Source organism: Pelophylax lessonae (genome assembly GCF_965119305.1).
Source record: "Pelophylax lessonae genome assembly, chromosome: 11".
Classification (NCBI taxonomy): domain Eukaryota; kingdom Metazoa; phylum Chordata; class Amphibia; order Anura; family Ranidae; genus Pelophylax; species Pelophylax lessonae.
In genome coordinates, this window is record NC_138778.1 from 56,703,301 (window position 1) to 56,775,389 (window position 72,089).

The 72,089-nt window shown below is 44.5% G+C and overlaps 1 protein-coding gene across 1 annotated transcript; it reads right to left on the reverse strand.

Moving 5' to 3' along the window:
- Positions 1 to 18,911: 18,911 nt before the first annotated feature.
- On the reverse strand, positions 18,912 to 53,504 carry LOC309567038 (regulator of G-protein signaling 9-binding protein-like). Its single transcript, XM_082272353.1, has 3 exons — positions 53,202 to 53,504; positions 52,123 to 52,418; positions 18,912 to 20,306 (listed from the first exon to the last, which is right to left on the reverse strand). Exons 2-3 carry the CDS (start codon positions 52,382 to 52,384, stop codon positions 19,777 to 19,779), a joined length of 792 nt encoding a protein of 263 aa, XP_082128479.1. The 5' UTR covers positions 52,385 to 52,418; positions 53,202 to 53,504; the 3' UTR covers positions 18,912 to 19,776.
- Positions 53,505 to 72,089: the final 18,585 nt, after the last annotated feature.

The window sequence follows — 72,089 nt, forward strand, 5'->3', positions numbered from 1 at the left end:
ACCTTTTTGACGATCTGATCACCAAAATTCGGGGATCGTCGATAAATAAATGAAGGTTTAGCAGGAAGAACTGGACCTAAAGTTCTATCCATTTGTAAGATGGGCCAATGCTGTCTAAAGATCTCCTCTAGCTTTTTATAGTCATTGGAGAAATCTGACAGAAAGCTCCATTGTTTGGGATCATCATTAACATTTACAGGTTTCACTGAAGGCCTTAGAGGTCTGGGGAGCATTCTTGATTTTGATAATCTCCCTATCCAGACAAGATTCATCATATCCCTTGGCAATGAACCTGTCCTTCAGGACCTCTGCTTGCTCCATATAGTCAGTGACAGAAGTACAGTACAGCATTTCCTGGCCGGGGGGCCTGCCGAGGTCTAGCACTTAGGCACTACCCAGCACTTCTCCACTTCCCTTTTCCCCACTCTGTTTTTTTTTGTTTGTGTGTCCACGTATGTCCCTTTTTGGTTGTTTTGTCACTGCACGACTTGGATAGGCGTAGGTCCTCGGGCCTGCCCTGTAAGTCTTGGGAGGGGGTGGATATGGCCTTTTGGCTTAGTTCGCCCTCTCCCATGGGGTCTCCCTTCGGGGGAGCCCTACCTAGTACTCGGGGTGGGCTGTTTCGGCAGTCCCCCTGAAGAATGGGGTCTGCCCGGCTTCGGCTGGGTGGACCTAAGTGAGTACCTCAGTCCCTGTCAGGAGCTTCGCGCCCCGGGGGATCAGGGTCAGGGCCCTTCCTCTTCGGAGGAGGGCCATGTGTGTACGCCTTGTGCACTTTTTTGTGTGTTCACGTTTGCGTGTGTGCACTTTTTTATGCACCGGGTGTAAGTCTTTTGAGTGTGTTTCACACACCACGGGCTTTAAAAAAAAAAAAAAAATTTGCACATCTTCCCCAGCAAGGAGTGTTATCTCCAAGGGTTAGAAGGGCTGGATTCATCTCTTTTTCATGGATAGTGTAGGACCCACTGATAATGGGGTACTTTGACGCAGTAGTGGGCTTGAGCACGATATGGCCATATGGTGGGACCAAACCCCCATTTTTATTTATGGACTCTCTTCAGACTTGGTAGTAATTTCTTTTGCATTTGCGCGCTATTCTTTTTTAATATACATGTCTTTTGGTTCATAGCTGCAGCAGCTTTGGAAATACATGGGTATGCTCCCCCAAATTTTTTGCCTGTTTATTATGTATTCGGTCTGACCAGACTATCGAGGTTGAGCAGCCCTCCCCACCCCCCACGCACACCTGTACTCAATCAGTGTCCACCATCAAGTGGATATAGGAGGAGTCCCCTGTAGTGCATTTGCACATCTTCCCCAGCAAGGAGTGTTATCTCCAAGGGTTAGAAGGGCTGGATTCATCTCTTTTTCATGGATAGTGTAGGACCCACTGATAATGGGGTACTTTGACGCAGTAGTGGGCTTGAGCACGATATGGCCATATGGTGGGACCAAACCCCCATTTTTATTTATGGACTCTCTTCAGACTTGGTAGTAATTTCTTTTGCATTTGCGCGCTATTCTTTTTTAATATACATGTCTTTTGGTTCATAGCTGCAGCAGCTTTGGAAATACATGGGTATGCTCCCCCAAATTTTTTGCCTGTTTATTATGTATTCGGTCTGACCAGACTATCGAGGTTGAGCAGCCCTCCCCACCCCCCACGCACACCTGTACTCAATCAGTGTCCACCATCAAGTGGATATAGGAGGAGTCCCCTGTAGTGCATTTGCACATCTTCCCCAGCAAGGAGTGTTATCTCCAAGGGTTAGAAGGGCTGGATTCATCTCTTTTTCATGGATAGTGTAGGACCCACTGATAATGGGGTACTTTGACGCAGTAGTGGGCTTGAGCACGATATGGCCATATGGTGGGACCAAACCCCCATTTTTATTTATGGACTCTCTTCAGATTTGGTAGTAATTTCTTTTGCATTTGCACGCTATTCTTTTTTAATATACATGTCTTTTGGTTCATAGCTGCAGCAGCTTTGGAAATACATGGGTATGCTCCCCCAAATTTTTTGCCTGTTTATTATGTATTCGGTCTGACCAGACTATCGAGGTTGAGCAGCCCTCCCCACCCCCCACGCACACCTGTACTCAATCAGTGTCCACCATCAAGTGGATATAGGAGGAGTCCCCTGTAGTGCATTTGCACATCTTCCCCAGCAAGGAGTGTTATCTCCAAGGGTTAGAAGGGCTGGATTCATCTCTTTTTCATGGATAGTGTAGGACCCACTGATAATGGGGTACTTTGACGCAGTAGTGGGCTTGAGCACGATATGGCCATATGGTGGGACCAAACCCCCATTTTTATTTATGGACTCTCTTCAGATTTGGTAGTAATTTCTTTTGCATTTGCGCGCTATTCTTTTTTAATATAGAAGTACAGTTACGCCTGACACGGACAAATTGGCCTCTCGGAATATTCCTGAGCCAGTTCGGATGGTGTCCGCTCTGGATCGCCAAATAACTGTTCCTGTCCGTGGTCTTGAAAAAAAACTTTAGTAGTGAGTCTCTCACCCTCTCTCTTGATTATAACATCTAAAAAGTTAATTTCGTTCAGACTATAATGGAAATCTAACTTGATATTGTTCCGATTGGAATTTAGGTGTTCCGTAAAGCCAATCAGGCCTTCCTCTGATCCCTGCCAGATGAAGACAATATCATCTATGAAGCGCCTATACAGTAATAGCTCCTGCCGATCTTGATTGAAGACAAACTTGTCCTCCCACTCCGACATGAACAAGTTTGCCAAGCTCGGAGCAAACTTGGCGCCCATAGCAACACCTGTTTTTTGGCTGAAGAAGTCGCTCTGATGCCAAAAATAGTTATGGCTCAGACAGAAATCTAGAGCCCTGCCAATGAACACTTTCTGTTCCCTAGGCAGATCGTCCCTTTGACTGAGTGCCCAATTAAGGGATAATAGGGCATCCTCGTGCTGGATGATGGTGTACAGGGACGACACGTCGGCCGTAACAAGAAAGACCGACGAGTCCTCCCCCAGCACAACACCATCCAGCACGAGGAGAAGATCAGCAGTATCCTTCAAAAAGGCCTTTGTCTTGACCACACTCTTTTGTAGGAACTGGTCCAAATATTGGCCCAAACGTGCACTCACCGAACCAATCCCATTGACAATTGGGCGTGGAGGTGGGTTGGTTGCGTCCTTATGGACTTTGGGAAGCGTATACAGGATAGGGATGCGGCAAGCACTAGGTATTAGATAATTGCGTTCTTTTTTAGTAAGAACACCATCCCTAAAGCCTGATTCTACCAGACGTTTTAAATCTGCCACAAAATCGTTCGTGGGATCTCGAGATAATCTAGTATAAGTGGAGGTGTCACTCAACATGGTTTTAATTTGGTCATGGTAAAAACATTTATCCATGACTACCACTCCACCCCCCTTGTCGGCAGGGCGGATGATAATCTCTTTACGAGATTCCAATGAATCAAGGCCTTCATGTATGTGCTTGAACTTCTTGCTGACCTCATACCCAGGTTCCAAAGATTGTAGATCACGCAAAACTAGACTCTTAAATACTTCCACATAGTGGTTGTTACTCACCGGTGGATTAAAGGTAGATTTATTGCGCAATCCACTATTGATCATCCCTCCACTACTCCTATTGCTGATGGATGTAATGGGATTGTTTAAAAAGTGTTTCTTTAGATTCACTTTTCTTATATATTTATGTATGTCAATATAAGTATTGAACTTATTGACAGGTCTTTTGGGGGCACATTTAAGCCCTTGGTCCAGAATATGGAGTTCACTTTTGGTTAAACTTACACTACTTATATTAAATATTCCCTCGTTTACCAGTCTCTCCTTTTTTTGGAACTGTATCCTTCTTCCGGCCCGTACTCCTCTTCGGGGCGCGGATTTTCTCGGAACAGTTGCCTGTCGGGTTGTGGATATTTGTATGGTCGATTCCGACCCCTCCCCCTGCCCCTGCCCCGCCCCAAAAAAGGCTGTCTGGGTGGGTTTGAGGGGGTCTTCGGGCCAGTGTCCTCTGTCCCTCCATTGGATCTATTGGCAAGGACCTGGTATTGGTTATGGGTGGGGATCCCAGTTCCCTGGAAATTCCCTCTTGACAGGCCCCTCTTGGTTTTATTTCCCCTATTAGTACCCTTAATAGGGGGTCCTGTCCATTCTAGCACAGGTCTAATAGGAATATGTGATACACCTGCCCTAGGGCGCACCACTGGGGTCTGATTTGAGGGAGCAGGTCCTTGACCGCCAACAGCTCCATTACTCACAGCCTCCATAGGTTCCTCTCTTACCGGGGCTTCTACAGGAATAGGTCCTGGTAACGTTGCTTGCCAGCAAAAAACCTGACCATTATTGAAATCCTGTCTGTCCCTCGTAAACTTTTTAACCTTTTTGAGGTGTGTTTCTTTATCTATTTTATCTAATTTAGATTTGGTGTTATTACTAAATTCTCTCACCTCAGGGGAATCACTTTTGGTTTCTATTTTAGTTTGTAGATCCTGGATCTTTTTATTCAAAAGGTCCATTTTCCTTTTCTTTCTTTTCAGAACCAAAGACTGTAGATCGAGCCCCACTCGATGGAAAGTCATACCCCTCTGTCACAGAGAGGTCATCATTTAAACCATCTTGTGGTGCTACATCCCATCGGAGACCCCGACTAATGATCCTCTCTGCTATATATGCCTCCAGGGTGGTGATATCCCACCATGCTCTCACTTGTTTTTCCAAAGTGAGAGATAGTGTCTTAAGTGTTACACTGATATCCTCATCCACTGGGGGTAAAGTATTATTAACAGAGAAAATACTTTTAACATCCAAAGTTCTAGTACTTAGAAATTTGATTGCCTCCATAGCTGCAAAGTGAGTAAAAAAAGACCAATAAAGTATATATCTGGACACAAATTTGTCAAACAGGATATCTCTGCGCTTGTTGGAGGAGTCAGTTCATTAACTGCTAAACTACAAACTGCTGCTACTTCACCAAATAACGATAAATATTGGAAAACATAAATAAAAAGAATAGTAGCGCAAAAAGTCACTGGGGTTTGGCGATCCAGAGCGGACACCATCCGAACTGGCTCAGGAATATTCCGAGAGGCCAATTTGTCCGTGTCAGGCGTAACTGTACTTCTGTCACTGACTATATGGAGCAAGCAGAGGTCCTGAAGGACAGGTTCATTGCCAAGGGATATGATGAATCTTGTCTGGATAGGGAGATTATCAAAATCAAGAATGCTCCCAGACCTCTAAGGCCTTCAGTGAAACCTGTAAATGTTAATGATGATCCCAAACAATGGAGCTTTCTGTCAGATTTCTCCAATGACTATAAAAAGCTAGAGGAGATCTTTAGACAGCATTGGCCCATCTTACAAATGGATAGAACTTTAGGTCCAGTTCTTCCTGCTAAACCTTCATTTATTTATCGACGATCCCCTAATTTTGGTGATCAGATCGTCAAAAAGGTATTAGACCCCCCCGAATGTCTCTTTTTTCCCAGACATGAAGGGTTTCTTCACCTGTGGCAGATGTAGGGCCTGCTCTTTTACACCGACCAACTTCAGGAGAAGAGAATCCTTCACAGTTCCGGCAATTGACAAAACGTTCAAGATAAAAAATTTGATCACATGTGATACTACACATGTGGTCTATGGATTGATGTGCCCCTGCAAGCTGGTGTACATAGGCCGCACTAAGCGGGCCTTAAAGGTGAGAATAGGTGAGCACATCACCAACATCTTGAAAGGTTTGCGAGAACACAATGTGTCCGCACATTTCCGAAAGTTTCATCAGAGGGACCCAAGGAGTCTTCACTTTTGGGGGATTGAGCGTGTTACCCCGTCGTGGCGGGGTGCGAATTGGGTGAGGGAATTGTCCAAGCATGAGACCAAATGGATTTTCCTCACCCAGGCCCTCGCCCCGATGGGGTTAAACATAGAATTGGATCTGAATTGCTATATTAGTGATTCGTGAGACTTTTTGCCTAGATCCTTTTCTTTTATTCTTTTTACTATTTTTTGGGGTCACCCTCTATGTGTGTGAGCCCCAGTTTACTATTGGGTTGTGGATTATCATCATTATTACCAATGTTTGGTGTTAGTGATTTTTCATTTAGCTCTACTACAATTTTATATGGGTGTGACTTTGTAGTAATATATTTTATATATATATATTTTTTATATATGGGTGTTATCTTTGTATATGTGGGGTTTATATGATATGGGTTATTCCATATAAACATATACTGATTCGTTTTTATGCATGTTCTTATGTTATTTGCTATGTGCTCAATTGCTGATATTGTGTTATGTGTGTTATGCGGCTGGCAATGCTCTGCAGACCTAAGATCGGCACAGGGGAGACCCTTAAATTAATGCTTCAATTGTGCTTATTGTCACTATCAAGCTTGATTTTATATATGAGCATCTTTGTGTCCTCTGTATATTAGGTTGGACATTTCTGGCGCTGTTTAATTTCTCAGCGGTGCCATGATGATTGTCCCTATGCAGAGGATACACGGAAGTGGGATGTGTTTGTTTACTTTCGCCGTTGTGAGCGCTGGTTATCTTCCGGCCGTCCCACCGCTGTGCCGATTGGTCGTGGTGCGTTCCAGCGGAGGTATTTAGATGGTGGATGGCAACGTCTGGTCACGCCCCCAGTTGAAGTCGGAAATGACGAAACGCGTCGGGGCGTGACCAGACGACGCATCCGACATCACGTGGCACGGAAGAGAACCCACCCGGAAGTATCGGGGCTGGCGTGGAGTCAACCCGGGCGATTACACGAGTGTGGATCCTTTCCTGGCCGCTTTGTTACTACTTAGAAGCCTGATTTTTCCTACAAATGTAAGTGCAATCTATCTTTCAATAAAGCAGAGTTTTACAATACTTCACTATTGGGGTTATTTTGCCTTGCATGTGATCACTATGCTGAGTGGAATTTGTGGAAAGGAGGTCTGATTTAGTGTGTGCAGAGGTGACATATCCAGGTCGTTTGTCTACACCCATCATCTGTATCTTGGATATCTGCTCATTTTGCTCTTGTGTGAGAACACCTGAGCCACTTTATCTGGTGAGTTGCCATTTCTGCTGACCCCTTGGTGTGACACTTGGTGGTGGTCAAAAAAGGTGATCCAGTAGTAACATCACTCATTCCTGGACGGTCTATGGACTTTAAAGGACTTTTATACCCTTATGAGAGTGTTTTTAGTAACACCCTTTTTATGTATGATTTTATTGTTTTACATTTCTAAAGTCACACCCAGTGACTTTTTGCGCTACTATTCTTTTTATTTAATCTCTAACCTATTTGGACCCCTTGATTACATAGTCAATTTTTTTTTTCCAAAGAGGTGCACTTTGCCTTTAAACCTGAAATCCAGGAATTCAGCCACTTTCTAAAATGTGCTGGCTTAAAATGGGTTAAGTCTCTCTATTGAGTGCCACCTCATGGATTCATCTTTAATATACCTGTATACTGTATGCTAAGAGTACAATTATCACTATACTTCCTGCTCTTCCAATGCTGGGCGTCAGCCTGTGTTCAACCTCTGCCTGCCCCTCCTCTTGCCTAATCCCGGAGGATTTTGCATTATATAAACCTATTCCCAAATTCAGAGGCTTCTTAAAATGTATATCAGAGGGTAGGTGCGGTCAGAGCATCTGCTTTGTGAGAAAAGGAGCATCGCCCCCCTTACTCTGCCAGGAGTATAGTGTTGGCTGTCTTCCTGACAGAAATGCATTGTGATGTGAATGTGCCCCTACAGCTGGCCATAGACACAGCTCTGCTCCCCCAAAATTAGTTTCCTACATCCTTGCTAAACAGTGTAAAATCCCCCACTGTGGCTATTGTATTCTGACAGAGAGCAAGCTGGCTGGAGCAGGTGCGGTTTGGCTGACAATTTTTCTGCCCAGATCCCTCAATTTTTCAAGTAAAGAATGTTGGATGGGTGCCCACAGGGCCAGTCACCAAGTGTACTTTGTCTGGGTTTATCAGAAGCTTGCCAAAATTGCTTTGTGTATTGCCAACTTCCAATTACCAACTCTTCCACAAGGGAGTTAAAAAAAAAAAAAATAGCTGAGTTTTTTTTTTTTTTACTGATCTGAAAAGAGATGCATTGTCTATGGGACATTGCACACAGCTGAGTAAAGATCAGTAATACAGTGTATACAGCAGTAAAATAGAAAATATTTTATTTGAGTGCAGTAATTTACTCACATATGTGGTTACTCGTTTATAAGTATGTTTTGTTGTTGAGTCGTTTAGTCATATCTGACTCTTTGTGACCTCCTAAACCATAGCGCACCAGGCTTTTCTGTCCTCCACTGCCTCCCGAAGCTTGCTTAACTTCATGTTAATTGTTTCGATGATATCTATTCATCTTGTTTTTTTTCATCTTCGTCTCCTTTTTCCTTCCATATTTCCCAGTATCAGGGTCTTTTCCAATGAGTCCTCTCTTCCCAAAGTATTCAAGATCAGCTTCATGATCTGTCCTTCCAGTGAATATTCAGGGTTCATTTCCTTCAGGATTGACTGGTTTGATCTTCTTGCCGTCTAAAGGACTTTCAAGAGTCTTTTTCAACACCATAGTTCAAAAGTATAAATTCTTCGGCGTTCAGCCATTCTTATAGTCCAACTTTCACAGCTATAGGTTACTACTGGATATACCATAGCTTTGACTATATGGCATTTTGTCGGTAGGGTGATCATCTGCCGTGATCTTGGAGCCTAGGAAGATAAAATCTGTCACTGTTTCAATTTCTTCTTATATTTGCCAAGGAGTGATGTGACCAGTTGCCGTTATCGTCGTTTTCTTTAATGTTAAATTTCAGGCCAGCTTTTGCCCTCTTCTCTTTCACCTTCATTAGGAGAGTCTTTAGTTCTTTATTTTCTGTCAGTGTGGTATCGTCTGCATATTTCAGGTTGTTGATATTTCTCCCTGCGATCTTGATTCCAACTTGTGATTCATTGATCCTGGCATTTCGCATTATGTACTCTGCATATTGGTTAAATAAGTAGGGTGAAAATATACATCCTTATATAAGGAAGAGGAGGGTTGGGACATTAAGAGCCGATTCACACGGCCGCGACCATAAGTCGCCCCATGTCGGAGCGACTTTTTACCGCGACTTGTGAATTATTTTGCGCGACTTATATGACAGACCACTTTGTATTTGGCCAATCAGAATATGATGTGTTGTGACCCAATTCCCCTTTTCTGTTTTTTTTTTTTTTTTTTACTCATTTCCTCATTGCCCACCAGTGCCACGTATCAGTGTCCACCAGTGCCACTGCCCACCAGTGCCACGTATCAGTGTCCACCAGTGCCACGTATGTGTCCACCAGTGCCACGAATCAGTGTCCACCAGTGCCACATATCAGTGCCCTGAATCAGTGTCCACCAGTGCCACGTATCAGTGTCACAAATCAGTGTCCACCAGTGCCACATATCAGTGTCACAAATCAGTGTCCACCAGTGCCACATAGTGTCACAAATCAGTGTCCACCAGTGCCACGAATCAGTGTCCACCAGTGCAACATATCAGTGTCCACCAGTGCCACGAGTCAGTGTCAACCAGTACCACAAATCAGTGCCACGTATCAGTGTCCACCAGTGCCACAAATCAGTGCTACGTACCAGTGCCACGAATCAGTGTCTACCAGTGCCACGAATCAGTGTCTACCAGTGCCACGAATCAGTGTCCACCAGTGCCACGAATCAGTGTCCACCAGTGCCACAAATCAGTGTCCACCAGTGCCACTGCCCACCAGTGCCACTTATCTGTGTCCACCAGTGCCACTCACACAGACCAGGCAGAGATAATGGTATATAGGAATATATATACTGTATATACCATATATATATATATATATATATATACACCATATAGGCATGGCTGCAATGTGGGGAATGCCTGGCTAACTTTCCTTCTTCTTCCTGGAAAGTCTGATAACAAGTCGCTTCAATTAAGATAAGGATCCGACCTGGAGGCGACTCCCATTGAAGTGTATTGGCACAAGTCGGATATAAGTCGTCTCAAAGTAGTACAGGACCCTTTTCTGAAGTCGGAGCGACTTCAGTAGTGCCAATTAATACGGCTCTCATTCATTTACATTGCATTTGTTATGACAAGCAAATTGGGGCGACTTGAGGGCACACAAGTCGCCTGACAAGTCGCGCTAGTGTGAATGGGGTCTAAATGAGGCATGCGTCACATGGCTAACAAACTAGTCAATGTTAAAAAAAAATGTATGTTTATTTTCTTGGAACAATAAATTGCAGAACAGTATCGCAGTGGGTACATACATAGGATTGTAAACATGTCAGTGACATATTGCAAACCATATATACATATAAACAACAGTATAGCACATTGCATAGTAAGATGAAAAAACTGTCCTCCATTTTATGAAATTACTTCAAAAGCAGAATGATGTACTGTAAGCTGAAAAAAAGAAAAGGGCATGTAGAACTGCTGCCAAAACATGGTGCATCTGTATAGGCCCTACGCGTTTCGTGGACTTGTTCCACTTCTTCAGGGGCGGATGCATTAATTTTCTACAGAGACATGGAGATACCAATATGGTCTAGTGATATGCTGAAATGTTGGAGAAAAAATATGAGTAGGGGAACAAAGTTGCCTATCCCTTTGAATACTCACATATCAGCTGTGTGTGAAGCTGGAGGCAAGGGCTGCTTGTAATGTGTGTCCCGGGAGCTGTGGTAACAGGGACTCCTAAAGGGACTGAGAGCACCTAAATGATCTCCCAAAAGAAAAGTATCCAAGCGATATACATCCTTTGTTGCACTCCTTTCCCAATTTTGAACCAGTCAGTTGTTCCATCTGTTTATTTTTGACTTGCATACAGGTGAGGTGGTCTGGTATTCCCATTTCTTTCAGTATTTTCCACATCTTGTTGTGATCCACACACTCAAAGGCTTTACTGTAGTCAATAAAACAGAAGTAGACTTTCTTCTGGAACTCTCTTGCTTTCTCTATGATACGGTGAATGTTGGCAATTTGATCTCTAGTTCCTCTGCCTCTTCGAAATCCAGCTTGTACTTGTGGTAGCTTTCGGTTTACATGCTGCTGATGCCTAGCTTGTAGAATTTTCAGCATAACCTTGCTAGCGTGTGAGATAAGTAAGGATTTACAGTATCTCACAAAAGTGAAGTACACCCTTCACATTTTTGTAAATATTTTATCTTTTCATGTGACATCACTAAAGAAATTACACTTTGCTACAATGGAAAGTAGTGAGTGTACAGCTTGTACAACAGAGTAAATTTGCTTTCCCCTCAAAATAATTCAACATGCAGCGATTAATGTCTAAATCGCTGACAACAAAAGTGAGTACACCCCTAAGCGAAAAATATCCAAATTGGGCCCAATTAGCCATTTTCCCTCCCCGGTGTCATGTGAGGCGTTAGTGTTACAAGGCCTCAGGTGTGAATGGGAAGCAGGTGTGTTAAGTTTGTTGTTAATCACTCTCATACTGGTCACTGGAAGTTCAACATGGCACCTCATGGCAAAGAACGCTCTGAGGATCTGAAAGCAAGAATGGTTGCTCTACATAAAGATGACCCTAGGCTATAAGAAGATTGCTTCGTCATAGTCAACCAAAGAAGTTGAGTGCACATGCTCAGCGTCATAGCCAGAGGTTGTCTTTGGGAAATAGATGTACGAGTGCTGCCAGCATTGCTGCAGAGGTTGAAGGGGTGGGGGGTCAGCCTGTCACTGCTCAGACTATACGCCGCATCAAATTGGTCTGCATGGCTGTTGTCCCAGAAGGAGGCCTCTTCTAAAGATAATGCACAACAAAGCCCGCAAACAGTTTGCTGAAGACAAGCAGACTAAGGACATGGATTACTGAAACCATGTCCTGTGGTCTGATGAGATCAAGATAAATGTATTTTGTTCAGATGTTGTCAAGCGTGTGTGGCAGCAACCAGGTGAGGAGTACAAAGACAAGTGTGTTTTGCCTACAGTCAAGCTAGCTACAGTTCCTTGCTAGTCAAGGGAGCTACAGGTCATTGAGGAAACTACGAATGCCAACATGTACTATGACATACTGAAGCAGAGCATGATCCCCTCCCTTCAAGAACTGGGCCGCAGGGCAATATTCCAACATAATAACAACCCCAAACACACCTCCAAGATGACCACTGCCTTGCTAAAGAAGCATCTGTGGGGCATCCTCAAATGGAAGGGTGAGGAGCGCAAAGTCTCTAGCATCCACCAGCTCTGTGATGGCATCATGGAGTGGAAGAGGACTCCAGTGGCAACCTGTGAAGCTCTGGTGAACTCCATGCCAAAGAAGGTTAGGGCACTGCTGGAAAATAATAGTGGCCACACAAAATATTCACACTTTGGGCCCAATTTTGACATTTTCACTTAGGGGTGTACTCCCTTTTGTTGCCAGTGGTTTAGACAATAATGGCTGTGTGTTGAGTTTTTTTGGAGGGGACAGCAAACTTACACTGTTATACAAGCTGTACACTCACTACTTTACATTGTAGCAGAGTGTAGTTTCTTCAGTGTTGTCACATGAAAAGATATAATAAAATATTTACATAAATGTGAGAGGTGTACTTACTTTTGTGAGAAACTGTATGTTTACGCGAATATAAATGAGTATGTTGCCATACTGGCAATGAAGAAGAAATTTTACTCACCTATACTTAACATTACTCAGGTCTTTGGACATGGTTGTCACAAGTTCCTGAGCAAACAACGGTAAATTATAATGCCTGTGTGTAAGGGGCCGTACACTTTTTTAAGGAGATGTTAGTTACTGTTGTCTCTTTTGTGACAAGAGCCAGCCTATCTACTGACAATCTTCCAGCGAGAAATTCTTACAAATACATGTCATTTTCAGGAGTAGCAAAGAGAAACATATTTGACACAAATGGATTTATTTGTGAATAAAAGTGTTTTGAATGTCAGATTAGAAGAGGTACACCACATAAACATTTGATACTAACATATTAATATGCTGTAACGACAGACACATGAACATGTTACACTTATGGCAGCTCCTGGAGTATTTAACATTTGCGTGATGCACACTAAACAGAAAAAAAAATACATTTTGTTCACTAAATGTTTAAAAAAAAAACATTGTTCCCTAATGGCAGTCAAGGTTTTAAAGCCAATGTGACGGAAATATTTCATAGTTTGGGGATTTGTTGCCTTGGGTGACAAACATTCCATCATGCGGACAACTTTTTGTAGTGATCAGCCAATGTAAAGAATTGTTAATTTCACTGTGGGTGTCCTAAAAAAAAAAAAAAAAAACTAGCACATATAGTCTGGGATGTCTTGAAAACCACATAAAGAAAAATTGTTTGAATCACAAGAATATCTTGATGACCCTTTTGCAGGACTTCATTAACAGACTTCTGTTAGTGTCTTTTAGAGAGGCCAAAATCCCCAGGCAGTCTAGAATGTCAATTTGAACACTTTCTAGCAATGTTTTCAGTTGATCCAACCACTCCTGCACCTTTCTGTTGGCCTGTAAAGGCCTGTACACACGATACGAAAATCGGATGGGAAATTTCGTCCGACGAACAATCTGCCGATTTTCGGATTGTTAGTATAGTGCTTTCGACAGACTATTACGGATTTTCGGACGACAAAAACTGGATGTGCAGGCTAAAAATTTTTTATCGTACGTCAACACAACATCTGATTTTCGCTTAATTAGTATAGTTTTAGTCTGAAAAAAATCTTAAACAAAACAATCCAACACATGACATCACTTCTGAAGTTGAATTCTGTCGTACGGGAAAATTTGTATGAAAATAACCTCTTCACTTTCGACATGAGACTAGCATGCAACAAAAAACGGACGACAGATCGTTCAATAATCTGATCGTGTGTACAGGGCTTAAGGCTGCCCATCATAGTGCTTGACCAGTAGGGAGGTAGCTAAGAATGGTCACACATTCCTTGGTGCCTGTGTTTTAGTCCTGCAGCAAGTGTAGAATGTTTAAACGATTGACAGGTACACTGAGACGCAAACTAGTGCTCTTCCCATGCAGGAAAAAAAACATGTTCGCTTCAAAGAAGAGGCAACAGCACTAGGCCACATTCACACCCACGAATAAGCCTGATTCTGATTACATGCAAAACATCAGCAGAGTACCCAATGATTGGCTATGGGAGGCAGCCCACTGAAAGCAATGCAGACTGCCTGTGTCCTGGGCCGATCACTCAATGAGCGATTACATGCGAGCGGCTGTGATTAGCAGCCTCCCATTGCTTTCAGTGGGGTTCTTTCATATAATTTGAGTCAAACGCATTTGCAGGTGTGAATGTGGCCCAACTGATATCTCTTCTTGAATCCCTCAAGAGTCTACTACAGGCTGAAGCCCAATTTATTGTTCTCAAGTGGGAGTTACTGGGCTTGCCCCTTTGTGTACATTCTGTCCTTTTAGAATCCTGGCAGCACTGACTGTTTGTTCACAATCATAAAAGATCAATCAACACCTCAGGGCTGTGTGAGCGATCTCCTGCACCAGTGGATGTTTACTATTAGCTGGCAGGTAGATCACAAAGGCCTACAGCACTGGCTGACCCCTATTGTGAATAAGTTAGCCCTGCAGGGCTGTGTGAACCACCTGCCGATACACTGGATGTAATAACATATTGCAAACATTTTGGAAATCCTCCTACACTTGCAGAGGAATGATAGGACTGCAGGCAGAGAAGCCTCACACATAAAGATAGCACAGTGCTTCAGGAGTCCAGCTAGATGGGTAGTACTGCTTTCCCCCTGGCATTAACAGACAGCTGCCACTAAAACTCTGCTGCTAGTTAGGTTTATACAGTCCCTATCCTGAAGCAGTGCCCTCTCAAGTATAAAGCCATCATGGCAGTGGAATTGAAGTGCATTTTCTACCCCTGTATAGGAGAGCCCACATCAGCGCTGTGGGGCTGTGTAAGCGATCTGCCAGCATAGTGGAAGTTTAACAGGGGGTGCTTGTTGCCTACTGTGCCTAATGGCGGTGCTCATATCCAGCATGTGCCTGCTGCTAGATACAAGCACTTTAATACGGGGGGGGGGGGGGGTAGGCTGCCATATGCACTTGGTCCCCTGGGGGACTTCATAATTTTACAGATGTAGTTGTACTTCTTTAATGCACCCTGCCCAGGCATATTTTACCTTTGCCTCCCTTGCTAAGGACTTTTTTTCTTTACACTGCTACAAAGGTGTTGTGTTGGAGAAATGTCTCCTAACTTCCTGTCCCCATGACCACCAGTGATAGAAATTCCTCCCAGTGGGTGCTAGTTTTGTCTGGTGCTAGGATTTAAAGAGGTAGTAAACTGATTAAAAAATAAATAAAAATTCTTCCTGCAGGGCAATATCATAATGTGCTAGTATGCACCACATACTAGCACATTATGAGAGACGTACCTTGAAACAAAGCCCTCCAGCAGCGTGCTGTCACTGCTGCAGAGGCTTCCATCTTCACCTGATCTTTCTTCCGGGTTCGTGGGCTGCCACGGCTTGAATGGCCGAGCCGCGATTATGTCACTTCAGTGCGTGGGAGTCTCGGCCACGGCACACAGAACTAAAGGAACTGCACAGGTATATCGTTCATTCAGAGCGCATGCACCAGTAACGTCACCAGCTGCTGCTCACTAGACTATCTGTGATGATTGGATCTTTGTCTTACCATAAAATCCTTTTCTCTGATGTTCATTGACGGACACAGTTCCAGAATCTTCTTGACCATTGGGTTATGCTGCCCCTGCAGGAGTAGGACACTAGGCAGTAAAAAGCTTTACCATACCTATAGGGCAGTCCCATGGGGTATACTCCCACTTCCTGCTATAGGCATTCAGTTTTGTTGCGAGCAGTGTCAGAAGAAAAATAACCCAACTCAATAGAGGGGTGGGTGCTGTTTCCATCCATGAACAGGAGAGAAAAGGATTTTACGGTAAGACAAAAATCCAATTTTCTTTCGTTCATTGACGGACACAGCTCCAGAATCTTCTTGACCATTGGGATGTCCAAAAGCAGTGTCAAAATGAGGGGTGGGAAAAACACAGCAGAAAAAAATTCCTAAAGGCTACACCTAGCCAACCAGGTAACATGGAGCTCAACCAGTAACAACTGGAGCTCACCTGAAAAAAACAATACACCCTAAAAGAGGACCAAGTCCTCTCAAACAGCTGCCTGCAAAACCTTGCAGCCAAAAGCAGCATCCGCAGATGCCGACACATCTACTTTGTAGAATTTTGTGAAAGTGTGCACAGGCGAGGATCCCGAGACCTTGCCATGAATCTCTGCACCTTCCTGTTGAGACGAGAGGCCAACAGGTCCACCTCAAGAGTTCCCCACCGGAGAGACAGCTGGTGAAACACATCCGGATGAAGAGACCACTACCCTTGGTCCAAGGCCTGTCAACTGAGGTAATCCGCCTGCCAATGTTCCATCCCCCAGGATATGCACGGCAGAGAAAGCTGGAACTAAACGTTCCACCCACCTTAGAACGCTGGCTACTTCTTGAGCCGCAAGGACACTTTTTGTACCCGCTCGGTGATTGGCATATGCCACGACCGTGGCGTTGTCTGATTGAATACGTACCGGACACCCCTGAAGATGAACCGTTCAATGGACCAGAAAAAGTCTGATTGCCCAAAGTTCCAGTACATTGATGGTAGTCTGGACAAGAGGGCTGCAATGGGTTTGGGCTCCTGCGGGACCCAATGCAAATCTTGCAGGAGCGGGCAGTTTTACCTCTGCTGCGGGCGGGAGTAGGCAGTCAAAAAATTTTGCGTACCCGCGGGGAACAGTGCAATTTGGTGTAACGTATTTTCCGGCGTATAAGAGGACTTTTTTATAATAAAATATACCCCCAAAAAAATCGGGGGGTCGTCTTATACCCCAGGTACTGTAGCTTCAGCTAGTTAAAGAACATCTCTATTAAAAATGTTAGCCCGCCTTTGGCAACTTACAGATCGTCCCTGTGCTGTAATACTCTATGTACTATGCTGAGACAATCACGGCGATCAGAAAGGAAGAGGAAGTCCAGGAGTCAGTCACTAGAGGTCCACCGCCCCCAAGGCTCCAAAAACATAGCCACCGCTTTAGTCAATGGGAAACACTACGAAAATGGCCACTGGACTACACAAACATGGCCGCCATATGTACAGTCAGCTGTCCATGGCAAAATGCCAGCTGCATGCGGCGCCCACGCGGCTCCCAGGACCCACAGGGGACACCAAGGGACATTCAGCCAGTAAAGGGGGGCCCTGGCAGGAACCCCCACCAGGACAGCACCCCAAGAAAACGGCGCATTCGGCACCCCCCCCATCACCCACTTAACACCTCACAGGTGATCTGGAACAGGTATGACCACCCCCTGGGAGGGGGAGCTAGGTGTGGGTAGAAGGGGGGACGCCATACTGGAAGGAAAGCAACCCGGGGGTCCGAACGTCCCAGGGAGGGGCCCATGTCCACCGCGACAGGCCACCAGGGAAGGGGGGACACTACTCACTATACCTTCGGGTGGGCACCGCTCCAGGCAGACCACCTCTCCATCGGAATGGGGGTGCTGCGGCCAGGAGTCACACTGTGACTCAGGCCTGAACCAGGTCATATGCGCCCTCGTGAGATATTTAACTCGTAGGCCAGCCCCTGTCCGGTGGGGCTATGTCGCGGCCGATCTAGCACAGAGCTGAGGTCTGCACGCGTTCGCTGGCCGAACTGAGGAGACCGCAAGGATCTAGAATATCTAGTCTGTCGCCCAGTCCAGCAGTTGATTGTAGATCTCACAGGAACAGAAAATATTAAAAAAGGAAAAAAATCTGTTCAAAAAGGAAAAAAATGCCAGGACCAGAGATCCAGGACCAGAGAAAAAAACAAAATGCCTATAGCAGGAAAGTGGGAGTATACCCCCTGAGACTGCCCCATAGGCGTAGTAAAGCTTTTTCCTACTTAGTGTCCTATTACTGTAGGGGGCAGCATAACCCATTGGTCCAGAAGATTCTGGAGCTCTGTCCGTCAATGAACGAAAGAGAAATTAATTTTACCTGCAGGTAAGCTTCATTATAAGCTTTTCTGTAGGTGAAAACACTGAGAGCGAGTTTACTACCACTTTAAAGCAAACCCCTGGCAATGACAAAAGTTATGAGCCAATACAAGTGACTCTGTTGTCTACTCACACTACTTGGTCGTGGAAAATAGGCACACTCCTTGGCCTCATTCCACTGGGCCATAGCCCAGAAATGAGTCATCATGCATGGGGATGTGCCTATAGCTTTGCAAATAGTAGATAAGACACTTAATATTGGCACAGCCAATTCAGGGGGTCCTTGGTGGGGCACTGCGCTCACAAGCGAGTAAACATCCGCGGTGAAAGCTTAGCCAAGCATATTTTAAATAGTATTTTTTTTTTTTGTCACCAACAGTGATTTGCTTTAAAGAATGTTTTATCATTACCCCAAAAAAATATCTGACTAGGTGTGATTATAGTTTGATTATCGTAAATGGAATTTTACAAATTTGGGTGCCAGACCCAGTCTTGGCCTGAAGGCTGAATCTTTTTTTTTTTCGGAGCCGTTTTAGATAATCCACCTGCGGTGCGATGATCTGTTACAGACCCTAAACATTATTTGATTCTGAATGAATCTCACCACAAAGATCCATGCCAGGTGAATTGTGTAAATTCCTGACCAGCAAAGATCTTTGGTGTAAGATGATTCTTATGAGTTCACCAACCAGTTTGAAAAAGAAATGCCTGCAAAGCCAACAGCACCAGGCTTGGTCATAACATGATTACATGGATATAATGCTAGCTTGGAACACACAACCACCATTTGTCAACTGCCTGTAGGCAATGGTAATACAAGACCCACATAGTACAGTGTTGATGCAACAGCCTGATTTGATATAGTAGCAGTAATGAGGATATTCACATGACATGCAGGAGGTTTGACATGAATCAGAAAGATCAAATACTCTGAAAGTGGATGATGAATATGAATAGGGAAAAAGTCTGTTGCTTTCTGGAAGTGTTTGTTGGACCCTGAGGAAGACTCCATGCAGGTCTCTAATGGATTAAGTTATTCAGCTTGCTATGATTAATGTAAAAAAACAAAATGAGTTAAAGGTTTTGGTGATTATGCCCTTACACACTGCTGCATATGATAGCATGTAACATCCATTGTAATTCTTTGATTGTCCTCAGCTGAAAGAGACCTGACCTCTTTTATTGTCACAAATAAGCAGCCATAGCTATGATTTCAGTAGCATACCAGAACAGCTGAGAACCTGCTTACTCACAGGATAATTTTTGGGGCCCTCTTTTACTCTCCAGGCCCCAGAACAGTGGCAATGCCAGTAGTTGCACCTTGGATCATGTAACACCAAACTGTTCTCAAAGGAGTTTTCCATCTTTCTGTAGATATAGTCCATGACAGTTGGGTTCACAGTCTTGAATGCCAGCGAGTGTCAATACCTGAGGATATGTGGCAGTGGACTGCTGATTATCCAGCTTGTTAGGACCACTGATGATGCACAGGCCAGTCTGAAAACAAGTATATATGTTCCTTATAATTCTAGCAAATTATACTGAATAACAGAAACTCTTCTCTGATGTAATCTCTTACACAATGTGTTTACTGAAAAGACATGGTAGGAGCCATCTAAAACAAAGGTTCAAGTAAAGTATTAAATCATTCAAGAGTTTTCTGTTTTCCCATCTCTCCATGTTTTCAGAGATGTTCAGTGCAGCTTTTGTTCCTTAATTCAAGTGCTATGTGTTCATTATGAGACCATACACAGAGGCCGAGCTAATGATTGCCGCTGGGCACAACATCCTCTACTGGAAACATCTTCTCCAGCCAGGATCTCATTATCAGAGCAGTCATCCAAATCACAGGTTGAGCTGACTTCTGCCCAAGCCTCCTCGGTGGCCTCTACGGTCCATATCGGAATGCTGACTTTCATCTGCATGTCATGTAGCATTCTTTCCACGTGTTCGATCTGACCAGCCAGGTCAGGAGAGCAGGGCCTCTCCCCTCGCTGTGGATTTTCTTTTACTCTTGTGCTCGGAGACTTGATGTTGCGAGCCCTGTAGGCCACTTCAGAGGTTTTACCAATTACCCCAGTATTAACTAGTCTCTTGCGTCGGCCATGCAGCGGAAAGAGTTGGCAAAGATGATGAGCTTTACATAAGTCCTGCTGGAAAAGCTCTAGTGTGGAAAGGAAGAGTACCCAGGTTCGCTCAAGATCCACCCTCTCCTCCTGAGTCACTTCTTGTTCCATCAGCAAGACCATCAGCGTGTTCCTCAGATCTTTTAATAAAGAAACAAACAAAATAAGAATGGTTTTAGAATACATACAATACCACAAACATATATGAAACAGGACTTGATCATATTAAATTTGCTATTTCTAGTCTGATTTGTTAGGGATTGTTCTAACGCTTAACAAACGCTTCTACAGCAGAATACGCAGAGTAATGTAGTCATTCAGTGTGTAGCTGAAGCTGATGCACCAATACCACTTTTTTTAGCAACGAGTACGGAGTAACGATGTTAATTTTTTTTTTTTTTTTTAGGTACTTGCCGATACCTATTACTGGTAATTACGGAGAAAATTACAGTTTTATATCTTTATGTTTGAAGCCTGAAATGTGGCAAAAGGTCGCAAAGTTCAAGGGGACCGAATACTTTCGCAAGGCACTGTAAATACCCAACTGTGTGTGTATGTATATATATATATATATATATATATATATATATATATATATATATATATATAAATTTTTTTTCCAAAATTGTTTGTATTTTTTGCGTATAGCGAAACAAATAAAAAACCCATTGGTGATCAAATACCACTAAAAGAAAGTACTATTTGTGGGGAAAAAAATGACATAGATTTAATTTATGTACAGCATTGCATGAACGCGCAACTGTCAGAGGAACGCAGTGCTGTGTAGCAAAACATAGCATGGTCATGAAATCTTTCAGAGGCCAAGTGGAAAACACAGTGCAAAAACTACATTTTTGTTAAAGTAGAACTAAAAGGCAAAACTTTTTTATTTTTTTTTTTTTAGTTTTAGATACAGTGAAGAGGGGTTAGAACATCTGTAAATTTATATTGTTATCTGTGCCCCCCGTTACGGAGATTACCCCTCGCTATTTGTCCTGTTTACCATTATCATTGAAAGTAAACAAAATCCCAAATTTTGGGTTGTCCCCAGAAAATGTAATAGGGGGAAAAATAATTCTAGTGACCTGGGGGTCCCCAAGAGATCCTCTTAATTTGCAGGGATTTCCCCTCACTTCCTGTTTGGCTATGGGACAGGATGTGAAGGGGAAATCTCCGCAATGGGACACAGATGGCGAAAAAAAATCTGACAGAGGTTATAACCCTCCCAGGCTCTATCCAAAATTAAAAAAAAAGTTTTGCCTATAGTTCTACTTCAGGAGTTTACCATGTTAAAAAGGTATATGAATTGGGTTTAGATCTTCACTATACTCTCATTTCCTTCTCTGAATGATACTTTATCTCTCAAAATTTGTAAAGCTGTTATTCTTATGCCCCGTACACACGCATCGATTATTGGCCGTGAATTTGCGGCCAACGTCCGATCGGCCGATTTTCAGCTTGTTAGTATGATGCTTTCGACAACCGACTCCGACTTTTCGGCCGAAAAAAATCTGGTGTGCAGGCTATAAAATTTTTGTTGGCCGTCAACACAACGGACGAATTTCCGTCAGTCAGTACAGATTTCGGCAGACAAAAATCTGATGAGCAAGACTGGGCATGCTCAGAGAAGAAAAAACACACGGAAATTAAACCATCACATGACATCACTTCTGAAGTTGGTTTTTGTTGGCCGAGAAAATTTGTGTGCAGTCTAGAGCACATTTCAACCAACACAACAACACTGGACAAAAGTCGGACGATCGGTCGGCCGATAATCGTTGCGTGTGTACGAGGCATTAGACTCTGTTCACACCTGATGGCGGGTGAAATTGCCACGATTCCTCATTGACTTCAAATTGCTGTAAAACACGGGACAAGTTTGCAATGCCACTACTTCTTAATGGCACCCCAATCGTGCTGCGATTGTTGTGCGGTTAATCACTCTGTATTTGCATCTAAAAGTAGTTCATGTTCCTTTTTATTTTTTCTTGCACATTTCATTTGCAGCACAATTTACTGTGCAGTAATTGCTGCAAAATCATGGTACGATTGGGGTAATGGCAATGCAAAATTGTCCTGCATTTGCAGCAACTTGAAATCGCGAGAAAGTGGTCTGACAGTACATATACCTGTATATGGGGAGTTATATATTGTCTCAATGATATTATTCAGGGCCAAACTGCCAATGAGGCAGCCACCTCTGCCACCATATTGCCAATCAGGTGGCACACATGGAGGCACAGTGTGTGTGTGTGTGTGTGTGTGTGGGGGGGGGGGGGATTGAAGCAATGAGGTTGGAGGGTCCATGCGAGACATTCCATACTGAGTACATGGTGCAGTGTCTTCCCAATAGGACACAGATCGCAAAAAAAAAAAAAAGAAGGACAGGGGTTACAACTTTTCAAGTGCGCTTGCCCGCAGTGGTCCGCTTCAGGTTGCATGGTACAAAAGTATCATGTGATGCAGTTTCTGTGCGTTAAAAAAAATGCACGCACTACTTTTGGTGCGGTGCGATTTTAGTCCATTCAAATTAACAGAGCTTAACTCACACTGCACAAAACTGCATGTGAATCACAAAGGAACAGCAAAGCGTTCCTGTGTGCAATTCACAAGCAGTTCCTAGTGTGAATGGGTCCTAAGGCTCCATTCACACTAATGCGTTTTGCAGAAGCACAGGACATTTTTTAACTGCTTGCCGACCGCCGCAAGTAGATTTACTGCGGCGGTCAGCCCCTGCCAGGCAGAGTGACGTTAATTAACGTCACTAGCCTGGGAGGGTCTGGGGAGCGAGCGCGCGCCCACGGAGGCGCGCTCCCGCTCCCGCGCGGTCACGCACCCCCCCGCGCGTGTGACCAGCGGACCCGATGTCCGCCGGCCACTCGGCGATCGTCGGGGGAAGAGGGAGAATGTAGACACAAAAGACACTGATTACACGGATCTAGTATGTAGATCCGTTGATCAGTGTCCTTACAGCTAGAGCCACAGCCAATCACAGTAAGAATCACGCCCCTAGGGACACACACAGCCCCTCCCTCCCAAATAAAGTTAACCCCTTCACTGCCAGTGTATTTTTACAGTAACAGTGCATATGTATAGCACTGATTACTGTAGAAATGTCACTGGTAACCCCAAAAGTGTCAAAAATGTCAGTCAAGGGTCCGATCTGTCCGCCGCAATTTTGCAGTACCACAAAAAAAAAAATCACAGATCGCCGCCATTACGCGTTAAAAAAAAAAACAACAAAAATGACAAAAATCTTTCCCTTTGTTAGTAAACGCGATAACTTTTGCGCAAACCAATCAAAATACGCTTTTTGCTATTTTTTTTTTACCAAACATAGGTAGGATAAAACAAATTGGCCAAAAATGTTAAAAAATTTTGATTTTTACATTTTTTTTTTGGGGAATTTCATATAAAAAAAATGTGAAAAATATTGCTATTTTTGCAAAATTGTCGCTCTTTTTTTGTTTATAGCGCGTGATCAAAAAATCGCACAGGTGATCAAATACCACCAAAAGAAAGCTCTGTTTGTGGGAAAAAAAGGACGCCAAATTCGTTTAGGTACAGCGTCGCACGACCGCGCAATTGTCCGTTAAAGTCACGCAGTGCTGAATCGCAAAATACCCCCTGGTCTTTTAGCAGGAAAATCCTCCGGGGCTTAAGTGGTTAACATAGGTTTCTATGGAACATGTTCACATCAATGCATTTTTGTGCCTCTGTATTTTTGGAAAGGGTCAGGGACTTTTTTAAAAGCAAAATGGCGCTTTTTTTTTGGTGCCATAGACTTCAATAGAGAAGCTGCAGAAAAGCATGTAGTGTGTTTTTACTGCAATGTTGACGCAATTAGCGTTTTTAAACCTGCCCAACAACAACTCTTTCAAAAAAAACAATCGCAAATCGCGGCAAAAAAAAAAAAAAGAAAACACACTGCAGAAACACTCAAAAACAACATGCATAGGTGTGCATCAAGCCTTAATCTTCTGCCTTCTTCCCTCTTATCTGACATTTGTGTGTATATATCGGGGTTTCCCAAGCTTTTTTCAGTCCAGGCACCCTTTAAAATTATGGAGAATCTCGAGGCACCCCCATTCTAAAATGTAAAAACTATTCTAATAGTTTTACGTAATGCAGCAACATCCAAATGTAGGACACCCAACCTTAGAGGTGATTTATTCTTCCAAAGCAAATACACTTTTGCAAACTGGTACTGACTAGTATTCCAGGGTTTCTCTTCTCCCTCAGCTCCTGTGTTTCCCCTATTTAGGAACACAGGTCCCTGTGTTGATTCCATAAGCCCATCCCCCTCACAGTTAGAAAACACAGCCTATTCATACATTTATCCCTTATATCGCCCCTGGTGTTAACTCCTTCCCTGCCAGTGTCATTAGTCCAGTAACAGTGCATATTTTTAGCACTGATTACTGTACTAATGTCACTGGTCCCCCCAAAAGTGTCAAAAATGTCAGTTGGGGGTCCGATCTGTCCGCTGCAATGTCGCAGTCACACTAAAAATCACCATTCGCCGCCATTACTAGTAACAAAAAAAAAATATGTAAATTAAAATTACATAAATCTTTCCCCTAGTTTGTAGACGCGATAACTTTTGCACAAACCAATCAATATACACCTTTTGGTATTTTTACCAAAAATGTGGGGCAGAATACCAAATGGCCTAAAATGATGAAAAAACTTAATTTTTTTTTTTTTATGGAAATGTTATATAGCAGAAAGTAAAATAGTTTTTTTTTTCAAAACTGTCACACTTTTTTTGTTTATAGCACAAAAAGGAGGTGATCAAATACCACCAAAATAAATCTCTACTTGTGGGAAAGAAAGGATATCAATTTGTTTTGGGTACAGCGTCGCACGACGGCGCAACTGTCAGGTAAAGTAACGCGGTGCTGAATCGCAAAAAATGGCCTGGTCATTAAGGGGGTAAAACCTTCCGGTCTTTAAGTGGTTAAAGTATTTCCTCTTTATCTATACTCCTGCTTGAAAACCCTCGGCAGTGCCCCGCACACGCATTACCATGGGCCAGCGTCTGATGATCTGCACGCAGACGGAAAATGAGCCCCACTGAAAACATTGGCTTCTTGAAATATCATTTATTTTGAACGTGATGGAAAATGCATTAAAATGCATGACATTGCGCTCAGTGGAAACAGGCACTCAGTCCTTTCCACTCATAAATCATAAAAAGACAACAGATTAACACCGCTTCATGGCCAGCTTCAAATGCTTCGATCGAAGGAGGTTTTTTTTTTTTTTCTTCCCATTTTACTTTTTATTGAAAGAATGATTTACATAAAATAGTGGATTGCATGTACATTTTTAATAGACGTTAAACAATTTTGTCTTTGAGGGTTTCATTTATAAAGGTTTCAAGGTTTTGTCATTGAAAAATGTAGAAGCACCAACAAGCCTGCAGTTTTACAGGATTTAAATGTATATATAGTGACAGCGCGAGCAAACCGTATTCATAGCGCAGGAGTGTAATGTCAGCCTTACAGCTCTTTACAATAAGTACAATCTGCCTTGGCTAGTCCTAAACATCCTCTGTCCCTGTACAAGCAGGATTTGCTGCCTTCTGCTGTGCGTGAAAATGCATAAAAGCAAGCTACAGATTCACTATTGGGGCTGACACTGTAAAATCAGATAGAGATAATATGAGATTTACAGGAAAATTATTGTAGGGCTCATTCACACATAGGGCTAGTTTACACAAGCGTTAGCCCTCTAAAGAGCGATCTGCAGTGGATCACTCCTCAGAGGGAGTTCAACAGGCGATGAGGAGACCTTAATACTGTGTATGTGCTAGTGCGCTCAAGTGAATGAAATAAAAGGGATTAAAGAAATATACAATTGATAATCCCTGTATCTAACCTGGTGACAGTTAAGACAGATGTAAGGTGCATGTAATGATAAACAAATGATCAATACAGAAACATATGCTTGAAACTCTATAACACAAGGTGCAAAGGTTCTAAAGTGCAAAAGAAAAAATGATTGGATCTATGACATCAGTGTGTATAATGCCCCGTACACACGCATCGATTATTGGTCGGGAATTTTCGGCCAACGTCCGATCTGCCGATTGTCGGCTTGTTAGTATGATGCTTTCGACAGGAAGTCCTCACGCAACAATTAAATTAAGGTATGAGTACTAAACACCCTCCCTGGTAGAATACTGTACGAGCCAACCCTAATATATAACAATACATAACAGGATACACATATGTGTGTATATATATATATATATATATATATGTATATATAATATATATTTTTCAGCCGACTTTACCAACCTACAACACCCCCTACCTCGTGACCTTCAACACAACAGGTACATCCCCTTAACCAGAAGTGTCAACACTTTTACTACAAGGTACCTCTCCTCTTACCTCCACACCTATCCTAAGAGCAGTTTAGTTATCCCTTTTAATACATCTTCAAATAATTCGATTCTCCTGCATATACGTTTACACAGAGACACGTGCAGCCTCCTTTCAGGCATCCTCGCTGGGGCCACATTGGTGAAGATCCACACCCTCAGGGTCCTAGGGGTGCATACCTCGGCACTAAGCACAGCGGAACCCCTCTTTTCTCTTACTTTTACCAGTAGTGACTCTCTTGTCACATCTCAAGCAACCTACAGGTATGAAACTTTTATATCCAGATTTCTTCTACAGGTATAACATCTAATACTTGAAATATACTGAAACTGACATAATTTGTTATGCAATTAATTTATACAATATCTACCATGTTATGCAGGAAATCACAAAACCTCCCCACTTCCCAGACCCCTGAAGAAAGGCCTGCGTGCCTGAAACGCGTCGGGTGGGAGGATTTCCTTCAAGAAACCAACATATACCTTTGAGTATATGCACCATTATCTCTTTCAACCATATATAGATCATTTGTGTTATCACATTATTTGTGTTCTCTGTATCATTTATGTAATATCTCAGATCCATTGAGATCTATTTTAAACTTGTCAATAATAAAAATATTTTTACTTTTACACATCTGTGGAAGTGTGCTTGCCGTTAAAGTCCCACACCCTAGGGGGACCCTCCATTTTTTGTCTATTCAGTCCAGGGATGTTGGCAAACCACTTCCAAGTTTTCACATAGCTGGGGTATATCTCTTTGAACCTTTCGACAACCGACTCCGACTTTTTGGCCGAAAAAAATCTGGTGTGCATGCTATAACATTTTTGTTGGCCGTCAACACAACGGCCTGATTTTCGTGCAGTCAGTACAGATTTCGGCAGACAAAAATCTGATGAGCAAGTCTGGGCATACTCAGAGAAGAAAAAACACACGGAAAGTAAACCAGCACATGACATCACTTCTGAAGTAGATTTTTGTTGGGTGAGAAAATTCGTGTGCAGTCTAGACACATTCCAACCAACAAAACACCACTCTGGACAAAAGACGGACGATCGGTCGGCCGATAATCGTTGCGTGTGTACGAGGCATAACACATCAAAGATCAAAAAATGGTCAGTGTATCTAACCATATGCATGGACAAAGTGCAAAGTGCATAAAATGTTAAAGCAAATGTTCAATAAGGATTGTATAAATAAGTCTCTAAAACACAAAGTGCAAGGTGCAATAGTGCAAAAACTTAGGTTCAGTGCCACTAGAGTATATAATACATCCAAGAAACAGTTAATGTAAGAAATAGTCCATCTTAGACATTAGGTCTCCTCTTACTGCCTGTTTTAACCCCTAAAAGCCTGCACCACTGCTTCGTAACTGCAGTTGCACCTTGGCCCTATTCACTTGAATAAGTTAAATACAGTACTGACCACCAAATATGACAGGGGTTTATTTCTCCCTGCATCTGCAAAGCAACAAGGCGGTGTTCTGTCAGATTACCATTACCCATCAGAATATGTAACGGAATTGACGTTCCGACAAAAAAACCCCCCCCAAAAAAACAAAAAAAAACACTGCGCATCCATGACGGGTAGCGGTAATCTGATAGAACATCTATGCGGACATCTTACTACACCCAACTACGTCTGGAATTTCAGAGTAATTTTAGCAATAAGGTGAGCGTATACAGGCGTACCCCACTTTTAAGTACACAATAGGACCAGAGCATGTATGTAAAATGAAAATGTACTTAAAGTGAAGCAATACCTTTTTTCACTTCTCAATGCATGCAAATACACCAGCTCCATAGGAAATCTTGGTCAGCTTGACATGGCACTGCTCCCACCATAAGTGACAAGGACACCAAGCTTGGGAAGCATGTTAAGGGGATCCAGGACTATGATCTGGTAGATTACAAATAGGATATGTTGTAGTCCTGGGTCCCCTCTCGGTGCTCCCTAAGTTTGGTATCCCTGTTACTTATGGTTTGGGAGCAGTGCCATGTCAAGCTGACCAAGATTTCCCATAGACGCCAATGTTAAAAACTGGGAGTAGTGCCATGCCAAGTTGATCAGGCTGTGTCTGTACTTGCGAGCAGGGGAGCACTGGGCCTGGGGGCAGGGGGGCAATTGCCCCCTGGGCCACTCTGATGCCCCGTAAAAAGGTTGCACCGCTTCTGCCACTTAGATATGCCTAAGGGATTCCTGGTGAAGAGAAGTAAAAAGTCTCTGCCACTGACCTACTGAGTGTGGGATGAAGACAAGGACAGAGCACAGGCCTCCCCCTCAGCATGGATGGTGTAAATTGTGTCTGAGCAGAGGCCTGTTCCATGCCCCACTGGAGACTCTTCTCCCCTGGCCAGCCCAGATCGAGCTGTCCCAGCTCCCCCCAACCGCCCCCTGCTGGCCAGGTCGGGAACCTGGATTCAGGCAGTAAGTGGAGAGTATCTGGAGCAGGGCTTCAGCCTGGAATGGGGGTCAGGAGGAGGACGTGAAGAGGGAGAGTGGGAGGGGGGCTGAGTCGCTGCACCATGGGCCTCTGGTTTTCACTTGCCCCCTGGGCTGAAAGTTGCCAGTCTGCCCCTGCTTGCGAGTGTATGTAAAGTGAGTTTACTTAAAACGGGGTATGCCTGTATAAAGTATATTGACATCTGTGATGCGGTTTTTATAAATTCTTTATGTAAAGGTATGCCAAAAATACAACTGTAACATAACATAGGAATGTGAAACACATTACAAAAAAATAAGTTAAAGCGGAGTTCCGGCCACATACACATTTTTACCTAAAAATACCCCCCAAATTCTAAGCTATCCCCAATTACCCTAACACTAACCCCACATTACAGGTCATTACAGTTATAGAATAAAGATAAATACTTACCTTTAAAATTGATTGCAGAGCGCGGCCATCTCCTGTGTGGGCACCTGAAGCCGTGGTGTCCCCCGCTGCGTCCTTCTTCCGAGTTCCTAGCTACCTAGAATGCCGATCGCAATCTCGCGCATGATAATAATATAAAAACGTTGCGCTAAGTGACTGAGTAAATAAATACATTCTTATGTGTCAAATAAATTGATCTAAAAATAAATTGATCTAAGAATAACCCAAAACCATATATGCAATCGCCAAAATTGATTGGTATAAAAAAAAACACTATAGTGCTTAATAATAAATAGTCCAATAAAGTCTCTATTGTAGATCCAATACCAAGAGAATGAAAATCAACATCCAGTGTTTATCAACAAAGAATAAGGTGCATATAAGTGCCGGTTCACACTGAAGCGGCACGACTTCGAGGGCGACCTGTGAAGTCCCGTGCACCGCGACTTCGGCGCGACTTGCACGGACTTCATATAATGAATGTCTATGCAAGTCGCTCTAGGTCGCCCAAAGTAGTACAGGACCCTTTTTCTAAGTCGGAGCGACCTGTGTCGCTCCTATTAGAACGGTTCCTGTAGCAAACAATGGAACGCGACGGACCGCGACTTGTCAGGGTGACAAGTCGCCTGACAAGTCGTGGTAGTGTGAATGGACACTAAAGCTGAGAACCTCACCAACGTGTTGATACACCACCAGTATTCAGTATTAAATCTGCTTACCAATTCCTCAACAATATATTCCTGAATTTACTTATAACACGGAAGGTGATTTACAACTATATTTTATATTTATATATTTTTTTTTTTTTCTGGTATAGTAGATAATATATGAACAATATTATTTTTAATCACTTTTTATATTACGATTTGAAATACACTTGGATTATTCTTGAAATATTGCACTTTTGAATGATTTTGATTGTGTGGCAAAACACATATATAGAAAGGGGAATTGGGTTTTTTTTTTTTTTTGGGGGGGGGGGTGAAAATTGAGGAAAGGTGTACGTTGTTTAGATTATCTGAGAGGGATGTATGTCTATATTTGATCTGTAATGTGTTGAAAAACAATAAAATATTTTAATTAAAAAAAAAAAATCTGCTTACCAGGTACTGGTAAAAAGTGCGCCTGTAAATAGTGTTTATTTTATACCAATCAATTTTGGCGATTGCATATATGGTTTTGGGTTATTCTTAGATCAATTCATTTTTAGATCAATTTATTTGACACATAAGATTGTATTTATTTACTTTTATTATTGTTCTTTTGGGTGCCATCACACTTGAAGATGCTGCTTTTATATATATATATATATATATATATATATATATATATATATATATTTCATTTATACACATATTTTTATATATATATTTATTTCTTCACAATTTCTCACTAGCGCGGTTATATTGTAGTTATTATTTATATTATGAGATAGAGTACAAAACATCAGGCACACAGAACAACATGCCTCGCTATGTAATATGCAAAGGTAGAAAGAAGATGATGACCCATGGGTCCCCAAGTAGGGCCGCGGCCTCCACCGGCATACGGAGACAATGAAACCCTGTGCACCCGGGGCGCCACATGCACAAGCGAGGCGTTTCCACCTGTGATGTGGTTTTGATGTTACATTTTATCCACTTCCTGCAAATTGACCTATACAACAGCTTGAAAAAGTGGTTGTACCGGGGTGATGGCTGCAGCTAGAGGCATCACCCCGGTACCCTGCCAGCGGTCGGCTTTGTAGAGATAACTGATGCAGCTGCTCGGCCGTTATCCCAAGTGAGCGCTAGAAACGTTCCCCCACCACCTTCCACAGCTCTGCCCCGGTCTTCGTCCCATCAGGAGACCCGAGCAAAGCTGGTTAGAGTCCAGAACAAAGCCGGATTCAGCTCTGATCATGTAACCCGGAGGCAACATCACAACGTAACTTCCGGTTTACTCAGGCTGGCAACGGCGCCGATTTAAAAAAAGGAACAGTATTCAAAAATGATGATTTTGGCGTTTTGAATACTTCTGGGGTCTTTTAGACCCCAGATCACTCCATAAAGAGCACCTGTCACTGCCTATTCCTGTCACAAGGGATGTTTACATTCCTTGTGACAGCAATAAAAGTGATCAGATTTTTATTTTTTTTAACAATGTTTAACCACTTCAATACCGGGCACTTTCACCCCCTTCCTGCCCAGGCCAATTTGGAGCTTTTAGCACTGTTGCATTTTGAATGACAATTGCGCGGTCATGCAACACTGTACCTAAACCAAATTTATGTAATTTTCTTCCCACAAATAGAGCTTTCTTTTGGTGGTATTTGATCACCGCAAGGTTTTTTTTTTGCTAAACAAAAAAAGACCGAAAACTTTGAAAAAAAAAAATTTTTTTGTTTAGGTTATACAATTTTGTTAATAGATACGTTTATTCCTGCACTGATGAGGCCGCACTGACAGGCACGGATGAGGAGGCACTGATGGGGTGGCACTAATATGCGGCATTGATAGGCAGCACTGATAGGCACTGATAGGTAGCAGTGATATGCAGCATTGGTGGGCACTGATAGGCGGCACTGCTGGGCACTGATAGGCAGCACTGGTGGGCACTGATAGGCGGCATTGATGGGCACTGATAGGCGGCACTGATGGGCACTGATAGGCACTCATAGGCGGCACTGGTGGGCAATAGTGGGCACTGGTGGGCAGCACTGATAGATGGCAATGATGGGCACTGGTGGGCAGCACTGAGCCCTGATTGCCATCCCTGGTGGCCATGGTGGGCATCCCTGGGGTCATGGGTGGGCATCCCTGGTGGTTCTAGTGCCCCCCCCCCCAAGGGTCTCCACTGGTAATCAATGATCTGATTACCAGTGCAGACCCCCCCCCCCCCTGTCAGGAGAGCCGCAGATCGGCTTTCCTCTACTCGTGCCTGTCAGGCACGAACTAAGGAAAGCCGATCAATGGCTCTTCCTGTATACTATGTGACCAGCTGTGATTGGAGAGGTGGTGTGTCAGAGTGACACGGCGCATCACTGATCGCCGCTCTGCGCCCCCCTGTCATATAACGTCCGGTCAGGATAATGCAACCACTTTCCCGCCATCAATCGCCTATAGGGCGGGCGGGTGGTCAGTGGTTAAAAAAAAAATAAAAAAACATTTTTTTAAAGCGTCCCCGTCGCCTTGAGCTCGCGCATCAAACACATATGTAAGTCGCACCCGTAAATGTAAACAGTGTTCAAATCACACATGTATGGTATCGCCACAATCGCCAGAGAGGGCAACAATGGGATGGCAGGCAGGAGATGCTTTTAAACACTGATGAGGTGGCACTGATGAGGAGGTACAGTACTAATATGCCGCACTGATGAGCACTGATAGGTGGCACTGCTGGGCACTGAGAGGTGGCACTGCTGGGCACTGAGAGGTGGCACTGATGGGCAGAACCATCAGTGCCCACACTCAGTGCCCATAGTACTGCTAGTCAGTGCCCATCAGTGCCTAGATGAGCAGGCACTGACTGGCAGCACTATGGGCACTCATTGTGGGCACTGATGGCGGGCACTGTGGGCAGTTATGGCATTTTTTTCCCCCTCTTGTGTAATCAGGGCACTGGTGATCAGTGCCCTGATTACATTCCTCTGTGTCCCCTTACCACTGATCGGCTCTCCTCTTCCTCACACTGCAGTCTCTGTGTGGAGAAGGAGAGCTGGCGATGAGAGATGATCTCATATGTTTACATATGAGATCATCTCTCATTGCACGGTCCGATCACGTGGTAAATGGCCGCTGTGATTGGCCATTCACCACGATCTGTACAGATACAGGAGTAAACTGAGCGGGAAGAGATGGCTATCTGACCCCTGAGATGGAAGAGATGGCTATCTGACCCCTGAGGAAAAGGTCACAAGACCCCCAACTAAGGGATAGCTTTCACTGTGAATAAAGGGTCACCTTGAAATTAATTTGCCCCTGCCGCCATCCCATAAAGAAAAGGGGGCTAATACAGCCCTCCTTTTCCCCATATTCTAACAAAAGACCTCCTCTACAGATCTTCTAAACTGGTAACCGTTAAAATTTTTTAAAGCGTCGCCTATGGAGATTTTTACGTACCGTCGTTTGTCACCATTCCACAAGTGTGCACAATTTTAAACCGTAACATGATACGTATCTATTTACTCGGCGTGATGTACCATATTTATCGGCGTAGAACACACACTTTTTCCTCCTAAAAATGGAGGAAAAAGTAACACTGCGTGTTATACGCCGATATGAAAAAAAAGGCCAGGAAGCCGCGCTGAGAGGTAGAAGGGGGGCGGGCGGCGCCGAGGAGAAGAAAGGACACGCTGTCATCGGAAGTCCCGCCTCCTATGCCGACGTCTATCATAGGCGCCGGGACTTTCCTTCTCCTCGGCGCCGCCTGTCCCCTTCTACCTCTCGGCGCTGCTTCCTGGACATTTTTAAAAGTCGGATAGTGTCACTGGCGCTGGCGAGGCTGCAATTATGGGCACTGGTGAGGCTGCAATTATGGGCACTGTGCTGGCGAGGCTGCAATTATGGGCACTGGCGCTGATGAGGCTGCATTCGTGGGCACTGCGCTGATGAGGCTGCAATTATGGGCACTGCACTGGCGAGGCTGCATTCGTGGGCACTGGTGAGACTGCATTTGATTAAAAAAAAAATGTTCAAAGCTGTTTATTTTAAATTTTCAGCTTTTTTCCTGAAATTTCTCTCCTAAAATGTAGGTGCGTGTTATACGTTGATAAATACGGTAATCTTTTACAATATATAGTATATATTATAACATATATATAATATAATTATTCTTCAGAGTCTTTGCTAAAAAAAAAAATATATAATGTTTGGGGGTGCTAAGTAAGTTTGTACTGATTTTAACTTGTAAACAACGTGTCAAAGATAGGCTTGGTCCTTAAGTGATTAAAAGAAGCTGAACACCAGCAGTAGGAGTGTGGCGGAGGCCATGTTGGTACATCCCACACTGCTCAGGGCTAAACCTTTAACCACACAGATTCACAGATGCCAATATACTATATATACTGTATCTATATACGCTCACTTTATTGCTAAAATTACTCAGAAAATCAAGACATAGCTGGGTGTAGTAAGATGTCCGGCATGGGTGTTCTATCAGATTACCGCTACCCATCAGATCATGAAGTTCTTGGAAGGCATAGCGCCGTGGAACGCATAGTGCATGCGCAGTAAGTATTTTTTTGGTTGGAACGTCACTTCGATTATACAATCTGATGGGTAGCAGTGATCTGACAGAACAGCGGCAGCATGTGTACATGTGCCCGAAAAACACTTGTTCTCTATGTGCCCTGTCTGCACTGCAATGCAGCCTAGAGGTGCAGTGCATTGAGCTCTGGTTAGGTGCAGACATGTAGCATTTTACCACAGCCTACAGGAAAGCACCACATGTCACTGCAGAGCAGCGAAATGCACTGTGCATTGTGCACTTCAAATAAAGTAAATAAAGTAAACAGTGTGAAGCACTGAAATGTGTGGATTACATAAGAGTAATGAAAACTGCGCTCGTAAGTCACGGGAGGCAATATTCCATGGCTGAAAATTCAAGTTAGACTTACCGGTAACTTGTTTTCCAATAGTCTTTCAGGACAGCACCTTAGAGAGATGGCTCCTCCCTCTCCTCATTAGGAAACACCCCATCCACCAGATTTTAAAAGGAGGCTTCTCCCACCATTCATCAGTTTGTAGAAGAATACCTCCGGCCCATGCTGGAACACATAAACAGATATGGTTAATCACAGCAATACATTTTATACAATAGGGCGGGATCCTCCTGCTGTCCTGAAAGACTATTGGAAAACAAGTTACCGGTAAGTCTAACTTGAATTTTCCCTAAAACGTCTTTCAGGACAGCACCTTAGAGAGGATTATCGAGACTTACTCAATTTAGGGAGGGACCACAGCTTGCAGGACCTTTCTGCCAAAAGCCTGATCTTCAGCTGCCAAAAGGTCCAACCTATAGTGTCTTGCAAATGTAAAGTAGCTTGACCACGTAGCCGCTTTGCAGATCTGATCTGGAGTGGCACCAGCTTTCTCTGCCCATGTAGTGGCTAGCGCTCTAGTAGAGTGAGCTCTGATCCCCTGTGGGGGAGACAATTTCATTTGGGAGTAAGCCTCTGAAATAGCGGATCTGAGCCATCTGGCTATTGATCCTTTTGATGCCTGGCGACCTTTTTTGTTGCCAGAGAAAAGAACAAAAAGAGAGTTTGATGATCTAAACTCTTTAGTAACCTCCAAGTAGTGTATAAGGACCCTTCTTACATCTAGGTAGTGAAAGCTTTTCTCCTTATCTCCTGATGGATTAGGACAGAAGGTAGGTAACACAATTTCTTGTGAGCGGTTTCTCGTTGAAGCTACTTTTGGGAGAAACCCTGGATCCGTCTTGAGAATTATCCTATCTGGATATATGGACGAGAAAGGTTCGATAGCTGATAAAGCATGTAATTCACTGATTCTTCTTGCTGATGTTATTGCCACCAAGAAGACTGTCTTGAGGGTAAGGTTTTTTAGTGTAACCGTTTCTAGTGGTTCAAAAGGTTCCTTTGTGAAGGCCTGAAGGACCACCGACAAGTCCCATTTGGGGAAGCTTCTAATAGGCACTGGTCTGGAGCGGGTAAGGGCCCTGAAGAATCTGATGATTAAAGATTCTGAAGAAATGGGCCTTTCCAAGAATACCCCCAGGGCTGTAACTTGTACCTTGAGGGTACTTACTGCCAAACCTTTTTCTGCGCCCTCCTGTAGGAACTCCAAAATTGAAGTAATACTGTCCAATTTTTGATCTTTCGATTCACACCAGGTATTATATGTCCTCCAAACTTTTGCATATATATTCCTTGTGACTTTTTTCCTACTGGAAAGTAGAGTAGCAATTAATGCATCTGAAAATCCTTTCCTTTTCAGCAGTTGCTCCTCAGATACCAGGCGGTGAGCTTTAGCTTTTCCACTTCTGGATGATAGACTGGACCTTGAAGCAGTAGGTCTTGATGAAGAGGGAGCTGAAAAGCAGGTTTGACTGATAGTTGAAGGACAGTCGAAAACCAAACCCTTTTGGGCCAATAAGGAGTGATCAGGATCACTGCGGCTCTTTCCGTTTGGATTTTTCTCAATACCAACGGAATGAGCTGGAAGGGGGGGAAGGCATACCCCAACCTGAACCTCCAGGGATGTGCCAGGGAATCTACTCCCAGAGAGTTTTCGTTTCTGTGGAGTGAGAAGTAAAGTGGAAGTTTTGCGTTTTCTTTCGTTGCAAACAGATCCACCTCTGGCTTTCCCCAAGTCTTGGTTATCAACATAAAGACTTCTGGGTTTAAGCTCCATTCTGCTTCTCGGATCTTCTGCCTGCTTAAATAATCCGCCACACTGTTTAGTGTACCTTTTAGGTGGATTGCTGACAAGGAAAGTAACTGCCTTTCCGCCCATTGCAGAATTTCCGTTGCCAACAGCTGTAGGGTTTTGCTTCTTGTGCCCCCTTGCTTGTTTAGATATGCCACCGTAGTGGCATTGTCTGAAAGGACTTGAACATGAGTCCCCTGACGACTGCCTTTAACTCCTTCCAATTTGAGGATTTCCTTGTCTCGGTGTGAGACCAAACCCCCTGTGCCAGGTTTTGGTTCCAGTGGGCTCCCCACCCCCAACTGCTGGCATCCGTTGTTAACCTCTGGTCTGCTGGGAAGGACCAGGCCAAACCCTGGGACAAGGTTATCTGATTTCTCCACCACCAAAGGGACCTCTTGACCTTGGTGGGGATTTTTACCTTTAAGTCCAAAGTCTCTGGATTGTGATCCCAGATTCTGAGGAGGAAATATTGGAGTGGCCGAAAATGCAGCCTTGCCCATTGGACAGCTGGAATTGATGCAGTCAGGTTTCCAAGGACTGACATGATCTCTCTGATCGACCACCACTGATTTGTTTGTAGCCTTGCTACCAAATTCTGTATTTTGACCTGTTTGTCTTCTGGTAGGAAGATTCTTTGTTCCACAGAGCATAACTGAAACCCTAGGAACTGAACCCGCTGAGCCGGTGTGAGATTCGATTTCTTGATGTTCACTATCCATCCCAGAGCTTCTAGATGACCTCTTGCCTTGTGCAGGTCCTCTTGAAGTTTTTCCTTTGACGGGGCAAAGAAAAGCAGGTCGTCCAGGTAAGGCACCACAGAGATTCCCTGAAGGCGGAGGGGAGCTAAACACTCTGCCATTACCTTCGTAAAGATACGAGGGGATGATGATAGCCCGAAAGGGAGTGCTTTGAATTGGATATGGAGCATTTCCTTTCCCAGATTTACTGCCAACCTTAGGAATCTCTGTGAGCGAGGGGCAATAGGGATATGCAGGTAAGCATCCCTTAAGTCAATTGATGCCATGAAGCATCCTTTTGTTAACAGGGTTCTGACTGTAAGAATTGAGTCCATTCGAAACATCTTGTACAGAACTGACCTGTTTAATGGTTTCAGATTCAGTATAAGACGAAAATCCCCCGATTGTTTCTTTATCAAAAATATGTGGGAATAGAATCCCTGATGTTGTTCCTCCACTGGAACTGGACAGACAACTCCCTGTCGCCTCAGGTCCTTTAACAGGTCCATCATAGCCAGGGCTTTTTCTGCGTCTCTTGGGAGGTTTGTGACAAAGAACCTTTCGGGTGGCGTCTCTGAAAACTCTATGTTGTAGCCTTGGGACAGCATATCCAGAATATATTGATTTTCTGTTATGGCCGCCCAATAGGGGAGGAATCCCCTCAATCTTCCTCCCACCGGCAATGTCTTGTCATTGTGTTTTGTTGGTTGACACAGGAGGATGGAAGAGAACACCTCCTTTCCCTTTGGGTTTTTGTGTCGACCAGTTTCTTCTCTTCTCCTGGGGTCTGCTATTTTGCTGAGCTTTTTGAGGTCGAAAAAGCTTTTTTGCTGCCTGTTTCTTCTTCACAGGGAAAGACTTCTTTTTGTCTGCTGTTCTATCTAGAACAGAGTCTAGCCCAGGCCCGAATAGTAGATCCCCTTGAAAAGGAAGTCCACACAGCTTATTTTTAGAAGCCGTGTCCCCAGGCCATGTCTTTAACCAAAGAGCCCTTCTGGCTGAGTTGGATAAAGCTGCAGATCTTGCTGTCATCTTCACTGACTCTGCTGAAGCATCAGCAATGAAGGCTATGGCCGTGGACAGCGTGGAGAAGGAATCCAAAATTTCCTGTTTAGGTGAGTCTGCTGTGATGTGTGCTTTTAGCTGGCTAAGCCAGTATTCCAGATTCCTGGACACACAGGTTACTGCCATGGCAGGCTTCAGACTCCCCATGATGGATTGCCAGGATCTCTTAAGTTGCTGGTCCATCTTCTTATCCATGGGATCCCTCAGGACTCCCATGTCTTCAAATGCTAGGTCTGTCGACCTAGAAACCTGGGAGAAGGCTGCATCAATCTTTGGCATCTTATTCCAGGGAGCTCCTGGGTCCTCATCAAAAGGAAATCGCCTTTTAAAGGCTTTAGGGAAGAAGGTTTTCTTTTCCGGATCAGCCCACTCATGTTTTATTGCATCTGAGATGGTCTGATGCACTGGGAAGATACGGCCCTTAGGCTCTTCCAAGCCTGCATACATTTTATCATGCAGGGACAGTTCCTTCTTTTCCTCCTCTAGACCCAGGGCTATGTAAACTGCCCTCAGGAGACCATCCACTTGCTCTAAGGATAGTTTGTATTTAGTGGGCCTACTTTGTGCCCCTCCCTCCTCTTCTTCCTCTGAATCCTCTTTGGAATGTGAGGGGGAATTATCTCCTTGGGTGGAAGGAACCCCTTCTGTCCCCACCGAAGGAACCAATTGTGAACCCTGAGAGGACAGTGAGGCTGATGGCTGACTCAGGGCAGGATCCTGTAGGGATGACCGAAAAGATTGGATGGTAGCATCCAATTCCTTCCTCACAGATGCGACTAGGTCGCCACAAACTGCAGATGCTTCTTCCTTTACTAGTGCATCAATACACCCCTGGCAAAGTGTCTTTTTCCAGCTTTCCGACAACTTTGCTTTGCATGAAGGACACTTTCTCTTGGAAACAATTTCAGAGCTTTTATCCTGGAAGACATGAATGGGAAAACATACACATGCTTCTTAAGAGTCAGTCTGATTCTCATGGTCACCAAGGTGCACAGAAAGACATTTTAAGGGAAGTCCCATGTGCCCTGACAGGCCCCCAGCCACCGGGGGGAAAGATAAAAGAGATGGAGAGAGACCCCACAGTAAGATAGGCCATATAAAGATACCCCTTACCTGGGCCTTACTGGTGCCTGTCCCACTCGCTGAAGAAGCTTCCATCGCTTGGCAGCGGTATCACCCGTGGCTTCGGTACCGGTTCCGGAGACCAAAGCGCACCTGCACTGGACCGGATCCGGAATAAGGCACCAGCTTGCTCCTCCCTTCTTCCTCTGCGTCCGGCGGAAATGACGCCATACGCCCCCTGCAGAACGCTGCCCTTTCCGGAACCTCACTTACGGTCCGGACGAGCGTCACTCGATCCGGAGAAATGGCGGCAAATTTGAAAAAAAAAGTGGGCGGAAGCCTAAGAAAAATCGTTCCGCTCCTTCAAGATGCCTTCCCAGGGCTGTGCTCTGCGGGGTCCTGACCCAGCCTAGAGCACTGAAGAGGAAGAAGGAGCCCATGCACTGCAGTCGGTCGCGTGAATGGGAGAAGCAATCGTCTCCAAAAAAGGGTAGGTGGACGTAGGAAGCCCGGTCTCTCAGGATAGTACCTTAAGAGCCCAGCTCCCCACAGAGGTGTTCCTCGGTCGGAGGAAACACAAAAACTGATGAATGGTGGGAGAAGCCTCCTTTTAAAATCTGGTGGATGGGGTGTTTCCTAATGAGGAGAGGGAGGAGCCATCTCTCTAAGGTGCTGTCCTGAAAGACGTTTTAGGGAAAACTAAAATTTGCGTAATGACGCTAGGCTCCGCCCTGCATGTTTCGTCACTCGCTTTGTCATGCCGCCCCAGATGACGTCAGAGTGACGAAACGTTTAGAGATGAGCCTAGCGTCATTATGCAACATCCGGTTTTCAGCCCTGGAACGCGGGAGTGTCCCCAACATTACCTCCCATGACTTACGAGCGCAGTTTCCATTACTTTTATGTAAGTGTATTTATTTGTTATTAATAAAATTTATATTGGATTTACACTATGGGGGCTGTTGTTTTATATCCCACCGAGAACAACAGGATGACATAAAGGGGAAACAACCAGGGAATGGACGTGGAGAAGGCACAAGCACCGGTTACATTTACCTAGAAAGTGATACACCCCTATCGAAAAGGGTAGGATTTCTGGTGAGTGCACGAGTGGAGACACCGAGGATTACTGCATGCTGAGACACTAACTGCATTGTGTTGGCACCCACTATTGTCACTCCACAGATGGCACTATAAGGACCAGCAAGCCCAGCAACATTTTTCAAGAGAATTACACATTTGATTAAAGAGTTTTTTATGGACACATAAATAGTCTGGATGACTAATAAATACATTTTGGACACTTTGCATGTGCACTTTTTTGCACTTGGTTTCTGTTTTTTTTTTTTTTTTTTGCGATATTTGCACGGGACTGTGATAATTTGCATGTGATTATATGAATTTGTAATGATCAATATGGTGATTTTTATATGACACTTCTAGCACTTTACAGCATTTAAATAGTTATCAATTTATTTTTGAGATATATTGCAACGATCAGTGCATTTTATGGCATTTTCACAAAAACATCAAAGGTAATAAAGAGAGGATTTGTACAGTAAGCGGCAGTCATCAGAGCATAGGATGCATGTCTTTGGTAGTAACTTAAAGTGGGGGTTAGCAACCAGTAGATTGTGGCCAGGTGACTGGTAGATTGTGGTCTGGGCTTGCTGACCCACCCAGGGCTATTAGAAATCACAGGGCCCAATACAGCCTACCTGGCAGCCCCCCCCCCCCCCAAATATATCAAGACACACCGCCCGATGAACTCCGTTCTGCACAGCGGGGATTGATCCGCCGATCCCCGCTGAGCAGGTCGGATGACAGCTCCGTCTCCACTCTGTGTGCAGAGACGAAGCTGGCAGATCCCCGCTGTCCTCTATGGGGAGATCGGATGAGAACGGACCGCCTTTATGTTCTCATCCGATCCGATCCTCGACGGATGGAAAATAGGGTTTCCATCTGTCCGGATTTCACGGACAGGATTGAGTCGGATAGCAGCGGGTGTCAGCAGGGATGTCTCTGCTGACACCCGCTGCCCCATAGGGATGCATGGAGGATCCTATCAGGTCCCCCTGAAAAACTGACAGGCGGATCGGATCGCCCGTGTAAAAGGGGCCGATTGGTTTATTAGTTGGTCATAAATGAACCTATGCTTCTCAGCAGTCATGTGCTGTGGTTTACCCACACCATAGATGCAGTGCCACGTACCTGCAGCTTTCCTGCACTTAGCCATAGACTTCTATTATATTCTGTGGGTTTGGTGCACTTTCTAAATGCAGGAGTTTTGGTACACTTTCAGAAAGTGCACCATACCTGCAGGGTATAATAGAAGTCCATGGCAAAGCGCAGCTAACCCAGGAAAGCCACAAATGCACTTTGCTGCACCGGTGGTGCCGGTAAACCGCAGGACATCAGTGTGAATGCAGCCTTATAGGGAGCTCAGAAAAAAAAGGGTTAATTTCCTTTTTCAGTTTGGGGGGTGGTAAGGCCCCATAGTCAAGATGTGTTTTTACCACCCCTGCCCCAACCGCACCCACTGTAACTGCAGTGGCCAGGAGTGTACACATGTCACTGCCGCAGGAGGAATTATATGCTCTGCCATGGTTGGTGGATGTAGCATCTGCTAAGCATCACCTATTCAAGGGAATGATGTCGCTCTGCAAATGTCCTGCAACCTTGTGCAGTACAGGAAAACAAGGGGTTAAAGCACGCAGCATTGTGTTGCTTTCTCACCATCTATTTTAACCCCTTGGACATCACAGAAGCATGCAGTTATGGGGCGCTTGCAGAGTGGCCACATTTATTTGAATGGGTTGTGATTGGCAGGCGGTAGCACCCACCAACATCAACAGGGGGTTAATTCCGGCTGCGGCATGTGTACAACTGACTGCTTCCTAAGCAGCTAAAGGGGGTATGGATTGGGGGTAGTAAAATCAACCTCAGGGTTTTACTACCCCCTAACTTTAAGTGTGAATGAGCCCTAAGGGTGCTGCTGCGGAATGCAAGAGCTCATTCACAAGTGCAGCAGGCACTGCTCCTATGAAAAGCGATCTGAGTGTGTTTGACAGGTGGTGAGAAGGAAATATGTTGCCTCCTCACCACCTGATTTTAACCAATAATTGCCATGCAATGCACACGATTGTGATGCGGTAGTACGCCAATTGGAGGCCTAAATCAGGTGTGAGGAGGCGACACAGTGCCCAGTGATCTCTGACACCTCCCATGTTGTTTAGGTAGATCTCCACCTCTTTAAGGTTGCCTACCCCTGACTTAAAATGTTACTAAACCCAGGGCCCTGCATTCACTATATCTGGTCTCTCACAGTACACAGAACATGGAAATGCAATAGTTTTAGTAAATACAAACTGCTAAATACCTTTTCTCATCAGCAGTTAGAGAAGTCTTGTAACTTCTATCAGTGTTTGATTAAAGCTTGTAGAAGGAGTTTTCATTCTTCCACGATTGTCCTATGAGGCTGCATGACCCCTGACCCTCTGTCTTGACCGTGGCGATTTGCCCTGTGCTGATCACATACACTCTCCCATTAAAAAAAAAAAAAACTCTCTAGCAATACACACCAAACTGAGTATGTGCAGCTTGTGCCCTAGCTCTGAAAATATTAGAAGATGGATTGGTGACTGTGGAAGAAGGGGAGGATCAGAGAAGACAGGATCACACAGCCTTTTTACACAATGCAGATGATTAACCCCTTAGGTCCCACAGTAAGTATAACAAGCAAGCTTTACTGTATGTACAGACTGATTTTACTGTTGTGGGTTTAGTAACACTTTCACTACTTCCATACCACAGTACGCCATATCAGGGCTCGACAATCCCCGGGTGCCAGGTCGCATTTGCGACTAGAATTAGCGACCTGGCGCCTGGGGTGCCCTGCAGAAGGTGTCCTGTCATTTTTCCACGGACTTCCGCGCACGGAGTGCACGGACTTCCGCGCCGGCCGAATATTGAGGCCCCGGCTTTTCGGCCTACTTGAGATGAGAGAGGCTTCCAATGGGGAACTGGCGCCCTCTTGTGGTGGCCGGGAGTAATGACTGTTGTAATGCCTGTTTCTTCTCAATGCATTACCAACTCCCTGTCCATTTAGTTACCTTTGACAGGGAGTGTGGTTATTAATAATTTTTTTTTTTTTACATTTAAAAAATAAATTAAATAATTTTTCTTTTTTTTTTAATTATTAAAATTAAAATAAAAAAAAATATTTATTTTCTTTCCTATTGATATTAAAAAAAAATATATATATATATATATATATATATATATATATATATATAAAAAATTTTCTTTCCTATTATTATTAAAAAAAAAATTATATATATATATATATATATATATATATAAAATATAATTTTTTTTTTTTCCTCATCGCCATGCCACAGCCGAAGGCCCCTTTCACACGGGCTGTCTGATCAGGTCCGTCTGTCAGTTTTTCAGGCAGACCTGATCGGACCCTTCATTCTCCTCTATGGAGCAGTAATCTGCCGCCATCTGATCCTGTCCACCAAAAGCAGACGGATGGTGGTTCTATTTTCTATCCATCCCGTGGATCGGATCAGATGGCATCGGATGGAAAGAGACAGACAGTCTGTTTCCATCCAATTGCGTTATAGAGGAGAGTGGGGTTCTAGTCGTATTTATGTGTAAATTTAGTATCCGTTTTATTAAATAAAGCTTGGTTGTTAGTTTAAAAAAAAAAAAAAACTGGCTCCTAACTTTTTTAGCTGGCTCCTAGATTTCAGGAAAATTTGTCAAGCCCTGCGCCATATGAGGTCCATAAGAACAAATATAGCGGCTTAATTGTTCTTGCAGGCGGCCCCCTCCTACCACCCTCCGGTGCTTCTACCGGTTCACCCGTGCGATTGGCGAGCCGGAGAAGGAATCTGCCAGCAGTGGAAGTTCACCATAGAGAATACCGAGGACCAGATGACTCTATGACTCTCGGAGGCTCGGACACGACGTTATGTCACAACCGGCCTGGCAGTTGTAAATACTGCCGTGATCTCAGCTAGAAAGCCGAGATCTTTTTTTTTTTTAATCTCAAGCTTTTCAGCCTGGAAAAAAGTTTACTGACCCCAGATCTCTCCATAAAGAGGACCTGTCATGCACTATTCCTATTACAAAGGATGTTTACATTCCTTGTAATTGGAAAAAAAGTGATCAAAAAAAATAAAAAAGGGAAAAAGTGGAAAAATAAAAATAAGATAAACAAAAAAATTTTAAAGTGCCCCCGTCCCTGCACGCAGAAGCGAACGCCTACGTACGTTGCGCCCACATATAAAAACGGCGTTCAATCCACACATGTGAGATATCCCCACGAACGTTTGAGCGAGTGCAATAATTCTAGCCCAAGACCTCCTCTTTAACTCTAAACAGGTGATAGGGAAACCCCAAAATTCAAGGGGTTTCAGTAACATTTTGACTGTTGAAGCCAGATTGAAAATTATATTTACTAGACAAACATGTAGGCAAACATGTTTGGAGAGCAATTCAGTTAAATACATTCTGTTGGCTTAATAAACATTGCTCTATCTGGCTAGGGTTTCTAATACAGTTTTATATATTCTAAAGTGGGTGGAACCTAGCTATCTAGTTTCATTAAAGTCACATATGAGTCTTTGGTAACATTCTTTGATATGCGAAATGGACATTTAACATAGACATGTGACTTCCAAAACTTGTTAGCTAAACAGGTCTTCAAAGGTCGAGATAGCAATCTTAAAGCGGAGTTCCACCCAAAAGTGGAACTTCCGCTTTAGGGAGTCCTGACCCCCCGACATGCCACATTTGGCATGTCATTTTTTGGGGGGGGGGAGCGGGTACCTAGTTTTGACAGGTACCCGCTCCCACTTCCGCTCGGAGCGCCGCGGCGCCCTGAGCGGAAGTTCTCCTCTCCCCCTCCCTCCCTGCAATCTTCTGGGACACGTCAGAGGTCCCAGAAGATTGCCGGCCAATCACGGCACGCAGCGCGACTCGCGCATGCGCAGTGGGTACCCGGCTGTGAAGCCGCAAACTGTAACAGCCGGGTGCCCACAGCAGTGATGCCGGCGCCGAGGGAGAGGATCGAGGCTTCCGGCGGCCGCATCGCTGGACCGTTGGACAGGTGAGTAAATGGCTGGAACTCCGCTTTAACAGCTGGAGCTGTAAATGGCTTTTGAATACAACAGCTGTTATACAATATGACTTCTCACAATATAGACATCCAAAATATCTGCTTAACCACTTAAGCCCCGGAAGATTTTACCCCCTTCCTGACCAGGGGGTATTTTGCGATTCGGCACTGCGTGACTTTAACGGACAATTGCGCGGTCGTGCGACGCTGTACCTAAACGAATTTGGCGTCCTTTTTTTCCCACAAACAGAGCTTTCTTTTGGTGGTATTTGATCACCTGTGCGATTTTTTGATCACGCGCTATAAACAAAAAAAGAGCGTCAATTTTGCAAAAATAGCAATATTTTTCAAATTTTTTTATATGAAATCCCCCCCCCAAAAAATGTAAAAATCTAAATTTTTTAACATTTTCGGCCAATTTGTTTTATGCTACCTATGTTTGGTAAAAAAAAAAAATCGCAAAAAGCGTATTTTGATTGGTTTGCGCAAAAGTTATCGCGTTTACTAACTAAGGGAAAGATTTTTGTCATTTTTGTTGTTTTTTTTTTTAACGCGTAATGGCGGCGATCTGCAATTTTTTTTGCGGTACTGCGACATTGCGGCGGACAGATCGGACCCTTGAATGACATTTTTGACACTTTTGGGGTTACCAGTGACATTTCTACAGTAATCAGTGCTATACATATGCACTGTTACTGTAAAAATACACTGGTAGTGAAGGGGTTAACTTTATTAGAGAGGGATGGGCTCTGTGTGTCCCTAGGGGCGTGCTTTCTACTGTGATTGGCTGTGGCTTCAGATGTATGAAGAGTGATCGACGGTTCTACATAGTAGAACCGTATGATCAGCCTTCATACACCGGGGAGAATGACAGGTGGCTTGTTTACACAAGCTGCCTGACTTTCTCCCTCTCCCCCGCCGATCGCCGAGTGACCGGCGGACATCGGGTCCGCTGGTCACACGCGCGGGTGGGGTCCGTGACCACGCGGGAGCGCGCCTCCGGGGGCACGCGCTCACTCCCTAGACCCTCACAAGCTAGTGACGTAGCCCTACGTCACTTTGCCTGTGAGGGGCTGACTGCCGACGTAGATCGGCGTTAGGCAGTCGGCAAGTGGTTAATCATAAATCCATGTTTGATAATCATAAATAAATATTTGATAAATAAAATGGCTTCTTCCCTTTTCCTCATCACAGGTAACCTGTAAAACATTTTTAAAGTGTTGCCTACAGAGATTTTTTATCTTAATTCATAAAACTGTTTTTTTGTCCAAAAAAAACATGTGTTTAAAAAATTGCTGCGCAAATACCGTGTGACATAGAAAACTGCAATTTTTTCCCTAATATCTCCGTTAAAAAAAACCATATATAATGTTTGTTGGTTCTGAATAATTTTTCGAGCAAAAAAATGATGATTTTTACATTTAGGAGAGAAGTGTCAGAATTGGCCTGTGTGGGAGGTGGTTAAATTGAAGCTGAACTTAGAAGCTGATTGGCTACCATGCACAGCTTCACCAGATTTTGCACTCTCCACTTTTAGTAAATTAACCCCTATTTCTTCCTCCAGTTATTAGAAACTAACTTATAAAAACGAAATAAAACCCAAGTCTAGGTTTTCGTTTTATGGCACGGATTTGTGTACAATCTAACCTTCCTCACTTTGCTTATTACCATTTCCCTCTAAAATGGGCATCTCTGCTTTGTAAGGCCTCATACACACGAACACTTTCAGGAATCTGACATAAGTAGCGGGTATATTACTTCCCCTGGGAGAGACAGCTGCAGTGGACAGCCACCCATAGCAGTCAATGGCTGTACGGCGTACGCCAGGGGAGGCCTGGGCCAAGGGGCAGGGGGGCAATTGCCCCCTGGGCCACTCCGATGCCCCATAAAAAGGCTGCACCGCTTCTGCCACAGACATACCTGAAGGATTCCTGGTGAAGAGAAGTAAAAAGTCCCTGCCGCTGACCTACTGAGTGTGGGTTGAAGACAAGGACAGAGCGTGGGCCTCAGGCCCCCCTCCCCAGCATGGATGGTGTAAACTGCCTGAGCAGAGGCAGGTTTAATGCACCACTGGAGACTCTCCTCCCCTCGGCCAGCCCCAACCAAGCTGTGCCAGCTCCCCCCAACTGCCCCCTGCTGGCTAGGTCAGGAACCCGGATTCAGCCAGTGAGTAGAGAGTATTGGGAGCAGAGCTTCAACCTGGAATGGGGGGTCAGGAGGAGGACAGGAAGAGGGAGAGTGGGAGCGGGGCCGAGTCACTGCACCATGGGCTTCTGGTTTGTACTTGCCCCCTGGACTGAAAGTTGCCAGTCTGCCCCTGGCGTACGCCATGCATGTGCATAAATCCCGGAGTGTGGCTTTTGTGCGTTCAGGGGTTTATGCCCGTAAGCATGTGCGAGTTTACACAAGCTTGGCGTATGCCTGCGTGAAGCTAGCGCACATCTATTTATTATTGTGGACCGCTGTCCCTCCCAATCATGGAAATACCCCTAAAATTTGCGTTGGATTCCTAAAAGCATCTCTGTGCATGAGGACGAAGTCACCTCACCACCCCAGAAGCTGGTCATGCAGTCAGGCCGCAGAGCAGCAATCTCTCCATAATGGCTTCCTATCTCATGTGGCATAAAGCAGAATGCCGTTTGTACTGCCCAGTTTCCTAATGCGGGCTGTTGAGCGCAACTCGGAGGAGTGCGGTACATACTCAGGGGGATTTACTAAAGAAGGGAAGGCTGATCATTTTGCAAAGTGAATGTTTGCAGAGCTTAGTAAATAAGGGGATAGTTTTGTTCACTTTAATAAACCAATCGAATGTAGAATTTTCTTTGCATGCGATTGGGCATTCAAAGGGAACACTACTTTATCTTACTTTGCTAAGTGAACACACCTTTAATTAATCAACCCTCATGCATTTGGTGACTATCACTTTCCCCTGCAGAAGGGGGTGAGGCTTTGACATGGTCACTTAGCAAAGCAGAAATAAAGGAGGTAGCAGAGAAGGAAGGCCTTAAAAGTTTTAGGGGACATATTGGAAGCACCTAATACCTACTGCATAGAGGTAAAACCCAGCCGGGGTGCCATGGCATAATAGCACCCCTAAAACAGCCATTCTTAACCAGGGCTCTTCTAAAAGTTTCTAGAAATCTAGGCACTTTGACCTCTCATTTAATGGTGCCTGCATTTTCCAGGGGCCAATGCCACTTGAACAAGCCTGCACCGTAACAGGTTTGATCTTTGTAGCTGTCTGGATAGGTGATAAACTCACCACCACTGAAGCGGAAGGGGGGGGGGGTTATTCTTCCTACTGATTGGAAACTCTGACCACCGCCGTAAAGGGCATTCTTCCCACTGAACACAGTTGTAAGGGGCATTATTCCCACTGACCCCCAACATAAGGGGTATTTTTCCTATTGACCACCAATGCAAGAGGGCATTCTTTCCACTGACCACCAACATAAAGGGATCATTCTTCCCACTGACCCCCAACATAAGGGGCATTTTTCCCATTGACCACCAATGTAAGAGGGCATTCTTTCCACTGACCATCAACATAAGGGGTATTTTTCCCATTGACCACCAATGTAAGAGGGCATTCTTCCCACTGACCCCCAACATAAGGGGCATTTTTCCCATTGACCACCAATGTAAGAGGGCATTCTTTCCACTGACCACCAACATAAGGGGCATTTTTCCCATTGACCACCAATGTAAGAGGGCATTCTTCCCACTGACCCCCAACATAAGGGGCATTTTTCCCATTGACCACCAATGTAAGAGGGCATTCTTTCCACTGACCACCAACATAAGGGGTATTTTTCCCACTGACCCCCAACATAAGGGGCATTTTTCCCACTGACCCCCAACATAAGGGGTATTTTTCCCACTGACCCCCAACATAAGGGGTATTTTTCCCCACTAATCCCCAACATAAGGAGGCATTCTTCCCACTGACCACCAACATAAGGGGGCGTTCGTCCTATTGACCACCAACGCAAGGTGGCTTCTTTCCCACTGACCCCCAACATAAGGGGTATTTTTCCCCACTAATCCCCAACATAAGGAGGCAATCTTCCCACTGAACACAGCTGTAAGGGGCATTATTCCCACTGACCCCCAACATAAGTGGTATTTTTCCCATTGACCACCAATGTAAGAGGGCATTCTTTCCACTGACCACCAACATAAGGGATCATTCTTCCCACTGACCCCCAACATAAGGGGCATTTTCCCATTGACCATCAATGTAAGAGGGCATTCTTTCCACTGACCACCAACATAAGGGGCATTTTTCCCACTGACCCCCAACATAAGGGGTATTTTTCCCACTGACCCCCAACATAAGGGGTATTTTTCCCCACTAATCCCCAACATAAGGAGGCATTCTTCCCACTGACCACCAACATAAGGGGGCATTCTTCCTATTGACCACCAACGCAAGGTGGCTTCTTTCCCACTGACCACCAACGTAAGGTAGTATTTTTCCCTACATAAGGGGTGTTTTTCCCACTGACCCCCTAACATAAGGAGCATTCTTCCTACTGACCCCCAACATAAGGGGTCTTTTTCCCACTGACCCCCAATATAAGGGGTCTTTTTCCCACTGACCCCCAACATAAGGGGTATTTTCCCCCACTGATCCCCAACGTAAGGGTGCATTCTTCCCACTGACCACCAACGCAAGGTGTTTTTTTTCCCACTCACCACCAACTTAAGGTAGTATTTTTCCCTATATAAGCGGCATTCTTCCCACTGAACACAGCTGTAAGGGGCATTATTCCCACTGACCCCCAACATAAGGGGTATTTTTCCCATTGACCAACAATGTAAGAGGGCATTCTTTCCACTGACCACCAACATAAGGGGTATTTTTCCCATTGACCACCAATGTAAGAGGGCATTCTTTCCACTGACCACCAACGTAAGGGGCATTCTTCCCACTGACCCCCAACATAAGGGGCATTTTTCCCACTGACCCCCAACATAAGGGGTATTTTTCCCACTGACCCCCAACATAAGGGGTATTTTTCCCCACTAATCCCCAACATAAGGAGGCATTCTTCCCACTGACCACCAACATAAGGGGCCATTCTTCCTATTGACCACCAACGCAAGGTGGCCTCTTTCCCACTGACCACCAACGTAAGGTAGTATTTTTCCCTACATAAGGGGTGTTCTTCCCACTGACCCACTAACATAAGGAGCATTCTTCCTACTGACCCCCAACATAAGGGGTCTTTTTCCCACTGACCCCCAACATAAGGGGTATATTTCCCCACTGATCCCCAACGTAAGGGTGCATTCTTCCCACTGACCACCAACGCAAGGTGTTTTTTTTCCCACTCACCACCAATGTAAGGTAGTATTTTTCCCTATATAAGGGGCATTCTTCCCACTGACTCCCTAACATAAAAGGCGTTCTTCCCACTGACCCCCAACATAAGGGGTATTTTTCCCCACTGACCACCAACGTAAAGGGGCATTTTTCCCACTGACGGCCAACGTAAGGGGGCATTCTTCCCACTGACCACCAACGTAAGGGGGCATTCTTCCCACTGACCACCAACGTAAGGGGGCATTCTTCCCACTGACCACCAAAGTAAGGGGGTATTCTTTCCACTGACCACCAACGTAAGGGGGCATTCTTTCCACTGACCACCAACGCAAGGTGGTACTTTTCCTACTGACCACCAAAGTAAGGGGGCATTCTTCCCACTGACCACCAACATAAGGTGGTATTTTTCCCACTGACCACCAACGTAAGGTGGTATTTTTCCCCACTGATCCCCAGCGTAAGGGGGCATTCTTCCCACCGGCCACCAACGTAAGGGGGCATTCTTTCCACTGACCACCAACGCAAGGTGGTATTTTTCCTACTGACCACCAAAGTAAGGGGGCATTCTTCCCACTGACCACCAACATAAGGTGGTATTTTTACCACTGACCACCAATGTAAGGTGGTATTTTTCCCCACTGATCCCCAGCGTAAGGGGGCATTCTTCCCACCGGCCACCAACGTAAGGGGGCATTCTTCCCTCTGACCACCTAGCAATGTCTTTTAGTTCCCACTGACCGCCAACGTAAGGTGGTATTTTTCCCTACGTAAGGGAAATTCTTCCCACTGACCGCCAACGTAAGGTGGTATTTTTCCCTACATAAGGGGCAGTCTTCCCACTGACCAACAATGTAAGGTGGTATTTATCCCACTGACCACCAACGTAAGGTGGTATTTTTTCTATCAGGAGTTCCCCAAAACCTAAAAATGATTTCAAGGGTTGTTTGGGGGTATAAAGTTTAAGAAAGGCTGCCCTAAAGTATGCCAATCACTCACCAGTGCTCAGTTCAAAGGCTTTCTTTCTGCTCTCTTCCAGCTCCTCCCGCAGTCGAGTGCAGTCTGACGTACCCCCAACACACAGTACCAGCTGCCGGTAACACGCGGTCACTTTATTCAGCGAGTTGTGAACTTTCTTGCAGTCGGCCGCTGTCCCCTGACCGCTGCTCTCTGCCGTGTGCCCACGAAGCCCACGCAGCGTCAGTGTCCTGCTGGGGTGGTGGTGTGGGGGTGCCGGTGAGGCACCCTCCAGGGCCGACATGCTCCACCTGTCCCAGTCCTGTGGCGGGGGGCACCTGGGCAAAAAAACAAAAATCAAACTGATCAACACACATCTGTAAGAAAAGCCATCGCAGCACATTTTTACATGTTACAGCCGTCCTGTATTCATTGTGTCCATGGAGAGAGCCCTGATTGTTCACAATGGGCTGGGCAGTGACAATTAGCCATCCATTAGCGCACAGCAAGCACCGCTAACAAGAGCTGCTTTCTTTTATTTTCTGCAAGTCATTATTCAGCACTATAGGAAATAATCTGTATGAAGGAGGTGAATGATGAGGATCAGAGATGACTTGCACCACGCCTGTTGATATACTCTGCTGCATTTACTATATTTGCATGTTGGTGACATACACAATGCTAATGTCAGCACTGACCTCACTCTTACCTTCCCACACTCTATTATATGCACTATTACTAAAGACTTCTCCCTAGGAATCCTGCCCCAGGCTCCCCATGTCTGCCTGGGAGGATGCTGCTGTCACTGAGCGCTCCCTGCATATGAAGGGGCTGTGCATGGAGCAGCTGGCATCTCTACAGGCAAGACTGGAGCAGTTGTTCCAAGCAACCAATCAAAGTAAAGCAGTTGCTCATAGCAACCAATCAGGTTTCTAATATCTAAACTACACTGGTAAATGAAGGAGGCTGGTTGGTTGCTAGGGGCAACAGATTATCGCTTCGCATTGGTAGATGAAGGATGCTGGCCGTTGCTAGGGGCAACAGACGCCCCCCTCTCTCCAGTCTTCTCGGCTCAGCCCCGGACATCGTACCCTCCCCCCCGATCTCCGGCCAAAACTTACCGGGCCCCCTGCAGAGTTGGCCGGGCGGCGGTGCTGTCACATCCCGGGGTGGGCCCGGCTTAGGGAGGTAGGTGAGGAGCGGAATCCTTCCGTGTGCGGCTCAGCCTGCCCGTTTAATAGGATAATGGCAGGAAGCAGCTGCTGTGCTGATTAAAGTCTCATGGAGCCGGATTCCCCGGGGGATCCAGTGTGGGAAGAGCTCCGAGCCCCTGGGGGTGGATCCCGCCTCTGGCTGCCCCCCATCTACCCCCCAACACACCGAGGAGGAGGAGAAGGAGGGGCGGATTTATCACAGCACACTGACCGGGGTGGGGGGGAGGGAGAGCGCCGAGAACACCGATCTACTCACTGTACCCTACAGGGGACGGGGGGCACTGACTTCCCCACCGCCTATCACAGCTCATCACACTGTATACATGACATGACATCACAGTATATACATCACACTGTATATACATCACACACTGTACACATCACACTGTATACATGACATGACATCACAGTCACACAGTATATACATCACACTGTATACATGACATCACACAGTATATACATCACACTGTACACATCACACAGTATACATGACATGACATCACACAGTATATACATCACACTGTATACATGACATCACACAGTATATACATCACACTGTATACATGACATCACAGTCACACAGTATATACATCACACTGTACACATCACACTGTATACATGACATGACATCACACACTGTACACATCACACATTATATACATCACACACTATACATGACATCACACAGTATACATGACATGACATCACACAGTATATACATCACACAGTATACATTACATCACACAGTATACATGACATCACACAGTATACATGACATCACACAGTATATACATCACACAGTATACATTACATCACACAGTATACATGACATCACACAGTATACATGACATTACACAGTATACACATCACCAGTATATACATCACACAGTATACATGACATCACACAGTATATACATCACACAGTATACATGACATCACACGGTATATACATCACACAATATACACATCACACAGTATACATGACATTACACAGTATACACATCACACAGTATACATGACATCACACAGTATATACATCACCAGTATATACATCACACAGTATACACGACATCACACAGTATATACATCACACAATATACACATCACACAGTATACATGACATTACACAGTATACATGACATCACACAGTATATACATCACACACTATACACATCACACAGTATACATGACATGACATCACACAGTATACATGACATTACACAGTATACACATCACCAGTATATACATCACACAGTATACATGACATCACACAGTATACATGACATCACACGGTATATACATCACACAATATACACATCACACAGTATACATGACATTACACAGTATACACATCACACAGTATACATGACATCACACAGTATATACATCACCAGTATATACATCACACAGTATACACGACATCACACAGTATATACATCACACAATCTACACATCACACAGTATACATGACATTACACAGTATACATGACATCACACAGTATATACATCACACACTATACACATCACACAGTATACATGACATGACATCACACAGTATACATGACATGACATCACACAGTATATACATCACACAGTATACATGACATGACATCACACAGTATATACATCACACACTGTACACATCACACAGTATACATGACATGACATCACACGGTATATACATCACACAGTATACACATCACACAGTATACATGACATCACACAGTATATACATCACACACTATACATGACATCACACAGTATACATGACATCACACAGTATACACATCACACACTATACATGACATTACACAGTATACACATCACACACTATACATGACATCACACAGTATATACATCACACACTGTACACATCACACACTATACATGACATCACACAGTATATACATCACACAGTATATACATCACACATTATACACATCACACACTATACATGACATCACACAGTATATACATCACACAGTATATACATCACACACTGTACACATCACACACTATACACATCACACATTATACATGACATCACACAGTATATACATCACACAGTATACATGACATGACATCACACAGTATATACATCACACATTATACACATCACACACTATACATGACATCACACAGTATATACATCACACACTGTACACATCACACATTATACACATCACACACTATACATGACATCACACACTATACACATCACACAGTATACATGACATGACATCACACAGTATATACATCACACAGTATATACATCACACAGTATACATGACATGACATCACACAGTATACATGACATCACACAGTATATACATCACACAGTATACATGACATCACACAGTATACATGACATCACACAATATACACATCACACAGTATACATGACATCACACAGTATATACATCACCAGTATATACATCACAGAGTATACATGACATCACACAGTATATACATCACACAGTATACACGACATCACACAGTATATACATCACACAATATACACATCACACAGTATACATGACATTACACAGTATACACATCACACAGTATACATGACATTACACAGTATACATGACATCACACAGTATATACATCACACACTATACACATCACACAGTATACATGACATGACATCACACAGTATACATGACATGACATCACACAGTATATACATCACACACTGTACACATCACACAGTATATACATCACACAGTATACATGACATGACATCACACAGTATATACATCACACACTGTACACATCACACAGTATACATGACATGACATCACACAGTATATACATCACACAGTATACATGACATCACACAATATACACATCACACAGTATACATGACATCACACAGTATATACATCACCAGTATATACATCACACAGTATACATGACATCACACAGTATATACATCACACAGTATACATGACATCACACAGTATATACATCACACAGTATACATTACATCACACAGTATACATGACATCACACAGTATATACATCACCAGTATATACATCACACAGTATACATGACATCACACAGTATATACATCACCAGTATATACATCACACAGTATACATGACATCACACGGTATATACATCACACAATATACACATCACACAGTATACATGACATCACACAGTATATACATCACCAGTATAGACATCACACAGTATACATGACATCACACAGTATATACATCACCAGTATAGACATCACACAGTATACATGACATCACACGGTATATACATCACACAATATACACATCACAAAGTATACATGACATTACACAGTATACACATCACACAGTATACATGACATCACACAGTATATACATCACCAGTATATACATCACACAGTATACATGACATCACACAGTATATACATCACCAGTATATACATCACACAGTATACACGACATCACACAGTATATACCAGAGGCGTAACTAGAACCTTCAGGGCCCTGATGCAAGAAACCATGAAGGGCCCCCCAGACCCCTGGCCGGGGCCCTTACCTTCAAGCCCAGGGCTCTTCCCACTAATCCTGGGGCTCTTTACACTCGTTGCATGGCCTTTTATTACGGTCCCGCAGCAGGTTCTGCAGTGGGCCCCCTTCCTGCAATCTTGTGGGCCCCCTTCCTGCAATCTTGGGGCCTCCCCACAGTGGTGCAATGCCAGGGTCCGGTCGCAAGTGTGACCTTTGCGATCCTGGAAGTTCACCCACTGGTTTGCTACCGGGCCCCCTGGAGCATGGGGCCCGGTAGCGATTGCAACCCCTGCAACCCCTGTAGTTACGCCCCTGGTATATACATCACACAATATACACATCACACAGTATACATGACATTACACAGTATACACATCACACAGTATACATGACATTACATGGTATACACATCACACAGTATATACATCACCAGTATATACATCACACAGTATACATGACATCACACAGTATATACATCACCAGTATATACATCACACAGTATACACGACATCACACAGTATATACATCACACAATATACACATCACACAGTATACATGACATCACACAATATACACAACACACAGTATACATGACATCACATAGTATACATGACATCACATCACACAATATACACAACACACAGTATACATGACATCACACAGTGTACATGACATCACACAGTATACATGACATCACATCACGCAGCAAATCCCATCATATCACACACTGTACACAATATATCACACAGCAAATCCCATCATATCACACACTGTACACAATACATCACACAGCACCATACATACCACACACTACACACTGTACACAATACATCACACTGCATAGTACACACTGTACACAATACATCACATCACACACTACACACTGTACACTGCAGTACACACTGTAGATAATATACACAACTTGGCATCACACAGGACACAAGGGAGCCATCCTCCCTGTCCGCCTAGCAGAACACATCACACAATACACAACACATCACTCAGGACACAACATACAGTACACACTACCCCTCCTGTCATTCACCCCACCGCTGTGTCACCCCCCCATCAATCTTCTACAATAGTCTGCTAATAAACATTTTAGTGTGGAATCCCGGGAGAGGAGTTTATCAGTAATGGAGGTTTATTTTCTGTCTTAGCACACAGCCATATGTAATGATTTCCTGCTCAGATCTGATACCCTGCTACAGAGCCAGACTTCCATCATGGCACATCACTCAACTGCATTATAATATCCATTGTTTCTTATCCTGTATTTCAAAGGCTCACTCCTCCCAAATCTGAGATTTCAGTTTTCAGTAGACCACCATCCAGGGTCTGCCCACAACTACAAATCACTTTAGGTTAGATTGTGACCTTATCACATAATCAAATAATTTATACCAAGCCCATACATGTAAAGAAGACATTGAATTCTTACTTCTCTTTCAGCTCGCCATGCAAACTGGGCCCCCCCCCCCCCCAACTCTACTGGGATGGTGACACTTACCCTACAGAATAACCTCCAGCAGGCCACTGGTGTGAATGTCTCTGACCAAACAATCAGAAACAGACTTCATGAGGGTGACTTGAGGGCCCAACATCCTCTAGTGGGCCCTGTGCTCACTGCCCGGCACTATGGACATCGATTGGCATTTGCCATTGAACACCAGAATTGTCAGGTCCGCCACTGGCGCCCTGTGCTTTTCACAGATAAAAGGAGGTTCACCCTGAGCTCACATGATAGACGTGAAAGGGCCTAGAGAAGTGGTGGAGAATGTTATGATGCATGTAACATCATTCACCATGACCGGTTTGGTGGTGGGTCAGTGATGGTCTGAGGAGGCATATCCATGGAGGAAAGCACAGACCTCTACAGGCTAGGCAATGGCACCCTGACTGCCATTAGGCATTGGGATGGAAACCTTGGACCCATTGTCAGACCCTACGCTGGTGCAGTGGGTTCTGGGTTCCTCCTGGTGCCAACAATGCCCAGCCTCATGTAGTGAGAGTATGCAGCCAGTTCCTGGAGGATGAAGGAATTGATACCAATGAATGGCCCCCACGCTCCCCTGACCTAAATCCAATAGAACACCTCTCATTATGTTTTGGTCCATCTGACGCCACCAGGTTGCACCTCAGTCTGTTCAGGAGCTCAGTGATGCCCTGGCCCAGATCCAGGAGGAAATACCCCAGGACAACATCCGTCGTCTTATTGGGAGCATGTCGACATTGTCAGGCATGCATACAAACACGTGGGGGCCATACAAACTACTGAGTACCATTATGAGTTGCTGCAATGAAATTTCAGAACAACGCACTAGCCCGCTGCATCATTTTTTTTTTTTTTTACTTTAATTTTTGGGGTGTTTTTGAGTTCAGCCCTCTGTAGAATGATAATTTTCATTTCCATCAAACAATGTGGCATCCTTTCATTCCTAACACATTACCCAGTCCATATCAGTATAGATATCCAGCATGAGATTTTTACCCATTGAGATCTGATGTGTTTTCAAAGTGTTCCTTTCATTTTTTTGAGCGGTGTATAACATTTGTTTTTAAAAAAAATGGCAGAAATGTTTGGAAGAACCCTTGTACTTTCCACAGACAGAACATTTTCTTCATTGATTTTACAGGCACCAAGAATTATAGGAAAAACCTGCGCTGGAGCATATATATTCTAAAGAAGCAGCTGCTTAACCACTTTACCACCGGAGGATTTTGCGGTCTTACGTCCAGGCCACTTTTTGCGATTCGGCACTGTGCGACTTTAACTGACAATTGTGCAGTTGTGCGATGCCGTACCCAAATGAAATTTACGTCCTTTTTTCCCCACAAACAGAGCTTTCTTTTGGTGGTATTTGATCACCTGTGCGATTTTTACTTTTTGCGCTATAAACAAAAAAAGTGTTTATTTTGAAAAAACAACAATATTTTTAGCATTTTTTTATATGAAATTCCCCCCCCCCCCCCCCCCAAAAATGTAAAAATCAAACTTTTTGAAAATTTTTGGCCAATTTGTTTTCTGCTACCTATGTTTGGTAAAAAAAATCACAATAAGCGTATTTTGATTGGTTTGCGCAAAAGTTATTGCGTTTACTAACTAAGGGAAAGATTTTTGTCTTTTTTGGTGTTTTTTTTTTTAACGAGTAATGGCGGCGATCTGCGATTTTTTTTGCGGGACTGCGACATTGCGGCGGACAGATCGGACCCTTGACTGACATTTTTGACACTTTTGAGGTTACCAGTGACATTACTACAGTAATCAGTGCTATAAATATGCACTGTTACTGTAAAAGTGACACTGGCAGGGAAGGGGTTAATTTTATTGGTGAGGGAGGGGTTAATGTATGCCTGGTGCTTACTGACGTGTGGGGGGGGAGGTGACTGAGTGACACAGGGACAGATCGCATGTTCAGATATGCTGAACACTGCAATCTGTCACTCCTTGTCACTGAGGAGATCCGCCCGCTCTGTTTACTCGAGCGGGCGGGTCTCCAAACTAGATTCCCCGACGATCGGGGAGGAGCGGCGGCGATCGCCGCCGCTCCTCCCCTGGCCCGACTCCCTCTGTGACTGAAAACAGCGGGAGCACACCGCCTACAGGGGGAGGAGTCCAGCGACGTAGGTCTACGTCGCTGGACGGGATCGTGCCACATTGCCGCAGTAGCAGCAATGTGAGCGGTCCTAAAGTGGTTAAGCAATTGTGACACCAACAGCAAAAGTATAATAATATGAGGAAGCAGCGCTAAAACAATAAACTAGTGATTCAATCTTAGGGCCCTTTCACACAGGCGGACCGTTCAGATCTGCCTGTCAGTTTTTTTGGCGGATCTGAACGGATGCCCCATGCATCTCTATGGGGGATTGGATGTCAGCGGAGGCATGTCCGCTGACATCTGATCCTATCCGTCAAATCTGGACGGATGGAAACCCTATTTTCCATCTGTCCAGCGAATCGGATCGGATGGGATCAGATGACAACAGACCGACGGTCCATTCCCATCCGATTCCCCCATAGAGATGCATGGGGACTTGACAGCTGTGTCTCTGCACACAGCGCGGAGAACAGCTGTCATCCTCCTACTCAGCGGGGGATCGGCGGATCAATCCCCCACTGAGAAAAACAGAGTCAATCCGACGGACTCCGTGTGTGAAAGAGCCCTTTAACCAATATTTGAGAATATTGAGACAAATAAAATATAAAAATATATGTGTTTAAAGTGACACCAAACTTATTGCGACCAATATAAAGTGACACCAAATTACTTTGTGATAAAAACAATCAGTCCAGAGGAGCCCATCAGCCGCCATCAATCGTAGAGTCAGTCGCTGATCTCGTGCCAGCATTTGTCACACTCTCTCCACCATGTCTGGGGTTCTGCTTGTCAACAGCCACTTGAACGTGGCTCATCCTCAGTGGCTTCCCTTCCTGTCGTGAAAGCGTTTGAACCATATACAAATTTTCAGCTCAAGGCTTCCATCCCGTACATTTGCACCAACATTTCATGTGTCGCCGTGTTCCGCAGTTTGTAGCAGAACTAGATGTTCACTTGTTGCTCCATTGCACTGTGACCCTACCTCTTAAACTAACTACGTTCGACTGCCCGAAGCAGGTGTACCCTGACAGTCACGTGCACTCCACGCTAGGTGGCGCTTCTCAACATGTCTCTGTATAGCCATGTACATGCGCATACATCTGGCACATGTTGCCGTTGAGCTATCCGGCCATTCACCAAACTTTACACCTTGTGTACTTTTTAGGAAGTACAAACTTGAAAACCAGTGGCGGCTGGTGAATGAAAATTGTGGGGGGGGGGGGGGGGGTGGGGGGGCAAAACCACCACCCCCCCCCCGGCGGAACGGCCTGCCTGCAATCAAATCTACCACCTCTTCCCCTCCTCACCCCTCTTGGGACGGCCAGCCAGACAGCCAGCATCCTTACCTGCTCTTTCCCCGAGCGGCTGTGAGTCTCCTCCGGCCATACGACTCCTCTCTTACTTCCTGGCCAATGGCCAGTAAAATCGCTTCTCTTTTCAGCCAATCAGGAAAGGGGTCTCACGACCCGCTTCCTGATTGGCTGGGAGGAAAATCAGTGTGATAATAGTGAATATTCATTCGCTATTGTCATACAACTGGATGGGCTCAGGGCGCAGTGCTCTGTGCCCCGAACCCACCCTTTTTTGAAGTCTATTAGAGCCCCTGGCTCTAATCAGGTTTAAAAAAAAAAAAATATCCCGTATTGGAATCCATGCGTCCGGCGCCCTGCATGTAGATTAGGGGGCCGGATGCATGGATGGGGGGGGGGCGGCGCTCCTGCGCCCCCAATGGACGGGCAGCCACTGTTGAAACCACTATTTTCTTTGCAAGCAATTTAAAGTGTTTTTAGCTTTTAACCACTTTGCCACTGAGTACCGGAGTACTACTGCGGCAAAGTGGCACGATCCCGTCTGACGACGTAGACCTACGTCGCCAGACTCCTCCCCTGTAGGCGGCGCTCACGCGCCGCCGGAGGCGCGCTCCCGCTGTTTTCATTCACAGCGGGAGTCGGGCCAGGGGAGGAGCAGTGGCAATCGCTGCTGCTCTGCCGCGATTGTCGGGGATCTAGTGTGGAGATCCGCCCGCCTGTGTAAACACAAGCGGGCGGATCTCCTCAGTGACAGGGAGTGACAGATCGGAGTGTTCAGCATAGCTGGACATCCGATCTGTCCCTGTCTCACACAGTCACCTCCCCCCCCCACACGTCAGTAAGCACCAGGCATACATTAACCCCTCCCTCTCCAATAAAATTAACCCCTTCCCTGCCAGTGTCATTTTTACAGTAACAGTGCATATTTATAGCACTGATTACTGCAGTAATGTCACTGGTACCCCCAAAAGTGTCAAAAATGTCAGTCAAGGGTCCGATCTATCCGCCGCAATGTCGCAGTCCCGCAAAAAAAATCGCAGATCGCCGCCATTACTCGTTAAAAAAAAAACACCAAAAATGACATAAATCTTTCCCTTTGTTAGTAAACGCAATAACTTTTGCGCATACCAATCAAAATACGCTTATTGCGATTTTTTTTACCAAACATAGGTAGCAGAAAACAAATTGGCCAAAAATTTTAAAAAAAATTGGTTTTTACATCTTTTTTGGGGGGAATTTCATATAAAAAAATGTTAAAAACATTGTTATTTTTTCAAAATAAACGCTCTTTTTTTGTTTATAGTGCAAAAAGTAAAAATCGCACAGGTGATCAAATACCACCAAAAGAAAGCTCTGTTTGTGGGAAAATAAGGACGTAAATTTCGTTTGGGTACGGCGTCGCACGACCGCGCAATTGTCAGTTAAAGTCACACAGCGCCGAATCGCAAAAAGTGGCCCAGACGTAAGACAGCAAAATGCTCTAGTGGTAAAGTGGTTAAAGCATATTCAAGTTCAGAAATAAAGGTGTTATATATTGTACAGTTCTTAGATAAGGCGACTGCATTCGTTTTCATAGTTGCATGATTTTAGCTAAACTTTCACCTGATCCTGCCAGTAACACACTTCCAGTCCTAGGGTGACAGCTCACTCACTGTACTGTATCTGTTCAAGGAGCATTATTCTCATCTTAGGCTATTTTCTGATTTGGGCTACAAACCCTGCCCCTCTACTCATCTCCATTACATATAGCGAAGTTGTTTTGTAGATCACAGATGAAAGCTGCTAAATTTTTTCTTTTAGATTTTAGAGATTTTAGTTCGGTGCATACAAAGTAAGAAAAAGGGCATAAGAATTCCAAAAAGATCAACAGAAGTTTTCTGTCCTTGCAGAAAATGCACTTAGCCCCTGTTCACCCTGGTGCAGCTTTGACATTGTGCTACTTCAGTGCGGTTTCAAAGCCGCACATCAGTGCGAATTGCACTGCCGATTTTATTGCGGCTTGTGACTTCATACAACAGAAGTCTATCAAAGTCTTAATAAAAATCGGCAAAAAGGAGTACAGGAACCATTTCCAAAGTCGCTGCGACATGAGTTACAGCAATTTGTACAGTTCCATTGCCGACAATGGGGTGTGACTTGTCATGCAATTTGGAACAATCAAATCGCATGACAAATCACACCAGTGTGAACGCGGGCTTAGTCTGAAAAAAGAAAATGAAAGTGACCTTAACCACTTCTGGACTTGAAGGATTTACCCCCTTAATGACCAGGCCATTTTTTGATATACGGCACTGCGTTATTTTAACTTACAATTGCGCGGTCGTGCGACGATGTACCCTAATAAAATAGTTATCCTATTTTTCCCCCACAAATAGAGCTTTCTTTTGGTGCTATTTGATCACCTCTACGATATTTATGTTTTGCACTATAAACAAAAAAAAGCGACAATTCTGAAAAAAAGAAAAATACAATATATTTTACTTTCTGCTATATAACATTCCCAATAAAAAAAAAATGATGTAGCACCCTTCTAGGTAGGTGCCAGGTAAATGCATCCAATACTCCTGCTTATTAGGGGAGCCTGATCTATTAGGTGGAATGTTGCACATTTCCAGGTGTGATTCACTGGGTCTGAGGGAGTGTCCCCATTCTATCCAATAAGGGATCTTGTTGGACAGTGGAAGAAACCCAGCCAGTGACACATTGGCTTTTGTGGGAGTCCCAGTGGGCGGGCACTCTTGCAGTGCATCCTGGGATTGCTCATAAAAGCTGAGGAGACATGTGGCAGGGCGTCTTTGGCGGGAAGCAGAGTCCCAGGAGGAGGCAGACGTCTGTCTCTCCTTCTGTTGCATGAGAAAGTGTGGAGCTGAGCTGCAGAGGATCCAGTGACGCTGACGGTGGAGTTGCTGGCAGAGTCCTCCGGGAAAAACAGTGTCCATGAGTACCAGGGGACTTGCCAAAGGGTCTGCCGAGGAAGGGGGACCACTCCAGTGAAGTCAGAGGATCAAGGCTATCAGCTCACACATAGTGTTACAGTAAAAGGGGTGCCGTGTAGAACCCTGAAGAATAGGGACAAAGGGGGTGCCAAGTAGGGCCCCGAAGAGTGTTGTACAGTACAGTACAGTTCATCTAATTTTTCTTCACTGCAGTGGCAAGGTGAAGCAGTGGCCTTGCCGCATTCAGCTATACTCAGCAGTCCCAGCAATTGTGCATAGTTATTCAGTTGGAGTATCCCACTCATCCCTTCTCCCATCCAAGTTCTCCAATAAAACAACAAAAACCAAAACCCCTGGACTGTTTTCTGACTGAGCCAAGCACTTTGAATATGCTATATTGTCAAGTTGTTGCTATGGGTAACCCAGTGAATCCATACCCAGCAGCTCCCATGGGAGTAATGCTACATTTAAAAATACAATTTTTTCATCATTTTTAGTAAAAAAAATTCACAATAAGTGTATATTGATTGATTTGCGCAAAAGTTATAGTGTCTACAAACTAGGAGAAAGATTTATGTAATTTTTTTTTACCAGTAATGGTGGCGATCAGCGATTTTTAGCGGGACAGCGACATTGCGGCGGACAGATCCGACACCTAACTGACATTTTTTACACTTTTGGGGGGACCCGTGACATTTCTACAGTAATCAGTGCTATACATATGCACTGTTACTGTAATAATGACACTGGCAGGGAAGGGGTTAACACCAGGGGCGCTCAAAGGGTTAAATGTATACCTAGGGGGTGTTTTCTAACTGTGTGGGGGATGGGCTTGCTGGATGGACACAGAGACCTGTGTTCCTAAATAGGAGGAATCCCTGTAATCATTACGGAAACAGAATTGCAGTCTGCTGTGTTTAAAATGGCAGACCGCTGTTTTCCCTTCACAGGGAACGATCGAAGGTGCCCACTGATTGGCTCCCCGTGGCCAATGGGCGCGCGCGCTCGCCCCTGCTAGCAGTCCCGCGAAGCGACGTACAGGTACGTCGCTTCGTGAGACAGAGCCGGCCTGCTGCAGTAAAAGTATGGCGGCTGGTCGGCAAGCGGTGCAAGTCCCCTCCGAGTCACCTATGAAGTCCTGTACAAGTCCCCTCCGAGTCACCTATGAAGTCCTGTACAAGTCCCCTCTATGTGCATGCTCCCACTTCATAATACAGCTGTACATGCAGGGTTCAAGCACCGCACACAGAGAAAGTGTGAGAGGGACAAAAGTCATGCCTCTTCTCTTTGTACACCACAGTGATTGACAGCAGCCCTGTGACCCTGTTGTGCCGCCTGTTTCTGTGGTGCACTTACATTCGTAGTACAGAGCAGAATCGCACATGTTGAGGGGAATCCTCTGGAACTCCACAGTTCCTGGCGGCACAGGAGGAGTATATAGAACAGGGAGTGTGTCAGCATGGCTGGGGGACCATGTCACTTTAAGGCAGGCACCACATCTAGGGACTGTAAACTGCAAAATATTACATTTTTGTTCGTTCTTGGGTTTAGATATGCTTTAATCTCTTAGCGACCGCCCCACACAGATATACTACTGCACAGGGGCTGACTGGCAATGTTCAGCCCAGGGGGCAAGTACAAACCAGAGGCCCATGGTGCAGAGACTCGGCCCTCCTCCTGACCCTCATTCCAGGCTGAAGCTCCGCTCCAGGTATTCTCTACTCACTGGTCAAACTTGGCGCTGGCCGGGGGAGGAGAGTCCCCAGCGGGGCATGGAACTGGCCTCTGCTCAGACACAGTATACACCATCCATGCTGAGGTGGTGGGGGGGGGGGGGGTAGCCGCTCTCTGTCCTTGTCTTAATCCCGCACTCAGTAGGTCAACGGTGGGGAATTTTTACTTCTCTTCACCAGGAATTCTTTAGTGCAGCCTTTTTACAGGGTATCAGAGCGGCCCGGGGGGCAATTTCCCCCCCTGCCCCCGTCCTCCCCTGCTGCCACTCTGTGTCAGGTCACGTACCTAGTATGTGATCTGACACTTCTGGGTCCTGGGCACATGCGCGCCGCCAGCGACCCGCTCCCGCTGTGATTGGACACAGCGGCAGCCAATCAACGGGTCTGGCAGGAGCGATGTCCCCCGGGACCTGCCGATAGTTTAGGAGACAGGCAGAACAGTGGTCTGCCTATGTAAACAAGACAGATCGCTGTTCTGTGAGAGGGGAAAGTGCCGATCCTGTGTTCCTGCTAAGTACCTGTCAAAGTCAAAGCACCTCCCCCACATAGTAATTACTCCCAGGGAACACAGTTAACCCTTTGATCACCCCCCCTGATGTTAACCCCTTCCTTGCCAGTGTCATTAGTACAGTGACAGTGCAAATTTTTCAGCACTGATCACTGTATTGCTGTCACTGGTCCCTAAGAAGTGTCAGTTAGGGGTCCGATTTGTCCACTGCAATATCGCAGTCCCGCTATAAAACGCTGATCGCCGTCATTACTAGTAAAAAAAAAAAATATATCCCATAGTTTGTAGACGCTATAACTTTTGCGCAACTAATCAATATGCACAGATTGGGTCTTTTTTTACCAAAAATATGTAGCAGAATACATATTGGCCTAAATTTATGATGAAATTACATTTTTTTTATTGGGAATGTTTTATAGCAGAAAGTAAAAAAAAAAAAATATATATATATATATATATATATATATATATATATATATATATATATATATATTTCAAAAAACGCAGAGGTGATCAAATGCCACCAAAGGAAAGCTCTATTTGTGGGGAAAAAAGGACATCAGTTTTATTTGGCTACAGTGTCGCATGACTGTGCAATTGTCAGTAACGCAATGCCATATTGCAAAAAAACGGCCTGATCAGGAAGGGGGGTAAATCTTCTGGAACTGAAGTGGTTAAAGAATAAGTGCATGTTTTCACTTCTTTTCCCTGACTTGCCTCTGGTGATACACAGAGATTAAACAAATTATCCTACATAAATTGTACCTGTTTATCTGCGGTCTGTTTTTTTTTGTTTATCTACATGCATTCAAAGTCCAGAATTTATAAAGCTTGCCTAAGAGTTCAGAAAAAAGAGGGCGGAGAGTTGAAGTTATATTCTGCAGAGCTCAGTGAGGAGAGCTCTAATAGCTGATTGGAGGGAACAGACACACCCCCCTCCACACAGTTCACAGGAAAAGAGCTAAGGCTGTCAATCAGCTGGAGATCCCTCCCCTGTCACCATTTTTTCTTGGTGTCAGGACAACTTGTCAGAAGTGATTCATACTGATAGCAGAGGAATGAAGCAGCAGACAGAAATGACACTTAGTTCTATTATTGAGACAAGTACTCACTATGGAGGGATATGCTTTTTTTCATATTTTAGGTCTGAGGTTTAAAACCACTTTAACAAAATATGTGGTTGTGATTGTGCAGTTGTCACACTAGTGATCCTGGCCCTAGTGGATTACTATATAGTGCTACATAGGACAATACTCACCTGCTTGCTGACTGAATAATCGAGACATTGGTCTCCTGCTGATAACTTCTACAGCTAGATTGCTCTCAATTAGCCCCACAGTCTCAATGGGAGAAATTACTCAGTTCCAACACTAAACAGCGGGATGGAGAAATCTCTGCTGACGGTTACTGTATTCAGGTAGCCACAGCACCCACAGCTGTCAAAATAGAATGCTAGGATGCAGTTGCTGTTTGGCCTTCAATTTTCCACCCGGCTCAGTCAATTTCTAAATCAACTTTTGTTGACCCGGGTGGCACTCAACATTGCCCATATGGCAAAGTAGACAACCACCTATGGTGGCAATGTGTAGGGGGCACCTTACACAGGGAAATGTTACTGAGCTGTTTGTTAAACCTTTACAACCAGTGATGATGTACTGCTTAACCACCTGCATCCTAGCAGCCAGTGTTGCAGTGCAGTCCACTTGTCAGCATCCTAGCAATCAATGACACACAGCAGCACAGTGTCATTTGTTACTGGGATGCTGGTGGTTGAGCCACAGCATCATTGGTTGGGCACCTTAGTAACCAAAGGAAGGGGGGGAAGCAAAAGTGGGTTGGCATCACAGTAAACATGGTATAGCAGAGATCATACCAGCTTTTCACTTTCAATGATTTTTATGCGCCAATGCTGCTGTGTAGCCCACTTGTCAGCGTCCTAGCAACCAATGATGCACAGCAATACAGTGTCATTTTGTTGCTGGGATGCTGGCAGCTGAGTCACAGCATCATTAGTTGGGCATCCTAGCAACCAAAGGGGGGGGGGGCTGCAAAAATGGGTTGGCATCACAGTCAACATGGTATAGGAGAGATCATACCAGCTTTTCACTTTCAATAATTTTTTTATCAGCCAGTACTGATGTGCGGCCCACTGGTCAGCGTCCTAGCAACCAATGATGCACAGCAGTACAGTGTCATTTGTTGCTGAGATGCTGGCGGCTGAGTCACAGCATCATTAATAGGGCTTCCTTGCAACCAAAGGGGGCAGCAAAATTGGGTTGGCTTCACAGCCAACATGGTATAGGAGAGATCATGCCAGCTTTTTACTTTTAGTCATTTAAAAAAAAAAAAAAAAAAAAAGTATTGATAATACTACAGAGAGGTACATGTCGGTTATTCCTGTCAACAGTTAGTTCACATATAATAATAGAGATCATACCAGCTTTTATGTTTTAATATTTTTTATTGATATAAGAAGTTTCTCGAATAACAATGAACATCAACAGATGCATATTTGCATAGTTAAAATATATAGTTACATAAGTCCAGCACACATCGCCAAATTCCACCAGTAATAGAATCAGTTATCAGGGTTGATTAGTGCTAGAAAGGAAAAACATTTAGGGTCCTTTCACACCTGTCCGTTCCGCTGACGGACTCCGTTCTGCTCAGCGGGGGATTGATCAGCCGATCCCCGCTGAGCAGGCGGATGACAGCTTTGTATACGGTCTGTGTGCGGAGACAGAGCTGTCAGATCCCCGCTGTCCTCTATGTCTCCGCTGACATCTGCTGCCCCATAGGGATGTATGGGGCATCCGATCAGGTCCGCCTGAAAAACTGACAGGCGGATCTGATCGAACCGTATGTGTGAAAGGGGCCTAATACTTGGTACATATTTGTCAATATAAAGTAGTAACCACTAATGATAATGATTAAGCACAAGATGTATGTGTGAAACGTGTCTACGTGACTTCATGTTGGTATCTTTGGTGTCATCACTTGTAAAATTTTGGAATTAAAAGAAATCTAAAGGCAACTGGAATTCCTGGATGTGCGGCTATTTTTTTTTTCTACAAGTTTTCTACGGAGGCGGGCCGGGGGCCAGCACTCTATGGGATACTACATCTCCTAGCTATCACCACACACCTGGAGCAGCGTTCTCTCTCTTCAGTATAAAGTAGTAACCATTTGTGGTTAAAGTTAACATTCATCGCGACTGTGCGTTATCTGAATTAGTTTAACATATACAGTGCATTGCGAAAATATTCGGCCCCCTTGAACTTTTCGACCTTTTGCCACATTTCAGGCTTCAAACTAAACTGTAATTTTTTGTGAAGAATCAACAAGTGGGACACAATCATGAAGTGGAACGAAATTTATTGGATATTTCAAACTTTGTTAAGAAATAAAAAACTGAAAAATTGGGCGTGCAAAATTATTCAGCCCCTTTACTTTCAGTGCAGCAAACTCTCTCCAGAAGTTCAGTGAGGATCTCTGAATGATCCAATGTTGACCCAAATGATTAATGATGATAAATAGAATCCACCTGTGTGTAATCAAGTCTCCGTATAAATGCACCTGCACTGTGATAGTCTCAGAGGTCCGTTTAAAGCGCAGAGAGCATCATGAAGAACAAGGAACACACCAGGCAGGTCTGAGATACTGTTGTGGAGAAGTTTAAAGCCGGATTTGGATGCAAAAAGATTTCCCAAGCTTTAAACATCCCAAGGAGCACTGTGTAAGCGATAATATTGAAATGGAAGGAGTATCAGACCACTGCAAATCTATGAAGACCTGGCCGTCCCTCTAAACTTTCAGCTCATACAAGGAGAAGACTGATCAGAGACGCAGCCAAGAGGCCCATGATCACTCTGGATGAACTGCAGAGATCTACAGCTGAGGTGGGAGACTCTGTCCATAGGACAACAATCAGTCGTATACTGCACAAATCTGGCCTTTATGAAGAGTGGCAAGAAGAAAGCCATTTCTTAAAGATATCCATAAAAAGTGTCGTTTTAAGTTTGCCACAATCCACCTGGGAGACACACCAAGCATGTGGAAGAAGGTGCTCTGGTCAGATGAAACCAAAGTCAAACTTTTTGGCAACAATGCAAAACATTATGTTTGGCGTAAAAGCAACACAGCTCATCACCCTGAACGCACCATCCCCACTGTCAAACATGGTGGTGGCAGCATCATGGTTTGGGCCTGCTTTTCTTCAGCAGGGACAGGGAAGATGGTTAAAATTGATGGGATGGAGCCAAATACAGGACCATTCTGGAAGAAAACCTGATGGAGTCTGCAAAAGACCTGAGACAGGGACGGAGATCTGTCTTTCAACAAGACAATGATCCAAAACATAAAGCAAAATCTACAATGGAATGGTTCACAAATCCAGGTGTTAGAATGGCCAAGTCAAAATCCAGACCTGAATCCAATCGAGAATCTGTGGAAAGAACTGAAAACTGCTGTTCACAAATGCTCTCCATCCAACCTCACTGAGCTCAAGCTGTTTTGCAAGGAGGAATGGGCAAAAATTTCAGTCTCTCGATGTGCAAAACTGATAAAGACATACCCCAAGCGACTTACAGCTGTAATCACAGCAAAAGATGGCGCTATAAAGTATTAACTTAAGGGGGCTGAATAATTTTGCACGCCCAATTTTTCAGTTTTTTATTTGTTAAAAAAGTTTGAAATATCCAATAACTTTCGTTCCACTTAATGATTGTGTCCCACTTGTTGTTAATTCTTCACAAAAAATTACAGTTTTATATCTTTATGTTTGAAGCCTGAAATGTGGCAAAAGGTCGAAAAGTTCAAGGGGGCCGAATACTTTCGCAATGCACTGTATAGCAATCAACTAACTAGGAACAGATAGGGTGGGTTTTAAGGGGGTTTTAGGTTGGGGTTTAGGGGGGTTTGGAGGGGGAGGGAATTCCAGGAATTGACAAGGACCTCTCTTCATCAGAGTACTTCCAGGAACCTCAGTAGGACCTAAGGTTATTTTCCAATTTTGTTAGTTATCAAGTGGGGATCATCAATATTACCTAGAGCTCCTTATCTTTTAGGTATGTTTGGGACCAAATGGACCATTGGGTGTGAAAGGAGCGAAGGGAGTCGTGAATCCATGCTATCGATCTTTCGTATAGGCAGTGGAGATTCACTCTATGGATGACTTCTGAAATCTCAGGGGCA

Excerpts from the sequence above, each read along its gene's own strand:
- LOC309567038 (XM_082272353.1), bottom strand. The coding sequence starts at position 52,384 with ATGTCGGCCCTGGAGGGTGCCTCACCGGCACCCCCACACCACCACCCC. Across the intron at positions 20,307-52,122 it reads AGCCTTTGAACTGAGCACTG|ATCTGAGGAACACGCTGATG; the intron begins GTGAGTGATTGG and ends CTTTATTAAAAG.